This window comes from Arachis stenosperma, chromosome 3, assembly GCF_014773155.1.
Source record: "Arachis stenosperma cultivar V10309 chromosome 3, arast.V10309.gnm1.PFL2, whole genome shotgun sequence".
Taxonomy (NCBI): Eukaryota; Viridiplantae; Streptophyta; class Magnoliopsida; order Fabales; family Fabaceae; genus Arachis; species Arachis stenosperma.
In genome coordinates this window covers 157,371,369-157,443,457 of record NC_080379.1, presented here as the reverse complement: position 1 = coordinate 157,443,457, position 72,089 = coordinate 157,371,369, and the positions used below count along the sequence as shown (strand labels likewise).

Genomic DNA, 72,089 nt, shown 5'->3' with positions numbered 1-72,089 from the left:
TAGAGTAAAATTATAAAGTAAAAATATAAAATATTATTTTAATTTTTAATATTTAAATTAAATTTTAATTTTATTTTTAATATATAAAATATCTTATTTTTATTGTTCTATTTTTATTATTTTTTATTTTAATTATTGTTGTAGTACTTAAAAGTTAAAAATGTTAATAAAAAAGTAATTTTTTTTAAAAATTACATTAAATTAAAATGAGATTGAAATAAAGCATTTGAGACAAAAATAAAACTTAATTCAAATATTAAAAACTATTAACATTAATTTATTCAGAGTTATAATCTATGCAATAAACACCTAAAATTTTCTTTATTATAATTTGAAATTGAAATAAAGTAATTGATTTCAAATTCATAAAAGTAAACCTACAAATTTAACAAAGTCAACAAACCTAAGATAGTGTAATCATTTAGATAAACACAAAAAAACTATTATGAAATAATTAAAAATTTAAATATGTACTCAATTTTTTTCAAATAATATTAAAATTATTTTTCATCCTAAATTATAAATTTTAACTATTAATTCTAAATTTTATATCCTAAATTTTCTAATAAAATAAAAAAATCAAAATATAATTTTTAAATCACCAAGTTTGATGAGGAGATACTTGAAAGTATCTAGGTTGAATCCATACTGCTTTCAAGTTACAGGTGCGGCTATCACATCCTTCTTGTGGATCTAGAGGAGGGAATACTTTCTTCTCTTTGTAAATTACGCCGCACTGAGTAGGATCATTTTGTACTCCAAATTTAGTTCCACATGTAGAAATAGACCAAGTAATAGAAGACGAATCTGATCCAAAATTGTTCTTCATTCGATTGATAAAAGACAGTAAAACTTTTTCCATCTTCCATGTTATATACTTAACTGGTTTCTTATCAGCTAACCACGATTCATCACATTTAGATTCCGTACTTTTAGAAACAGTCAGCAGAAGATATACTTTCCATGTCACCTCTCCATCAACCGAAATAAATGTGAGTAATTTAGATGAATCATGAAAAATATGAAAAACCCCATTGTGATAAATAGCCATATCAAGTTCACCAGAACACGTTTCATATTCATACTCCAACCATTCTTTATAGCCTCGGAAAAGCAACCGTACCTCCAATTTGCTGCTACTTTTAGCATTGTTCTTGGTGGCTACAGCCACAATGCAATCGTGGCGAGTAGGAGCAGAAGAAAAAGTTGCCACGTATGATTCCGGTAGCTCCGATAAATGATAGTTTGGAAGATCGATTCTTGTTCTGGAGAAAGGACAGAAGAAAAACATGGACCCCTTATTGAATAGAAGTAACCACCCTTCAATAGATGCCATGCAAATTGCTCCATCCAATTCCTCAAATCTGAGTTTGTAAGTAATCCCCATGTTGCCTCTGCTTTGCAAGATACAGATAGGAGAGTCTTCGCCATAGATGAGCAACCATGGATACCCGTGCATGGATTCAACCGCAGCTGTGGACCATGTGGAAGCAGAGCGCCAATTCCTGCAAACGGCACGGAAGCTGAGAAGATCGATGAGTCCTAGCTCATCCGCAACGAGCGACAGAAGATCCTGAGGAAGATCGCTAGCGCCTCCTGACATTTTAACTTGGATGGATCGATCTCGAAAGCAATCTGAAACATCAAAATTTTGTTGATCGAAAGAATGGATACATGGTTCTCTGTTATACTATTCACTTTTTGATTCAGTGACGATGATTTGAGAAAGACATTTATTTACTTTTATAGAGGATATAGTTAGAGTATAAGTCAATTTCATTCTGTATTAGTTTGCGATCCAAATTTAAAATACAACGAACATAAAAGTTCATATCGGATTTTGTTGGATCTAATTTTTAAAATGAATCAATTTTAATTTCAAAATTATGGGATTTTTTTTTTATAAAACATAAGAACCAAAATTTGTTAAATGAGGAATCAAAAATATATTTTGAAAAACTAAAGAATTTAAATTTGATATCATTGTTATCTAAAATATTTTAAATTTTTTTATTTTAAATCTTAATAAGTATTTTTTTAATATGACGTAATTTATTTAACTCCAAATCATATTTGTCATGATATAATAATCAATTCGGATTAGTCTAAACGATAAATTCTGCTTTATAGATGAGTTGAACCAAAAAAAAAATTACATAATAATTAATTTTTATTGATCAAATATTAATTCTCTTATCTATTTAAATAAGTATTAAAAATTCAAACTATTCACTTGCAGATTTTAACGACTACATTACTAATGTATGAGATTACGTGTGGTTTTTAATTTCAAACCCAAGATTCAAGCACTCTAATATAAAATCATAGAAACTTATTCACTATTGTGCTCCGGTACATGGAGCCGTAAGGCCAACCGAAAGGAAAAGAACAATTCAATCAATCCCCTCAAGTAGTGTAAATTAGAATCATTTTAGAATAAACACCCAATGTGGTTTTTGTCTATTTTATATTAGAATAAGGCAACTTCTTATAAAAAAAATCATTTACATCGGTCTCTATTCATGCATAAAATAACTTATTACGTCTCCTTTCTTATATTTTTCGTCTATAGTTGACGAAAAAACTGATATGACACTTATCGATACTGATCTAAAAATTAGTTCAGAGTGAAATGCCAACGTAGATTAGAAGAAATGGACATGGGTCGATTTGTCCCCCTGTCACATTCAAAAACGACATTATTTCTGGGTTAAAGAGGGAGAAAACATTAACTTCAATGGTCCTCTGATTCCCCAACCTCTCCACATACTACTTGTATTCGAAACAACAATAACAAAACCATAAGACACCATAGTTAGAAGTGGAGAACGTTGCTTATCCTCCGACCTGTGAATGGGAGGCGATAATTTGAGTTATAGCATGAACTCTAGTGAGAGTGTTGGAGGTCAAAGGAAGAAGAGATGGGTCTCCCCAAAGTGCTATTGCGGGTCTCATGCTATTCAATTCATGTCTGGGACCAAAAATAATCCAGATAGGTTATTCTTACGTTACCCTAACTTCAAGGTATGTTCATGGACAGTTATGTGTTGATTTTGTTCAATTTTGTACTTACTTCAAGGTATGTTCATAGTTTTAATGTTTTGATTTTGTTTAATTATAGACTGCAAAGCTCATTGCTCATCCTTTGTATGGTTAGATGATTATGTTTCTTTGTTTAATGAGTATGTTTTGAAGACAATATCAAAGGCGGTATTGCCGCAGAAGTAACATCGATTTGAAAGCTTAAATGATGCAGTGGATGACAAAGTGGAAGAGCTAGAAATTAGGTTGATTGGATTAGAAAATCAATTGGAGAAGAGTAGAAAGAAAAAATGGGTGAAAGTAGATGCTTGGGGTTAGGTTGTAGTATTTTTTTATTTTTTGGTGGGGTTAGGGTTGCCTGTTTATTTAAGATAACTGTGTATGCAACTTGATGAATAATTTTAAGTTATCCAAGAGTTTTGTGTCACAGGATGAAATTGTGTATGTAAACATTATGGATATTAAATGAAGATGAATTATTGTTATCATTGTTTAAAGTTTCTTCCCAAATCTTAATCCAAATTAGTGCAACAAATATTTGTACATGTAGCATGGATTCAAGTAATTTCATGTAAAGCATAGCAGTTTATACTGTTATATTTATATTGTCACCAAACATGTAATTCATCTGTTCACAGTTCATCTATCATTGTAGAGGCAACATGGCCCTAAATAAAACAACTAATATGTATCTTAGAATCATTGTATCACTTCAAACTAAAGAGTCAAAATATCAAAACAACAGTAACACATTTCTATATCCCTATTAGCATTGTCACCCCTGCTAAGGAGGCCTGAGTCCTGGAGGCCTGAAGTCGGGTGTTGGTACAAATTTCAAAAGTCTTGATGCAATAGTTGAAGTTGCAGCAGCCATCGTTCCTTGAGAAATTGCATCACGAGTGTTTTTTGACATGTCTTCTCAGCTATTGAGTCATTCGATTGGTTCTGTGAGGTATGCAGCATCAAGTTTGGAGCTTGGGAAGATTGAGATTTGAACCATAAGGTTGGTCCTGGTGCTGGTATGGGTGAAGGCACAAAATATGAAGCTGGTGGCCTAATAATCTGGTGCTTCTCTAAATAGTGTAGGGTTGTCATTGGAGTTTTCTTCTACAACCTGTAACAAGTTTACTTTAACAGTTATATAAATAACAAGTCTATAGAATTGAGTTGTAATAATATACAGCATGAAACAGGTTTTAATTTTTTTAAAAAAAGAAAAAAAATGACCTTCTCAGTTTGTGGTGCAGATTGTGATACTCGAATTTCTTCTCTTTAATTTGAGTCGCTACGCCAGTTCTGATAGACTTTTGGGCAGGTTCTTCTTGGCTTTTCTTGCTTTGGCCTATGACAAATCAATATGTTATAGAAAGCAAGCAACAAAATAGTATAACATATATTCCTAAACCCTGTACTCACCACAGAATCTAACATTGGCCTTACTGTTGTGGCATTTTCATTGACATCAATGGTGCTTTCATGACCATCTTGAACCTAATCATTGACAGGAAAAAAAAAATCAAAAACTCAGTCCTTATCTAAATCTAATTAGGACATATGATCAGTTGCTTGTTGTTGGATCAGTTGATGAATTTTGATTTGTTGTCTTCTTTTGTGCTCGTTTTTCCATTTTAGTCATAGGCTTCCAATTGGGATATTGTGCTACATTTTGACATGTCTTGTAGTAATGGTCTTTTTGGCCACACTTAGAGCAAGTAACAACGAATGTCTTCTTTGCGTGGTGCTCATTTCTCTCTCTCAACTAGATCAGTTCTTTTCTTCAACTTGGGTCTATGAGCAGCTCTCTTGATTATGGGAGGCAGTGGCCTTGGTGTATCGGTAGGTGTCTAGTACTCTTCACTGTAGACTGGTTTAATGCAATGTGAATAAGTTGACCTGATAGCATTCATAGTTAGCCACTTATAGACAAAATTCTCAGTCTTAAGACCTATTTTAGCTAGTGCTACTACTGCATGTCTACAAGGCATTCCTATGGACAATATCCAAATTATGCAGAATTAGAGAAAGACAATGGACAGTTAGCAACAAACCAATAATTATAAAACCAATTTTTTTTCAAACAAGCCTTAGTATGGCTGCAGCAATTAAACCTCAGCACATGACCATGCAATAACTATGAAACCAAACTTACCAGTCAATTGACAAACATTGCATGTGCATATCCTCTTGTAAAGATTAACACCAACTTTATGATTTTGGGAATGAACCTCAAAAAAAATTTTTTTTGAATCACCAGTCCATATAGCTCTCCATTTATGGCTCTTAGGTTTGATAAATTGATCCAACTTCTTATGTTGTACTGGAGCAAGTAGTCCAATGTGAGCCTCCAACTTCTTCTTGTGCATTGCCATCTTTCTCGTTATGTAGCACCGTAATCCTTCACACATCGTCAAAATAGGCTTTTTCCCTGTGTTCCATGATCTTTGCATTTCATACTTCACACATGTTGTTAGTGATGTTGTCCACTTTCGTCCCATGACTAAATAACGCCTTACACCAAATAGTCGGCTCAAATTTTTTCATATATTCACATGCCGGTGCACTTACCTGCTTTAACTTCTCCATCGCAGCACTGAATTCATTGTGTGTGGTGCATCTTGCACATTCCCAAACCTACTGCTTTGTCTCTTCATCTTTGAAGTGCTTGATGAAGTTCTTCCAGATATGTAGCACACAGATCCTGCGATGAGCTCTCGGAAAAGCCTCTTTCAAAGCCAATGACAACCCCTGAATTAGTCCAAAGACATGACAAGCTGAAGTTCTATTGGCACAGATTACAGTACATTAAACAGATAATAGCAAACTCATGAACAAATTAATACCTATAGCAGGGTATACAAGTGTAGAAGCATATTATCAAAGTCATAGCATAGTGTGGAAGTATATGACATGAAAGTCATCAAACAATTAAAGTCCCAAATACTAATATAGCAGATTATAACAAAAAAAAAAAAAGATATCATAGTCATCAGTGACTTGACAAGGAAAAAAAAAACAAAACAGAGTACATCATACATAAACCATCAACAAGTAGCCAATCAAATTACATGACGTAAAAAACAAGTAAGAGTATATGACAATAAACAACTTAACATATTAGGATATAGAGTTAACCTTTTGTTGATTGGAGATAAAATTTAGTCTCAGTTCAGTGCAATCTCTTAGATCTTGCTGAAGTATTATCAAGACCCACCCCCATGTATCTTTACATTCGTTCGGAACCACAACATACGCAATAACAAAAAATGATTATTGGAATCTTGCCCCACTACAGATAACAAACTGTCCTCCATAGTAACATTTGAGGAAGCACCCATCCAACCCGATTAGAGGCATGCACCCATCTTTAAAACCCCTTTTACATGCATTTAAACTTATATATAGTCTGTCGAACAGTGACATTAACTCTGGTTGAGGTATGACATCAATCATAGCTGTACTCCCTGGATTACTCATGTGTAGTTCTATCAGATAGTCACGAATCTTTTTATATTGAGCTTGTTCGTTGCCTATAACTATCTTTCTAGCCGCCTTCAGTCCCATACTTATCATTTTTTCACTAGGGTGTACATTGTAATCTTCAATCATGTACTCCCTAACTTCTTTAGGCTTTAAGTCAGGTTGAGTGAGTAGCCTCTTGACCAACTTCAATGTCACCCATTGTCTGTTAGCTAGATTACTACCAAAATTTCTAGCACAATTATACTCATTCACCAATGTCTTCACCTGATAACAACTTCCAACACTGTTCCAAGAGATCAAAATCAACCAAGAACAGTCCTCTCCTGCACATGTAGCCTTAGCATCTTCTTTTCATTCTTTAGATACACTACATCCTTCCATTCATATACAAAATAGTCCTTTATTGCATTCTTAAAACTTTTCATTGTGATGAATGTTTGCCCCCACCTTAAACTCAACCTCCCCATATTCTGTCTCCTCATTGAAAAGCATCAAATACAGTCTTGCTTTTATCATCATCTGACACTGGGCTATTAAATACTTCACTCTCATACTCATAAGGCTTGTCATAATCTGAGTCTAATTCTTCTCCAACAATTTCAGAATTTGAAACCATTGTATTCCCAGTCAGTCCATTTTCAGACCCCACATCACTCCCTGCTTTAGACCCTTCATCTTCTGCACATTTTACCCCAGTTTTTTCATTCCTTGGAATATGTGTCCTCCTCTTACCTAAATACTTCTTAGAAGTCCGTTTCTTGGCTGTCTTTGGAGAATAACACGGACCACCTTTACTTGGTCCAACCTTATCCCTACTATTTGGGCCACTCTTGATTAATTTTCTATTTGGGCCAGACTTCACCTCACCATCTGATCTAGACTTCACCTCACTAGCTGGACCCTGACTAGCTCTCTTCCTTGGAGATACCATTTTTTCTTCTTTTTCTTCAATCTCTCTTCCTTCTCCGTCTTTGCTGCTATGAGTATCTTCATATTCCAGAGGAGGTGACTTGTATGGCTCATCCTCAGTTGTTTCATATCCATCACTTGAGGATGATGATGAGTCACTCAAAATAACCTCCTCAACTTGCTTCTCCTCGTCCACAACTTCTGGCACACTAATCGGATGATCAAAGTAGATGTAAATTTCATTTGTCTTCTTATTTTTGCTTTTGTTATTCCTTATGTCATTTATCTCAGCATCACCCCTCATTACATGTAAGACAAATTCTAAGTCAGATGCCATGCTATCAAACCAAAATATAGTCTTGTACTCTGTGTAACCCAACTCCTTCAGTAACACTTCGAAATCAAAGAAGTTCATCAAATCAATGTCTAAAGGTGGCCACTTCTTCACTTTTCCATCAACATATTCTAATTTATCCTGTGAATTTCTCTTAAAATTTTTTCCATGATGAAAAATAGGAACTACTTCAAACTCATCCATCTACAAATTACTACTACTAATCAAAATCCAGTTAATGAAATTTCATCTCACTATGATAGTGATCTAAACTACTGACAAGCAACATTATTTATTTATCAAATTAGTTAAAAAACTTCAAATTTCATTCACGGAAACAACATTTTTAAAAAAGCACAACTAGACAAACCATTTTAACACCACTGAACACTGCAACACCAACATGCAAGGAATAGAGTTTGGATAGTGCTAAATTTTTAGATGGTCAAATCCGTCACTAACCTAAATGACAAAAGCTATGTCCACTCCACGACATTAGTGACTCCGTCAATGGCGCAGTTACAAGTGTCTTCCGAGTCCTTCTTAGCGGCCTTGTCAGCACCAACACTAGCTACTTCCACCACTGTCTGTCCTTTCGCGTGAAGAAGGTTACAGGGGTTTTGGTTATTCTGTAAATACGAGTTAGGGCTTGGGCGGTTATATGGGTGAGAATGACGTTTTCTCCCTCTTTATCTCAGAAATGACGCTGTTTTTAAATGTGATAGGGGAATAAATCGACTCCTGTCCATTTCTTTTAATCCACGTTGGCACTTAATTCTGAACTAACTTTTAGATCAATACCGATAAATGTTACATCAGATTTTTCCGTCAACTATAGATGGAAGATACAAGAGAAGGAGCACAATGAATTATTTTATGCACAAAACGTGGATGATTTTTTTTTTATAAATGATCACTTTAGCCTAATATAAAATAGACTGGATTAATTGTTTACTTATCGTTTTATTTTACCCTAAAAAAAACACACTCTTCAATGACCAATCACAAACCCATAACGCACTATAATGAACTTATCCAACAGCAATACAGTGCCCCAGTACTGAAAGAAAATCTTAAGTGCCCTCCATGCATCCCCACCGGCACTAAAATTTTTTCTTTTTATCACACATACCATACAATTACAACTCTACATGTAATTATTATTGTCACTAATTCAATATTAGAAAATTTTAAATAGTTGTGATTTAGATTAGGTAAAAATAATTTAATTAGGAAATTAATTAGTTATTTTCAAACCAAGTTTAAATATTTTTAAAATTATTTTTGTTTTAAATTTTAAATCCTAAGTTTTAATTTTAAATTCTAATAAAAAATGATAAATTCTAAATAAAGAATTTATTAATGTTTATTAATTAAAAGTTAGTTTATTATAGTTATCCAGATAAAATTTGATCATTTGACATTTTTTTAAGTAAAAAATTGAGCTTATAACCATTCGATCAATTCAAATGACTTTTTAAGTATTACACTTGATTCACTAATAAAGAGATTGTAAGTTTAAATCGTGAAGTTGTGATTTAGATTAGGTAAAAATAATTCAATTATGGAATTAATTTTTTAAGCCAATTTTAACTATTTTAAAATTATTTTTTATTTTAAATTCTAAATTTTAAATTTTAAATTATAAACAGAAATCCTAAACTTTTTAAAAATTGACCAATATTAACTAATTAAAAATTAGTTTTTTATACTTATTCGATAAAACTTGATGATTTTTTGTATCTCATAAGCATTACATTATTTTTTATAGTATTTTTTAATCTGACAATTAAAGATTGATCGGCTATAAATCTAATAAAATTTAAAGGTCTGTAACTAATTAATAAAATATTATATATAAGAAAAAATTCAATCTCTCACACTTCCTTAAACAAAACAGTGAACTAATGACTCTATCAATCCATACGGTTCTCACTTCTCACCTTAGCTAAGCATAAAAGGTATATTTTAATAAATATTTATCTTAAATTTGATGGTCAGAGTAAAATAATAATTTCGTTAGGTAACTAACAAGTAGTACAGTCAACTAGTACTTTTTTTTATTTGATTTTTTTTAGAAGAAACATCAATTCAAATTATTAATTTGAAACATCCAAACTCTAATAAAAAAATTTAAAATAAAAAAATCATCTAAAACCAAATAATAACAAACATCTAAAATTATTTTAAAATTATTCTAAAACTCCAAAAATTATTTTAAATTTATTTTAAAAATTTATTTAAAAAAAACATCTAAAACATAATAAAACGAAATATTCAAAACCTTAAAAAAACGAGATGTCCAAAATCTTTTTAAAATTTTTAAAATCTAACAAAATAAAACATAAAAAAATTAAAAACATAACATCCAAAAAATAATATTTATTATAAATTTATTTTAAATAAGAGAAGGAGGGTGACCCAGCGATAGAGCGAGACAGTTCTGCCCTATGTAATGAGACGTGATCTTGAGTGTGAGAGGGGGAGCCGTGAAGGCAGTGAGAGTGGACAAAAGTGGCTAAGAGTTAAGTGAGGGTTAGAATTAGGATTTTTACTTTTTATATTTGTTTTTATTTTTAAATTTTAACTATTTTTATTTGTGTTTAACAATTAATTTTTTTAATTTAAAAATTAATTTCTAGTCAACATTTAAGACTTGATTATTAGTAAAAATTATATATTATTTTATAAAAAATATAAAATAATATATACTATTTTTAAAAATTAATCATTTAATCTTTAATTTTTTTATAAAAAATAATTAATTAATACAAATAATATTTTAAAAACTTAAATTTTGGAAAAAAATAAAATTATTTTAAAGATTTTAACATTTTAAAATAATTTTTTAGTTAAAAAAATTCTTATATTTTATGACCAACGAAATAACTTGTTACAAATAATATTAAATTTTGTGATAAATTAATTTTTTGTTACAAAATAATTGGAGTTTTTGAAACAAATGAATATTTTGTTACAAAATATTTTAAACTTTTGCAATAACTTTATTTTTTTGTTACAAAATATTGTAAAATTTTACAACAAAATATCGATTTGTTACAAAAACTAATATAATTTGCAACTAAAAAATTAAATCATTACAAAATATCAAAACGTTTTATAACAAATTATATTGTTGTTACAAAATATTATTATTATGTAATAATTACTAATTTTTGTTACGTTCCATTTTCTTAGAGTGATACTGTTCTCACCTTAGCTAAGCATAAAATACATATTTTAATAAATGTTTATCTTAAATTTGATGGCTAGAGTAAAATAACAATTTTGCTAGGTAACTAATAAGTAGTACAGTCAATTAGTATTTTTTTATTATTATTTAAATTTTTTTTAGAAAAAACATCAATTCAAATTATTAATTTGAAACATCCAAACTCTAATAAAAAAATCTAAAAATAAAAAAATTATTTAAAACCAAATAATAATAAACATCTAAAATTATTTTAAAATTATTCTAAAACTCCAAAAATTATTTTAAATTTATTTTAAAAAAACATCTTAAATATAATAAAACGAAATATTTAAAACCTTATAAAAAAATGAGATATCTAAAATTTTTTTAAAATTTTTAAAATCTAACAAAACAAAACTTAAAAAAAAATTTTAAAAATAACATTAAAAAACTAAGCAAGAACAACATCTATTTAACTTGTTGCAGCTTTATTATTTATTGCATTTAACTTTTAGTATTTGTTTGTTTACTATTTAACTTTTGGTATATTACAACTCCTTATTATAACTTTTTTTTTCTTTTGGCATGATATTGTACATTTTATAGGATACGTTTCAGGTACTCCAGTGTATTTTATTGGAGTACTGATATGCCATGTACAAAATAATAGTTTAAAAAATATAGTTATCAGAACCGAACTAGGTTATTAGGTTATTAAATTATTGGTTCAACCGATGGATCACTAGTTGAACTGATTGATTCGATCCTATGTAAATAAAAAATAAAATATAATTAAAAATTTAGAATTTAAAATTTAAAATACATATTTTTACTAATATTTTAAAAATATCTAGCTATTCTAAACAATATGGAACAGAAACAATAAGTATTTTGTTAATTTTACTCTATCATAAATATTTTTATTTTGTTTTTATATTAAAATAAGTATTATTTTTAAATTTTAATAATTTATTAATTAGTTTATATCTATTATACTATTATATACTACAAGTATTTATTGAAAAATAATATTAATAGATATTATATAATTATGAAAGAAAAATAATAAGTGAGTTTATAATTACTATTAAATAAAAATATAATTAATTTAAAAATGAGTGATTTTATAATTAAAATTAAAATAAGTTAAATAAAAATAAATTATTTACTAAAAGATATCAATATGTATTTTAATTTGCATATATATTAGTAGGCCAATTCTATGGTGCCTATGTGTTTTTGTCTAAATTTTGCCTAATTTACTTTTTGTAGTAAGTTTTTATTTTTTAAAAATGATTTATTCTTTTTATATCTTTTAAATTAAATAATAATTTTTAACTTTTTTTAGTAAATAGACACCACCTTTTAGGCACCATAGTATTCACCGTATTAGTAATAGGGATCTTAGTCTGGTGGATGAAGCTGCCTTTTATCTCTTGGAAGGAGGGAGATTCGAGGAACGGCTGAAAGAAGGGAGAATATAAAGGTAATAGAGTTGAGCTATTTTTATAGAAAGTATATACAAGTCGGCTTTAGTGCGTGATGTATTTCTAGGTAATGTGGATTGGGAGAGAGTCGTTATCTGGATTAAACGGAGAAGGATAAAGATCAGGCTGCAAGGAGGGATTGGTAAATAGCGCCAACGTTCACTGCAGGGGAGTAGGGAGACATTTTGCGAGCTAAGGCTAATCCGACTGCTGAACTTCGGGGATTCTCAACCTTCTTCCAAGCTTAGCAGTGTAAGCAGTGGCGCCATTGAAGATGATCCTGAACTGCTGAGGAGATGGCTGCTTCATTAAAGATGCTCCTATTGAGCAAGGAGCTTCTGAATAAGCAGCAGCATCAACACAGTCGGATATATATATTATATATATGCATTATATATCACACTGTCGGATATAGTTGGCTCACCATTTCATTCTAAGCCAGCTACATGAGACCATCACACTGTATTGGGCATTATGGACATCTTAGGCACCTCCTCGCTCCACAACGGATAAATAAGTTACCACACTACCATACACCCACTTTGATTTAGCATCACATCATTCCTCTTTCTCTTTATCTCATCCTTTCATATATTTTATATTAAATTTCAATGGTTTAGAAGCATGGCGTACTGAACTTCTAGCACAATAACCTTTCTCACCTAAAATGCTTCCCATTTTATATATACTAGTGTATGTTGCTGTGCATGAAATGATGCATAAAATTATATAAATTTTTTTTATTAAAACATTAAATGAAAATTATATATAGTAATTATTATAAATATTTTATATTTTAAAAATATTAAAAATAATTAGTATTTGTTTTAATTAATTTGAATTCATTGAATAGTCATTTCATTTGTCGGTTTAAATAAATATTTGGAGTTCGAATTTCGCTTTGTGTATATAACAATCCATTAGTTAACAGCAGATCCTTAATAAATAGAATATCAATATGTTATGGATTAGTCATCAACTTGTCGAGTTAGGAAATCCGTAGAAAAAAAATTATATTTGTCTTTAAAATAGATTAATTTCTCTTTAATAAAAATACTTATAGACTTTTGTCTTTATTGGCACAACTTTATTTGTTGGTATCGTATTCATTTTTGAAGTCAAAATAATATAATCAATATTATTAGTTATTGAAACTTCACATTTTATGAAATGATTTTAAAATTTTTAAATTTATAAACTTACGTAATTATAAAAGTTATTAGATGGATTAATATTTCTTTGTAAGATGATGTACCGAAACACCATCGTTAAGTATTAATAAGTGAGAAGAGAAACCAATAACAACTTTTGTTATTCAATATATAATTTATTCTATTGAAAAATAAATTAATATTTCTTGAACTGGTAAATACATTTCCTTCTAATTTCTTATACCATTTTATTTGACAATATTTACCGTTAAAAAATAACAAATAACCATACTATCCTACAATATATATGATGTACAAAATAATTTCTTATCTTAAAAATAATTATAGTTGGTGAGATAAAATTTAAAATATTTTTATTTTCTTACTCAAATCTAAATTTAAATTTAGAATTGATTAACAACTTATCCTTTTTTAATTTCAATAACAAAAACAAAATTGGTTAGATGCAAAATATTCGATATTTAATAATTTCAATCATTTAAATTTTAGTTATAAAATATTGGGTTAAAATTAATTATAAACTTAATAATCGATAATATATATTATATTAGTACATAAATAATAATATTTAATATATTAATTATTTTTTTTACAGGACTAATATATAATCTATTGAGAACTGATTTATTATCCAAAAAATTTTTCATAAACTTTGTAATATGTGAAAATAATGATCTCATTTTTTAATTATTTAAAAATTATTCATAATTTTTTAATTATGTAATTTACTTAATTAATAACCTTATTATTGCTTTTATACTAAAAAGTATCAATTTATACTATTTACATATTTAAATTAGGATAAAGTAGTAATTTTATATTCGCGTGTATTTAATAGGTTTTATGGAACAGGTACTTATGCCCGTGTTCTCATTAGGGGTGGCAAATGGGGAAGCCCGCCCTGTCCTGCCAAAAGTGTGCCATCTGGTGGATTGGAATGCCCCACCTTGCCTAGTGAGATGGTACTGAATTCCTCCCCCACCCCACCTAACGGTAGGTTGGCGGGTTGACGGACCAAACCCGCCAAATCTCTCTTTTTTTTATAAACCATTAAATATTAAACAATATATATAATTTCACAACCATTTCAATAAATTTATAATTTTTAACGATATAAAAAATTATAATTTCTAAATTTACAAACATTAAAGTCTTTATAATTATAAATATATAATAAACATAATTATAAATCAAATTCTTTAAAACAAAATAATAAAACTAACATTGTCCAAAGCAAAACAAATATTGTCCAAAACATATAATTAAACATCTTCAAATTTATAATCAATCAAACATAAAATATAATCCAAAATATAATTTAGAATATCTTCAATTATCATTTTTATCCTCTTGTAAATCAATAACATTATTGAAATTTGTAAAAAAATTACTCTGACAAAAAAACGCTTGGCCCGCAGGAAAGCCTGCCCAGCTTCGCCCCACCGAAACTCGCCAAAATCCATTTTTAAATTTGGCGGTGTCAAATTAGTCCACTCCGCCCTTTTTGGCGGATTACGCGGGCCGGCCCGATGGATTTCATCCTGTTTGCCACCCCCTAGTCCCCATCCATTTTTACGTGGTAGGTCGTGAGGATTTCACAGGTCCCCATCTAGCCCTAAATCACAAGTAATTTCTGCAAATACATGTTTTTGCTACTTTTGTGATCATCCCTGTTAATAGCATTCGTTGACTCGTGACGTGGAGTTATTTCAGCCACTCAGTAAATTCTCAGATAATCAAAATGTAGGATATATGATATATCTCTTTTTATAAAGTCACATGTATCCTTGTTATAACAATATTAATAGTAAATAAATGGATAAACACTAAACTATTGTTTGGATATAAGATGGAAATAAGAGGAAAGAAATGAGAAGAAAGAAAAATATTTTTTGTGTTGTTTAGATAAAGAAAAAATGAATCGAAAGAAAATAGAAGAAAATTTTTCTTTTACTTGGATGGAAGAAAAAGTAAGAAAAGAAAAAATTATAATGGAGTATAATTACATTAATATTTTTATATATTATATATAAATTATAATTTAAAGGACAACTCTATAATTTTACCCATGTTTGCACTTCTCCGTCAGTTTTTTACAACTTTAAAGAGATAAAATTTACATGAATTCCACATACACTTTTTTTGTTTTCCATTCAATTTCTTTGTTAATCCAAACAATGAAAATTAATTTTTTTATTTATTTTTTTCTCCAGCATTTTATTTTCCTACAAATTCTTCTGATTCAAATAATACGTAAATAAGTCACATATATAACAATAACTAATATCATATATTATAACTTGTGAAATCATAATATTTTGAGAAGTCATATATAGATAACTTAAATATTGATAATTCTGAAAAATAAAAAAAAAATAAAAAATAAAAAAATTACATGTTGATCCATAAGATTTTTTTAAAATTTGTCCATAGTTTACGATTAAAAATATAAAAATTATATATATGTTATTTATCTTATATATTTTTTATTTTATAAGACTTATAATTTTTTTATCGGTGATGTTAGTAGTTATAGAAAAATTTTTATTTTTAAATAAATTTATAAAAAAATTAAAAATAAAATTGGTTGCAATTTTTCTGATAATTTATTTAGTTTTATTTTAAATTAAAATTAAATTATATTTAATTTATATTTACTTGTTTATCCTAATAATTATATATAATAGATAATATATTTAAGTATGTTTTCAAAGAAACTATTAAATTTTATATAATTGAATTTTCATATAATTTTATAGATAATATATTTATATTTAAATTTTTATAAATTAATTTATTTTTGTTAAAGTGAATTATATGCAATAAAAAATTCATAAAAAATTCATATATTAAAGTAAAAAATAATGTATTTATAAATAAAAAATTAAAAAATTATTCTTTAAAGTTGAATATGCAGATAAAAAAATTAAATTATAACTTACAAAAATTATTTCTAGAATTTATTACAATAAATAGTAAAACTGTAAAAATTATGTATCTATATAAATTAAATTATATTAAATTATAAGATATCTATATATTTAATCAACCTAATTAATTAGTTGTAATGGATTTGATTTAATAATTTAAAAATATTTGAATAACCTTTTTTTAAAATATGTCAATCCGAATAATATAGATTGATAAAAAATATAACTAAATTATATAATACAACATAATATTCTTAGAAGTTTATTTTATAGTAGATCTAATGCTAAGATATTTATCATTATATATAGTATAATCTAATTTCACAATTATTCAAATGTTGTTTTTATGAAAAAATTACATTATTTACTTTGAAAAAAATTACTCACTATTATAATTTAAATAAAATATATAATAGATATTAAACCAACTTATTTTAATAATTATTCAGTCACAAATATTTATCAAAGATATGAGATTTAAAAGCATACAAAATAAATATAACACCTACAACTTTTACACTACCACAATAAGATGATTATCATAAGGTTTTTTAGCATAAATTAAACAAAACAACATATAATAATAAAGAAACAATCAAATCCAAAAAACTTATATCATACACTATCAAAGATAGATTTACATTTAACTGTGTGGGGGCAAGTGCCTCCATTGAATTTCATAAAATTTTACATAGAACACAAAAAAAAATATTTGCCCCCATTCAATAAATAAATTTGACCCACTAAATTTTTTTTCTTGGTTCACACTCTTCCGTATATAAAAGAAATAAAAGGACCCAAAACATAAACATTAATCAATAATAATGAATATATAAAAGCACGAATATAAAACACATCAATTAAATTTTAGTAGATGAATCTATTATCATTAGAAGTAGATATACTATAGATAATGTTAAAATAAAATTATTTTTTATTTGCTAACTCAGTGCTTAATAAATAAAAAAAATTAAATAAATATAATGAAAAGCTAAAATTTGACTCCATTAAATACTTTTTATTATAAAAAATAAAAAATTTATCCATGAAAAATATATTTAGCTTAACATTAATAAAAAATAAATATCTAAATTATTTGAATATTTATAAATAATTTTAGACTTTTGGTATGTTTATGTAATTAAATATTATGAAAGAACTTTTTTTATAAATTGCCTATATCAAAATGTGTAGCAAAATTTTAAAATCTAATCAATTGTTGAAAAAAGACTTAAAAAAAGAATAGATTAAAAATAAAACAAAAGAAAATATTGACTGAAATCAAATGACTTAGTTTTTAAAATAAAAAAAATATTTTTATATAAATGAATTAAAACTCAAAAAAATATTATTTTTTATTGGTTTTATTTTTAAATTAGTTTTAGGTTTTCCAATAACAACAACATTAGTTAAAAAAACCTTTTTCGCTATAAATATTATAAAGAGTCGATTTCGTAATTATACAAGAGATGAATTTTTAAATGATTGTTTAATAACATATATAAAAATAAAAATATTTAATTATATTAAAAATAAAAAGAAAATATGAAACCTATTTAAATTCCTATTTTAGTGTTTAAATTTATTTGTTAGATAATTTGAAAACAAATTATATTTTATAATAATAAAATATAATTATAAAAATTATTATCATATATATATATGCATTGCCCCACTGATAAATTTTTTGGATCCGTCACTGATTATATACACTACGACTGTTAACATTGAAGAAGTTTTGACAATTTATTCTTTTATTACTTATTTTTTTATCTACTATGTACTTTATCTACGAATATGTTAAGGACTAAACCTATGTTTCAACCTTTTAAAATCTTATATATTCTTGCCAAATATAATATTATTATGCGTTGTCTATATTTATCAAAGAACTGAAAATAACAAAAGCATTCATTTGTTCTTTATAGAAACTATTGAATAGAAGAATCGTCGGTAAAAAGATGACGTTCTCTTATAATATGTATGATTTTTTATGATGATAAAATAAAAATAAAAGGTATGGAATAATATTGCGTATATTTAAATTAATTTTAATCCTTTTTAATAACTAGATTTATTATAACGTAATTGATAAACAATGACAGTTAATACGGAATATATATTTTAAGTATAATATACATTTTATGATTTTGTACGAAACAATATTAATTTTAATTTATATATTTATTATTGGGCATAAAAAAGTATTTATATTGTTAACACTTTTCAAATCTTTTCTCAACTTCGATTGTGATTTGGCCTAAAAGGTTATCCACCTCGTCAGAAATAAATGTAATTTAATCAATTTTCATCTGATAGTACTATACATTGGCAGAATCATAGGAGAATTAACTTTAGCGAGATAACAATATGGTATTTAGTTACTACAGGAGTATTTTTATATATAGAATTATCAATCAATTATGTATGGCTTCTGATGAAAATAATATATTCAACATAGATATTGTTTGTTAGGTAAAAAATAATAGATTGACAAAGAAAATTAATTATAATGGGTATATTCATTATAAGAAATATTTTTCTATCTAATACTATAAAAAATATCATGGTCACCTTGAATTATTACAGGTTCAACTTCCTTCGACAGCGGTAAAATGCTTAAATTGAGATATTTTTGAACTATAATATTTGTCAAACAAATAATCAATGAAACACTCATCCATACCTTCCCATTTTAATTAAGTACATTTATACATAAAAAAAAGAGTTGAAATCGCAAAAGCAATAAAAATAATGGTTCTTATAATTTTGTGTGGCTATCTATATATAGAAGACCAGAAAACCATGATTATATAACAAAATTAATTTGTATTTATTGCATTCAATTTGAATAGATAAAAAATCATCTTATTTTAGTTTACTCTTTAATTCACATAATTTGAATTTAGCTCAATATATATGATTTGATTTGCTTTAATTATTAGTGGGAAATACCTGAAAGCCTATTTTATTCATAGATTTATTATTTTAATAATTAATAAACTAATCTAATCTAATTAATTAATACAGATAATTAGTATAATTAATTTGGTTTAATAAATTAAAAATACTAACAGAATATTAAAAGAAATAAACTAGGAAATACTACTAAATCAAATTGATATAAATTATAATAAATTATGTTATACTTAAATATCTAATAAAATTAATTAGTTGATATAGTTAATTTACCGTAATAAATTGTATTTAATGAGTTAAAAAAATAAATCGCTAAACCCTCTCAAAAGCATGTCACGTCAACTCCATCGTTAAATGCAAAAACCTGATTTTTATATAATAGAATAGACAATAAATAGAAGAGATGAGAATATGATATGTGACATATTTTAATTATAAAATTGGTAATATGTAATAGATTTTTTTATGAATCTTTATTGCTTGTTCGTTCACTACAACAGAGGTGGCGTTTAGCGGCAGTTTTTTCTCCCTTTAGCGGCGGTTTTAAACCGCCGCAATATAGATCATCGGCGGTTATGGAGACCGCCCTGGTTATGAGCGCTGGGAGTGAGTTCAGTGGCGGTTTTTAGCAACCGCTGGTATAACCGCCGCTAAATAGTTATTTCGCGGCATTTGTTACAAAACCGCCGCTAAATTAACGTTCTACGATTGTCGTTTTGTTTATCAGCGGTTTAGAAACCGCCGCGAATCAAGTGACTTTGTACAAGTTTGGATGTATTTTGCGGCTAAGGTACAACCGCCGCAGTATATGTCTTGTTTGTCTACATGTTTATAGGCAGTTCCGAACCGCCGCAATCCCCATACAAGTGTCAAACGTTTTTTGCCATTATGGCGGTTTAAAAACCGCCGCTAAGTTAAGAAAAAAATTTAAAAAAAAACGCAGAATTTGGATTTTTATTTATAAAATCACATAAAATTATAATTAAATATTATAATAAATTTTGTTCCTTAGATTTGTAATTATTTTATGAGTTATTGTATTGACGGGTAGAATCTAAACTTGTGACAAAACCAAAAAAATATCCGCAAACCAAAATCTATTTATCAAAATATCAACAAAATATCTCTCTTGCTAAGAGTTGCAAAGTCTACTTTAAAAAAAGTATGCATCAATCCAAAATAATTTCAATCCTAAAGTACTATTTTCTACTGTATCATTCCATTGAACACATCCCTGCAGCAATCTCTGGTGGCAGCTCCTCACCCTGCCGTTGAAAAAGATAAATCAAAGCACTCTCCATTACCTTTATCCTTTTCTTGTCTGCTGCTGCTTCATCTTCCATCGCCTTTCTTTTCAACTTCTCGGCTTCCAGTTCTGTCTGTAGTTCATTCAGCTTCCTTTGCGTCTCCTCTTCTTGGACTCTGTTTACTGATGGTTGGAAATTTGTACCAAAGAGTTGACTAGGAGTCGGTCCGAAACTCACTCCACGCACTCTACCCGGTTTCTCTCTTCCGAAAACCTGAGCAAGGGAGTCATTTTGGGACAAGACTCTAGAAGACTCATCCAGTTGCTCAATCTCCAGAAGTTTTTTCTACAGACATAAGACAACAATATGGATCCGATTCAAGTACATTCAACTTAATTAAAACTTAAAATGAGTTTATATTTGAGGCACACGATAAGCATAAGCATGCATAGGGATATACATCTGAAGTGAGAGCAGAGAATACTTTTGAATGGATTGCATTCCAGTTCTGTCACAAAATCAATTTGAGGAACCACAAGACACCCAATTACGCTATAGTTTTCATCATTCAGAACTCCCTGGATTCCGAGACTTATACTGTTCTTCTTCTATTACTAAACTTGGATTCCAACCTTCTAGTATTCGCTCTCTATTACTAAACTTATGCATATTACACATCATCAGAATATGCTCATTTAAGTAAATGTATAAATACATAAATAATTAAATAAAATCCGTTCAAAGAAATAATTCAATACTAGTATTCTAGTAATTTTGATAATTGCCCCTAATCATGTGTTACATATATATATTGAAACAAATAATTAGGGCTGTTAAAACATCATTATTTATAAAGCAATTTTCAAAATTTCTGCCCAAATAAATAACCTTTTCGGTCATACAGATATTTTGTAAATTAATTGAATCCTTCACATGTATACAATATTATATCATGGTATAAGCTGGACCCAAAAACTGTATTTGTAAACATTGAATGAAAAGAAACCCACAACTTATTTTCAGCTCAGCACACAAGGAATGAGCAACATAAGAAGCAGCAATAATGTATTGATGCATTAGATATCAAAACTGAAAATAACTATACATATTAAGTTGTACTTACACCAATTTCTCTTGCCTCATCATTAATATAAGAGCCATCCCTTCTTTTGTGAACCTTGATCCACAACTCTCCTCTACCGATTATCCTTCCTTCTTGTTCTGACTAAAATAACAAAGTTTAACCCATCACCGAAATACACGCAATCAGGGAGAATGTTTTAAACATAAATAGTCCAAGGAGTGAATTCGGCAGAGCAGTACAATATTGAAGAGTGAATAAAAAAGTACACTACCTCTTCTTCCCTCCGCCGAGCCAGGCTTTTCGAACCGCCAGTGTGGGTATACAGCTGTTTTGACCGATTTATCGCATTTTTCTTGCACTTCTCCTATTGATCCATCAGAGATAAATGGGTATTAGAAACTGTTTTACAAAAGACACAATGCAAAGGTGATTGTACTATACTATACCAATATAAATACTATTTTTACCTTGGTCTCAGGTTTGGCGCGATAATCAAGGTACCATCTCCAGTGATCTCGATCAATTCCAGGCGGACGATTCTCGATATTTTCTTCAATCGACAGTGTTAGCTCGTAGCAATCATCATACAACCTCAGCCTTGTATCTTTCCAAGACTTTCCCATACTTTTCAAAATATTTTTTTTATAATTCCTTCACTATCTTCATCAAACTGAAAGATTTGCTGCATAAATGACACGATTTGTTAAATAAATTTGCTGGAATACTCCCTGGTCAAGGAGTTGGTCAAAGGTAGCCACCCATTACAAAAACATCTTTTAGCAATAAAGAATAAATCGAAGAAGCTGCACCATCCGACGTGAACCCAAAAAAAATGGAATAAAAGATATCTATTGACTCAAATATAATTACTGACTAAAAAACGCACAAAGGATTGAAAATCGTATAATGTCATTAACAGCAATCCACCAGCCAACAAATTAAAAAGAGAAAATGCCAATTCAGCCCTTAAGAGTACACACAAGTTTGTGAATAAAATCGGAACATTCAATGAACATTTCATATACAAACACTTTGTGTTATAGTTAAGTTTTTTTTAACTTAAGAATAAATTACTATTCCTAAAATAATCAAAGGGTATTAAGAATAAGCATATCTTAAAAAACTATTACCTTGACACATTCGTAATAAACTTTTTCTTTAGTGGTAACATGACGCCAACTTTCTTCACATATAGGAAATTTTCTGTAATCAGATCCCAGCATGCCAAGAACGCCGCTCAACAGTCCAGCTTCGTCTCTAACTGCTTGCTTTTCACTGTTGAACCTAAGCATGATCCTTCTACCATTGGGCCGCTCCATAGCCTCCCTCACACTCAATTTAGCCGGCTTGATTGTGCCATTGGAATCTACAAGCCACATATAAACCTTTATATGTCTCTGTTGAAGACCGTATGCACGAAGCAAAATAAATAACACATACTCTATCGTAAATTGGGCAGGTTAAATCTAATAGATACGTTACCGATGATCTTAACCACCCAATACTCTGTGGTCTTCCGTCCTTTCCGACTCTGAGCTCTAGAAGCAACAGAGATGTCGTCAACTTCTTGATGAATAGAATCCACCTCATGAGCATTGCCTTCCAAGTGTACGTGTCCCGGCTCCGAGTTCTGACTGCTATAAGTGCTCGTCTGTGGAGCAGGCCTTGGTTCACTGCGCGGTGGATGGAACGGGCGTACGGTAGTATGGACACTACCACAGCTTGCTGGGGGAATTTCAGAGTCAATTTGGTGGACATCCGAAGCCGGAAACGGAGCCGGAGCCGTAGCCGGAGCCAGAGCCTTTTGAGATTGCTGGCATGCTGGTCCTGATCTAGCTTTCTTGGTAAACCGACCTTTTCTAGCCATCTTATATTCATAATAACATGATGCAGGCAAAAAATGATCACATTAACTCCAACAACACATAATGCAAGTAAATTTTGTTTACACATAATAGAAAATAAATTAACTTGTATACAATGCGAGGAGTAATCAGCACAAGACACTGTTATAAGCTAAAATGCTCTACATGTACTTTATAAGGAAAACTAAACTAATAAGATGAGGAAAAAGAAGCATATCAATCACAGAGCATGGTTATAACCATGGTAGGCAGTGGGCAAATCAAATTTTTTTCAAGATCGTAGGTAATCATACATGGAATTGGATAAAAAACCCCATCTATCTCAATATTAGGGGCTTTAAGGCTTTTATGCACAAGACAGGGGAGCATTGTGAGCATTGTGAGCATGGAATTGCTTGTTCGTTGCTAGTTTTAACGTAATTACTTAATAAATTCTGTGTATGAAACTATCAACTACTTAATATTATGATTTAGTTAATAAGAACGTTGACATTAATATTTTTTCATAAGTCTTGTTATTATTTATAATTAGGAAAGAGCCCTATATAAATTTATTTTCTTAATGAATGTTAATTTATTTTGTTGCAAAATTCTATATTACCTTTAAAATTTTAAAGTAATTGAGTCTAATTTTTACATTTTGAAATGAATTATTTACTCGAAAAATTAATATGTAAATCACATTAGTATTACAAAATTACTTTATTAATATAATTAGTGGTGCTTACTTGAACCATTAAATTTAGCTTCTAATGATATTAAAGTCAACTTATTTTATTATCTTGTACTTTTAAAGAATTTAACATAAAAATCTAATAATTGAAAAAAAATTATTACAATGAGTATATTCATTTTAACAAATATTCTTCTATCTAATACTATAAAAAAATATACTGATCACTTTGAATTACTATGGGTCAACTTCCATCCACAATTGTAGAATGTCGAAATTGAGATATGTTCATCAAACAAACAATCAATAAAACATCATCCGTACTTTCTCATTTTGGATTCATTTATACATAAAAAAAAAATATACATAAAGGAAAAAAAAGAAAAGAAGAGTTGAAATAGCATTTGCGATAAAAATCATGATTCTTATAATTTTGTATTGCCATCTATATATAGTAGACCAGACGACTATAATTATCTAACAAAATTAATTTGTATTTATTGCATTCAATTTAAATAGGTAAGAAATCATCTTATTTTAATTTAGTTCTTAATTCTCATAATTTGAGTTTGGCTCAATATATGATTTGATTTTATTTAATTCAATTATTAGTTAAAAATATCTCAGTTGCCTATTTTATTCAAAGATTTATTATTTAATGACTAATTAATTCATTAGTACATACAATAAATTTGGTTTAATAAATTAAAAATACTAAGAGAACATTAAAAGAAATAAATTAAAAAATATTACCAAATTAAATTAATATAAATTATAATAAATTATGTGATATTTAATATCTAATCAAATCAATTAATTGATATAATTAGTTGGGTAAAAAATCCTAATAAGCCAAGGCAAGAATCGTGTAACGTAAATACGCCAATTCGAAAATCGTTTCAGCAATAAGCTAAACGCTATCTTAATGTAATTCGAACCAGGGTGGTTCGAACTACAAACGTTAGTAAATCGAACCAGGGTGGTTCGAATTGGGGGGAGAGAAACGTTGAACGTAATTCGAACCAAGCTGGTTCGAACTCGAACGGGGCTAGTCCTTAGGACTGCAACAGTTCCAGGCATCGTCAACTGGACTCCCAAAACCCACCTGGGCAGCTCGTTGTATGACTCATCCCAGTCACCGTAGATGAGGGCAATAGCCTTCTGCTTCGCCATCCAGACCCTCCGGTAAGTCGGCCTAAACCCAAAGTGTGCTGCCGTGGCATTCAGGAGCACCTTGATGCTAACGGATGCATCAGCCCTAACCATTGGCATAATGAACGCCGATATCACATGATAATCCAAACTCCTGTGGTCACTGGATATGGAGGTGGCAAGACAAGTGTGAGGTCCATTGTATCGTTTGACCTCCCAAATTCCCTTGCGCTGCCGCAGACTCAGTCGAATCAACCATGTGCACCCATTCCCAAACTCAGAACACTTGCCCACATACCGACGATAATCAGACTCCACAACCTTATACTGTACCCCTCGCCGGATGCTGTAAGTCTTGACACTTAACAGGGCCTCATCTTTATCCTGAAATTGCTGACCAACTTGGAACTCTGTCAGACCAGCAGTTCCTTCCGCATCTCTAGCTCCGAATCCAACTGAGTGCCCAGAAATCCCCTCCTGCCTCATGGCATCCAAGTCCAGAGAGGAAAAATGTGGTGGATACTGTTGTGTGCCAGAGCTAGAACCACCTACCGCCAATGCAGGCTCACTCCGTCCAATATCATATCCGGCTCGACGTCATCCTCAATCATATCCGGCTCGACGTCATCCTCCTCTGCATCACCCAAAAATCCGTCTCCAACGCCAACCGGTGCAACACCCATTAAAGCGTTCGGCATATTTTCCCTTGACCATACCTCGTCGCCTACACCGCTATTGAGGTCAGCAGCAAAAGACGGGGAGGCGACAGGTTGGACCACTGGTGGATACACAGGGACGGAGGAAGAAGCAACGGCAGGCCGGGAACTAGAACCTGCTGGAGTGGCTAAATCGGTCGTATTCCGGTTCGAACCGCCTGAGCTGGATACCACATCAACCAGCCGTGCCAACAACTCTGGTGTCCTCACCTCCGGAAACTGCCGCCGACAAAGAAACAATACTTGCAAGTCCACATCACTACTAATCGTGAAGCAATCATACTTCACGGTATTCTGTAGCACCGTGATTGGAATGCGATAGAAAAACTTCTTAACCCGCTTCGCACCCTCCAGACCGAGCTTCGTCAATACAGCTCTAACAAGGTCATCATAGCTCGTCGTAGGAGTAACGACAATACAGAGAGGATTCTTATCTGTGAACTTCACTCCGGAACTAGTTTTCCTCTTAACGGATCCTCTATGGTGAACCAAAACAACAAAACTCTCCTCACTAGCCATCTTACTCCCTCTAATGAGACTAACTCGTGTTTACACCCATATATATAGGCCTCGAGCTCCTACTAATTCGAACCGGTCTGATTCGAACTAGGATTTGTGTAATTCGAACCGGCCTGGTTCGAATTACCTCCACAAGCATCTCTCTCTATAATTCGAACCGATCTGGTTCGAATTACATTCATTATGAGTTCGAACCATACTAGTTCGATTTATTAACAACACACAACAAGTAATTCGAACTGGCCTAGTTCGATTTATTCACAAACGCAATTCGAACCAACGTGGTTCGAATTATATATATATATGATCTGGCTTATTTCTGAAACGATTTTCGGTTTGGCTGATATACGTAAATTTTGGAAAGCATTGGTTTATTATGGTTTTTTACCCTAATTAGTTTATCTTAATAATTTATATTTAATAAGTTAAAACAAATAAATTAAAAAATACTCTCAGAAGTATGCCACATCAACTCTATAATTAATTACAAAAATTTAATTTTTATATAATAGAATAGATATATAATCATTAGATAACAATTATTATCTATGATGACTGATGAGAATCATTTGTTAGATTTCATCAAGATTTAACATCATTATCATCGTCCCCAATAAAATGTAAAATGTTTAATTAGTTTGCATTATAGTGTAAACCTATTTTTAAAAGATAGTTTGCATTGACATGTGGCTATACACAATTAAATCTTATATATATATATATATATATATATATATAATTTTATAACTAAAATATGTCACATGTCATTTTTTTTATTGTAATTGAAATTAATTTTTTTTCCAAAATTAAAGAGTTTTATCTTCATTCCTACTAATTTTACAACCAAAATGTGTCACATATCACTCTCTCATTACAATTAAAATCAAATATTTTCCTCCAAAATTAAAGAGTTCTCTCCTCCTCCTCTCTCTTTTTATCTATTTCTCTTATTCTTTTAACTACTCTATCTCTTTTATATATCATTATCAATGAATAATTATAAATTTAATAATCAAAATATGCAACATGACATTTTTTAATTATATTAGAATTAAAATTAAAATATTAAAATTGAAATTAAAATATAACTATATTATATTATATATTATATATATATTTATCTGATTTATTTAATAACAAAATGTGTCACATGACACTCTTATTAAATTTGACAGAAAATATTTTTTTAAAATTAATAAACTACCTTCCTAAATTCTCTCATTTATCTCTCTCCCTTTTTCTATTTCTCTCTATCCTTCTCACTCTATATATAATTCTGATATATTTATATATTTATTATATCTATTATATATCTCTAATTTTACAACCAAAATATGGCACATGTCACTCTATCATTATAATTGAAATTAAATCTTTCTCTCCAAAATTAAAGAATTCTTTCCTCCTCTTTACTAATTTTACAACCAAAATGTGCCACATGTCACTCTTTCATTGCAATTGAAATCAAATTTTTCTCTCCAAAATTAAAAAGTTCTCCCCTCCTCTCTCTTCCTTTCTCTATTTCTCTTCTTCCTTCAACCATTCTATCTATTTTATATATCATTATCAATATCAATGACCAATTACTAATTTGACAATCAAAATGTGCAACATGATATTTTTTAATTGCATTAAAATTAAAATTAAAATATTAAAATTGAATTAAAATATACCTATATTATATATCATATATTACTATATATCTAATTTAATAATCAAATGTGTCACATGACACTCTCTTATTAAAATTGAGAATTTTTTTTAATTAATAAACTCCTTTCTTAAATTCTCTCATCTACCTCTCTCCATTTTTTTTATTTCTCTCTACTATTTTTACTCTATATATAATTTATATTTTATATTAGTAATTTAACAAATCAAAATATGTCATCCGATATTTTATTACAATTAAAATAAAATTTTTTCTTCTAAAATTAACAAACTCTCACTCTCACTCTCATTCTTCATCTTTATCTTTCTCTCTCTTTTCTCTCATTCTCTATTTTTTCTATTTTTCTCTTCTACACAAAATAAAATTAACAAAATAATATAATTTATATAAAAAATATTATTATTATTATTGTTATTATATACATATTTTTTAGTTTTTTATTTAGTTTTAAATTTTTACCGCTTATCTTTCTAATCTATATTTTTATTTCTCTTCTTTCAAATATTTATTATATATAATTTAGAGAGAATACTAATGTTATGATTAAAAGTTAGAATCAATATTCAATTGTTTTAAAAAAATTAGTTGAGTTAATTTTATAACTATCAGTATAATTTTTTTATACTAATATCTAATTATATTTTTATATACATAGAGAGAAAAAATATTATTTTTAAATAGCAAGTATAAAAATTAATTATTTCTATTTGTGTAATAGACTTAACAGTTAACACCTAATTAAATAAAAAAGTATACACGTTAAATTATTTTAAATTTTAGATAATAAATAATTAAAATTAATTATTAATAAAAATTAGACTTTTTCATATAAAAATAATAATTAAAAATCTTATTATTTGATTTTTTATCTATAGATAAAGACTTTTGTCAACCTAAAACTTTTTTTTGTAAAAGTAGTTTGATTTTATAAATCTTTTGTGTCATGCATAATCTATACTATTAGAACAAAATGAACCGTAATTTTCAAAATTTATATTCCCGTAATGTTATTGCGAGTAAAAATACTAGTAAATAAAATTTGACCTATATATGTGATGATCTCTATCTACTAGTATTGTATATAACGTGAGCATTCTGACTTAGCTTGTCGGAATACCAATAATGGGTATGATCAAGGTCCATACTCTGCTTCTATTCTGTGTGCTTTGTGAAACGCAAGCAGCAGCAAGGGCAGCAAAGTCTGATTCTCATAATCATCACTTTAGAGGAAGAAAGGATGATTCTTTATTAAATGGGTGCAACTTATTCATGGGAAGTTGGGTTGTTGACCCTTCATATCCACTCTGACTCATCAAGCTGCCCCTTCTTAGATGCTGCGTTTGATTGCCAAAAGCATTCAAGAACTGATTGCCTCTTCATTATAATAGCTTTGCTAATGAATCTCGCTCTCAAGATAACTTATCAAGTTGTCAGTAAATTGATATAGCAGTAGCTGCCTACGATACAAATACAATACATAATCTGAAAAACATTCACGAGATTCCTTAGAAACGGACAAGCTTATACATGTTTTGCAGCTATATATATAGCTGGATATTCCAATATTATATTCTTCAGATTCAAACACGTGAACATAGATATCAAGGTTCGATGCTCCAAGCTCGAATAATACCCCAAATTTATCACTGCATGCAACCATTTTGATTTGACTGTGTTGTTAAATTCATAAAGTGAGCGTGACAGCTTATATTACGTGAATATTTTATGCATAAAATGAACGAATGAAACCCGTGACTGCAACTTCAACTTGTTTTGGATGCATGTGCCTTGGCCTTCCAATTTCTAGGATTTATCTTTGGTGAATGAAAGTGGTAATAATGATGGTATAATGAGTTCAGGAGTATGAAGTAAGCATAGAGTTCTACTGGACGCAATATTTGGTGGACATAGTTGAAGAAAGCGTTGCACGAGTCCTCAACTTAGACTCCATTCAAGCTGGTAATAAATCATGGTTAGGGACTGACCTCTTGACCTTCCTCTCAAGGGTAACTTGCATATATTATGATATATCATATATCACACCCAACCTATTATTAAGTACATTTATATCAACATTATAACCATGCAGATGGGATTATATTCGAGATGATTCAAATCTTGTGAAGGACATGGACCGTTTGGAAGCATTTCATAAGGGGTTAAACACATGGGTTGATCAAAATCTTGACCCTTCCAAAACCAAAGTATTCTTTTAAGGCATTTCTCCAAAACATACCCAGTAAGAAGTAATAATTAATTAACTCCTCTCATGAATCAATTAGAGTTTCAACTAATCTTATGTTTCAAATGAAGTTGCACTGGAGAAACAGAACCACATAAGGGGCCAAGGGTGAAGATTGCAGCCATTGGTGCCTCCCTGGAGTACCTGATACTTGGAACCTCCTCCTAAATGCAGCACTCACCATCTCATAAACTCGGTTATTATACCATTCAAGATGTCCAACAATTTTATTGCTATTATTATTTTACTTAAACATTATTATTACAACCACTCAACTTCTAAAGTTTTAAGCTTTAACCATAACCAACAATAGCACTAATCAATTATTACAGCACACATTACAATTAAGTACACAGTAAAAGTCCACATACACACCATGATGGCTTTACTACTTATGCATCTGAAGCTCCATATTCCAACCTGTTAATCATTTACAATATTAAGGTTTAGAGTTACCCATAAAACAAACCATGCGATTCAAGAAACAGAAGCGAAACTAACCACAGGGAACTGAGAGGAACCAAATTCTTAATAACCAACATAGACAGCAGCATTGACAATGTAACAGTCATCGTTCCTGTCAACCGTTTCCTCGGTTGAGCACACCATTCCACCATCCACTACTTCAAACCCCGTAACTTGTCCACTACAAAATTGTGCAAATTGAAACATTATTCCTTAGAAGAAACAAAAATGTTGATTATATAATTACTCACTATGGAAACACAGTCTTAATTCTGTCCTTATCCAAGCCTTGTTGGAGAGGATGAGGCACCCCAAGTTTCACATGTACTTTCATGTTATCAGATGTAACACCAGGGATGCTACCTGCATACACCAAAAATTACTATTCAAATTGCAAAAAGTATCCGTTGCACTGAGTACATGGATATGAAGAGTAATTTAAAATCATGACTACAATAATAATATATAATTGTCAAATTCCAATTAAAGAGATACCCTTTTGGAAAGCTGGAATTGAATTAGTAGCTATTGCATCTTTGCATGCTCTCATAGCAGCAGCTGTTATGTCCTGCCTGTCATGTTAGTCAAACATGTTATATTATATAACAAATAAATTATGATATTTAAGTTTTTTTGAATCTGTTAATCATAAATTTTACTCGGAACCTTATTAATAACAACATTTATTATTCAGAAGATTTAAATAAAATAGAGTACCCATCAAGATCATAGCCAACCCCCATCTCCACAAACAACGGGTTCATTCCCTTTTGGCCACCTTCCATTGTCGCTCAGCTTATATATTCCTTCTTCAATTGGTTAAGACTGAGTTTGATTAGAAGCAAGTTACTAACTCTTGAACATAGCTGAAACTCGAAATTTATAAGACTTGGGAAACTCATGAGAAGGCTCTCGTGTATCGGTTGTTGATTTGCCAAATCAGCATTCAGACGATGATACGTGTATCATAAACTAAGAACATGGTCAAATGTTATATGACTTATATGAGTTTGTCTTTTTCTACTTCTAAGCATTGCTTCTCTCTATCTGCCACGTTTTCATTTTATTATGCCACGTATTTGAAAATGTGACACGTCAAAACCTTTTTTCCGTAGATAAATAATGCAATATAGTGATATACACAACATATTCTTTCTGAAATTAAAAAACCAGGATAAACTAAAAATATGGGTGTATTATTATACAGAGAAGACACATAAAGTTATCAGAATCAGAAGTTCACCAAAAACCCCGGTGCACCAATTGTTTTAACCGTTAATCTGAATTATAAAAAATATATATAATATATATTAATTGAAATCAACGGTTAAAACAACTAGTACACCGGTGCTCCCTGGAGCACTTGAAATGTTTCCTAAAGCTTTTATTATTAATAGCCTACATATACAGCAGCATTGACAATGTAACAATCATCATTCTTGTCACCCATCTCTTCCACATGCACCCCACTTGAGCATATCAATCCACCATCCACCACTTCAACATTCAAAATTTTTCCACTGCAATGTTTTGGGGGGGGGGGAACAGAGATTAGACTACGAGAGAATGATTACAGAGAACTTATTATATTTTGTGCAAAATTTTGAAATTTAAATGAGAAATAACCATATCTCAGAACATCATAGTTATATCTTGGTTCAATGCTTCAACTATAACTTTAAGGCGTATATCTTTAGGACATACTAAGGATATAAGATTAAGGTTTCTGTTAAAATTGCACACGTTAAGCTATTGGAAATGCAATGCAACAGTTTTCAAGGTACTCACTAGGGAAACACAGACTTGACTTTCTCGATATCCAAAGAGCTCTGAAGAGAATTAGGAACACCTAGCTTGATCTGCAATTTCATCTGATCGAAATTGACACCAGGGATGGAACCTAAACAAGATTATATATCGCAAATGCTAATTAACTGTGAATATCATTGTCAAAGCATATAGGTTCGAAATCGTTACCACTTATTGTAACCATTACAATACCTCAATTTCTTCCTACACAAACGCATCACTAAACTAAGAAGTAATATATATATCTCACTCAATCTCCCCAACCAAACTTGGGGTTCGGATCGGATATGGCCAATATTCGATCTGTTTCGCACTAAAATTATCAAATCGGATTGGATATAATATCCGCAGTTTTTAAGCTAAGATCCGATCTGCACATTTGCGAATCAAATCGGATATCAAATATATCCGCAAATTATAAAAAAATACTTTTAAAAGCTTATTTTTATTAAAAAATATCAATAAAATCCCTTTTTGCTACTCTTTTAAAAATGTTGCCTCTTAAAATAATAGCAAACATACTTTTTTAAATAATAAAAATAAAAGGGAGCCAATGGCCTAATCGTACAATGTGTATAATGGGCTAAATCTTTGGTCTATGAATAAAATGAACATCACCTATACTATCCAGAATAACCATCCGGATACTAGGGATAATAAACAACATCTCATGTCATAAAACTACTCATCCCAAAAGTTCACCAAGATTGAACTCTTGACCTTTCGAATCTAGAACTCTAATATCATGTCATGAAACTACTCATCCCAAAAGCGTAACCTGACAGGACAATGTAACACTAATAATTATATCCCTAATACTTCATAAATCTTTATTGTACACATTGTACGCTTAGGTCATTAGCTCCCTATACTTTCTCATACAATATATATAATAATTATTAGTTAAAATAAAACATAAAAAAATATCTTCTTATTTATTTTTGTGAATCCGCGGTTCGGATATGCGGATACATACGTAAAATTCGCACCAATTCTATTAGTGTGTGGATCGCATCTATATCCAGATCGAATTCGGATAAACACATCATATGATAGAATCTGAACTATGAACACCCTAACCAAACCCTATCACCAAAGTCAATATATCAATAAAATTGAAATTTGGGCATTAAAGAAGGCATACCTCTGCGGAAAGCTGGGATTGAATTAGAAGAAATGGCATCCCTGCATGCCCTCATTGCTGCAGCCGTTATATTCTGCCTGTTATTAATTTTTGTGAATGCAGTGCAATCAGTTTCGAAATCCAATGTCATCAAACTTTTCTTGCGAAGAAAAGAAGGGAAAAGGGCCAAAGAATAGAAGAGAAAAGAGGATACCCGTGTTGATCGTATCCGACACCCATCTCCACAAACAAGAGCTTCATTGAGGCGCTGTTTGACTCAAACCCTTGAGTTCGTTCAACTTCCATGTGAGCTGACTTGGCCTGGATAGTTCTAGAAACTCGAAAAGGTGGCAGCTTTGACGACGGATTTGGGAAAGGAAGAGATGCGGGGAAACACCGTGAAAAATGGTTTCGGCGGCCGAAATCAGCTAGGGGAAAAGGGTTTTTGGTAAATGATGGAATCTGAAGATTTGGAATTACAATTGAACAACAGCACTCACTCATTTCAAATTTTCAATGCTCTTGTTTACAAACAACGAAGAATTAGAATCACGACTAAAGATGAGTCACGAAATAATCGGGTTAACTTCATCACTGACCCGACACTCTTCTCTTTTTGGCGGTGTTTACTATGTAGCTACTAGCTAGCTAAATCATAGGAGTAAATAGTAAAAATCATTATTAAAATATTCCCGGAACATCAAATTACTGTCCAAACTCCAAACAAACTTTTTAATCAAATTCCTTGGTTAGAACTTTTAAGTTAATCACATAATGCTTTTCATCACTTTTTTGGTTAATGACATTAAAATTTATTAATATAATATATTAAATGATATATAATTCTATTTAGTAGATAATATTATTTAATTTTATAAATTTATTATATTATATTTAATTAGAACTATTAAATATAAATTATAATTAATATAATATTACTTAACGTATTATATTAATAAATTTTTATATTATAAATAACAAAAGTAATAAAAAGATTAACGTGACTAATAATTTAAAATTTTTGAAAGATAAGTTTAATTAAAAAAAAAAATTTTATGACTAATTTAAATAATATGTTATTTTTTAAAGACGAATTTTACTATTTATTTTATATTATAATATAATATTAGGAGAGAATAGATTCTATCAATTTTTTTTATTGAGAATAAAGTATAATTTTTAATCTTTTAATATTTTTTTTATATTTTTTCTTAGTCTCACTTGTAAAATATATGATTAGAGATCACATTTTACTAAAAAATTGAGAGAATTTATTTCCGATATTTATAGATTTTATTGCATTAAATGATTGAATTAAATAATTTTGCTAACGGTTCCGTTACGTTACCAACAGCATATCTGCCAACTTCTGTCAACTCTTATTTATAATTGTGTTTCACAGAAGTGTGTTCGTGGATGTGTCTAAAAATGTCCTTTTTATAACTGTGTTTAATAAAAGTGTCTTTATAAATATATTTTCTGGATGTGTCTCTTTATATATGTATTTAAAATATATTAATTATTAAACACATCTACGAACACACTTCCATGAAACACAAATATAAACAAGAGTTGGCAGAAGTTGGCAGATAATATGTTGATACCCTATACTTTTCCTTTTGCTAATACCAAAATATATAGAGTTTGCATAATTTTCATTTATTAGTATAATGTTAAGGAGATAATATTTAAAATTATCTTATGTCTGTAATTTTATAAGGAAAAGTCTAGGGGCCATCAGTTTTATTGAATTTTGGCCAGCATGTAACCAGCAGAGGAAGGTGAGCCATTGGATGAAATTTCACATCAATCTCACACCATCAAATTATCATTGATGGCTAGTTGATGGCTAACAATCACAAAAATTGCTGGCCCCCTAGCATTGCTCATTTTATAATATAACATCTGTAATTATATATTTATTACATCTAAAATTATATAATTATTCTAGCCGTAATTAATAAACATTAAATAACATAATTTTAGACTATTTAAACTAATTTTTTTTATTGTCTTTCAAATATTATTGTATTAATAATATAGTTTGTGCTAAAATGTTATAAGACATTTATTAAAGTCAATATAATTAAATTTTTTTTATATTTTTTAATAGATACTTATAAAATCAGCAAAAGAATAAAAAACTTATTATACCTACAAATTTTTATAATGCTAATAAATCTATCCCAAAAAAAAAATTTAAAACTTCGTTGTATAGATAAAAAATATATTCTAAGTGACAAAACTTCTTAAAATTTTCAAATTACTTCTCCAATCCTAACTTAATTAATTCCAAAATCCCATCTATATCTCTAATCTACCCATGGAAGCTCTTGATGCAAACTGCAAAGGTAGCTCTTGAAACAAACACACAAACACACAAAAAAAAATGAAAAGAAAGAAATCAGCATACAATATCCAAATTCCAATTGGCACTCTAAATTACAGTATACTATACTTTCAAGTTTCAACTTTACAGTGCACAATCCCCACAATCTCAAGTTAGAAAATCAACTTGCACCAAACTCAAGTTCAAACTACTTGACGTACCAATGCCCACAGGCAAAGTTTCAAACTTTGGGAATTCATCACTTTGTAAGCAAATAATCTTTAAGAAAGAATTATGTACAGATATTAAATTAAAAGGATGATGGAGATAACATTTTTAAGCTCCGGGAGAAGAAGAAGAAGAATAGATAAGCTGGAATTAGTCTAAACCCTAAAAATCCTAACGCAATTTAATTCTCAATTAGTCTCGACGTAAAATGCAGGATTATACAGAGTACAGTGTATAATGCAGGATTATGCAGTGAAAACAAAGTAATGGAAGTTGCTGGTAAACAATGAATTGATGAATTATTACGGAAGTGATCTACATTGAGGATGGCTAATACTATTGCCATACACTATTCACAAACAAATTAAAACACTGTCACTATCTTTACAGATACCATGATGGGGGGGCTACTAAATTTCCGTTGAAGCTGAGTTTGCTCCAACATTTAACATGTTGTAGACCGGCAATAGAATTTTTGTTGCTGGCTATGGCATTGAACATGGCATGACCTCGCTTTGTCCCTCAATTCCTGAAATGCCCTCATTGTCTCCACATCAAAGCCCCCAGCGAACTGCCAAAACAGTAGTTACATCAAATGACTCATTACTCCATTATGGCTGGACAGGATACGTGCCATCTCTATTTTAGTATAGGCATCAATTTTGTACTATTTATTTACCTGATGTACTCGAAACGCAAATCTAACTCCTTGAACTATGAGCTCTTCTTCTTCAGGACCACCACCAACTGTCTCTAGCTCAGCAGAGACTCTCTTCATGTATTTCATCGCCAATTTTACTGATGCCAGCTTGATCTGCCACAATAACTTTATAACATTATTGCAGATACATTCAATCAAAAAAGGAAAACTAGTAGTTGCAAACTTGCAATCTACCATACTAGCTAGTAACTGCGCTTGTTGACTTTGAATGCGGTCTTTTCAGTTAGCCACCTAATTATTCAATACACTATCCATACTAGCGTCATGATCCGTCTGTTATATAATAATACAATACTATCTCAAATAAATCATAATCTAATGATAACACTTAACACTATACGTAAACAAGTTTCATATCCTAAATCATAATTGATCTTACCTGGCTGGCATAGCCACTATCAAGCATCCAATCAACAGGTATTTGGAAGTGTTTGTATCTCTTTGTTGCGGACTCTCTCATTCTTGAGATGTTGTAAACCCCGTGTTCTAATCTGCAATGACGAATGAATCCTGTTACAATTGAGTATGATTATATTACAAGAAAAAGCAGATTCAGTAGAAATCGACATACTTTTCGAATAGGGCCTGCATCTTCTTGAGGGCAGGAGCACAAGGCTGGCGCGGATCGTCATGGAAAGACGAGGCCTCCGATTCCAGCTTCTTCAGATCACAGAAGCCAAACGCGGCCTCCCTCAGAGCATCCGCCTTCTGCTCTGGCCATTCGAAGTGTTTCAGCACTGCTCTTTCATCAACCTGATTAATATCAATCAATAATCAATATACAAAACACACATTTTTACAATCCATTTAACTTTATTGAGAAATAATAAGTACCAAGTAGGATAGCTCATCATCAAGCCATTTCACGAAAGGTACCACGTCTTCAATGTTTGTGAATGTTGCTCTCTCTACCTCTTTGATCAAGTATTTAATAAAATCTCCTTGCGTTTCTACATCTGTTTTTATCTACAATGAGAAGGAAATGCCAGAAATTAAGTTAAATCATCAATCATCAACTAGTGTTTAAACTTTTAATTTTTGGTATCATACTCTAAAAATGCCACTAGTTTGGAACATATTTACGGTTCCGACCCTTATTCGAATTACAACACTGCGGTGCATTGTTTTGCTAACAAGGCAGTTCATCAATTTCAAAATAAAGCAATAAAAGCGCCTCACACATGTCTGTCTACTGAAATAAATGGCCAATGGCAAAGTTGTAATTACGCCACACACACTTACCGCCAGCAAATGAGTCGAACGGTTCTCGATCTCTCCAATCATGTCACGGGCATTAGCCGTCGCCGGAACCTCCGCTGAACCACCGCCACCACCAGAGCTTGGCTCTCGCCGTGCTTGCGAGTCCCTTCGCATCAGAGAGTGGTAGAACTCCACCACCTCCGGCACTCTCCTCACCTTCGCCGGGGCTGCACGTCCGACTTTAGGTGGAGGAGGAGGCGGCGGCGGAGCAGTAGCCTTGCATGTAGCCGCCACCTTTGGCGGTGGGGGAGGTGGTGGAGGTGCCATCTTCAGCGGCGGTGGTGGAGGAGGCGGCGGTGGTGGTTGCGGAATCGACTTCTCAATTTCACCATTGCCGTTATCTTCAAGGGAAGAACCCGACGGGGAAGCCGGCGACGAAGAAGATGGTTTGGGCGGCGGTTTGGGAACTCGAGGCTCGCGAGATCTGACAGCCGTAGCGAGAACCGAGTCAGTAGAATCGGCGAGTTCCTCCGAGTTACAACGCGAGTGAGGTGGCCTTTCAGTAATTTCTGCTACTTCTCTTTTCAAATCTGAACCGTCAAAATGCTTCTGAATGCCGAATCCATGATCCGACGACGTGGTTCGCTTCAAGCTCTTCAAGAGGTTCGGCCTTACAGAAACCTCAAGGAACCTCTGCGAAGAGGAAGAGTGTTCGTCACTCTCCAATGTCGCTCTGTGGCTACTGCAGCTAGCGCTACCACTATCAAACGACGTCGTTTTCTTCAGCTCCGCAATCTCATCCTCCAGCGCCTTCGTTCTCTTATCGCTCTTCTTCTTTTCTTCTTCCATTCTTAGCTTCAGTTCCCGCAACTCGCTCTTGAGCTTCTCGTTTTCTTCTTCTAGCTCCTGCACTCTCTTCTTGCTCCGTTCAACCTCGGTGTCCCTCGCCACGAGCTCGTTCTCGAGAACCGGGACAATGGCAAGGGACTCCTTCAGGAGCTTGTGTTCGAGAAGCTCCGTCTTCAGTCGAGACTCGCTCTCCCGGAGCGACTCCACTAGGCGGAGAAGCTCCGCCACATCCGGCGGGCGGGGTTGGACCTGTGCGGAGGAGCGTGGGAAGTAGGCGCCAAAAGAGCGAGAGAATGAGGACTTGTGGGAGGAGGATTTGCCGGAGGAGGTGGTCGTGGACGAGGGAGGAGGAGGAGGTTGCTTCTTCTGCGGCGGAGGAGTCTGATTGGTGGGCGACGGTGACGGCGACGATGACTTCTGGAACCCCATTGCAACCCTTACCTTACCGGCGACCATTTTTGGCAGGAAATAATTTGGGAGGCTTTATTTTTCTTTATGATTTGGGTTTTATGGTTTTGAATCTCATAGGCTTGTGAGAATTGGAGAAGGGGAATGGTGTAAAAGTGGGAGAAGATACGAGTAACCGAGGAGTGAGGGCACAGCTAGCGAGGAACGGTCTACTCCTCTAGAATTGTTTTTATTGTGTAAGAAGGGAAATAACAAAAAGAAAAAATAAATTAATAAAAAAATTTGTTCGAAATGAAGGATCCTGTCGGAGAGGTTCCAGATTCAATGTCCGTACTGGGTTATGGTGGTGGTGGTGGTATCATTTGATATGCATGGGTGTTGTGAGTGTAACGGCTATTTCTAAATACTAGATATAATAATTGTTTATTGTTGCTCTGACCTTGTGTTAGGGAGTAACGGTTTTAAAACTAGTCACGCAGGAGTGGGGTGTGGCTTTGTACTATGCACTGTATGTAGAGTTATTTTCTCACGATATACCGAGAAGGCTACTCGTGGTTTTTGCTGGTCAAAAAGGCAAAAGGGGGCGAGGTGGATGGTTAATCTGCTTGCTGCTGGGGGGTTACCGTTCCAAACTGGACAATTATTTATTACCACCATCCCTACAATTTTTTTATAATTGAAAAAATAGAATTTAGGGAATTGCGAGAAACTGATTTGATCTGCAATCAATTTCTTTACAAAGATGGGAGAAATGAAAGAAAAAGAATACATGTAATTTCATCCGAAACAATAAAACAAAGTAATGGAAGAAAGCAAACCAACTTAAATTGCGACCTATATGAAATGAAAGTGTTTATTCTAGTACTCGAGTTACTTAATTACAATATTTCGAAATTATTTGTTACTTCTCAGATATCAACAAAGCAAAAACTGAATTGTTGGTGGCTTGTGATAATTAAGGTTAACTACAAAGATTAAAAAAAAAAGGAGATAGAGTAAGTTGTTTCACACTTTAGGTGAAAACATATGGCAACTGCAGCAACACTAGTTTGTAGTTGGAAAATTTTCATCAGGTTTTCTAAAATTGTGCACTTTACATGGTCCATAATAAGGGCCTCGACTAGAGTCCTAGCTACTAGATAGAAACCTATTATAATTTGGGGTTGTTTTCAACCACCAAATTTTCAGGTGACGATTATGAATTTGTCATGTGAAGCCATTGCTTGCTTCGGAATCACACTCGAATAATAATGTTGCATCATCCTCACTGCATGCACCTCTCTATACTCTATAGCCTGAACAGTCAACAAAAATATTATAACAAACTTTTCGTGATCAACCTTTAAAGCATTATTATGTTGTACCTTCATTCTTGGATGTTTGCAACTGATGCTATTATTTGATATTTCACTTTACAGATTTTGTTATCTTTGTAGTTATCGATAAATTTTGGAAAATATGATACCCCAGTTATAAACATTGAACAGTTAAAAGGAAATTAGGGTAGGGTATGTTTTTAACATTATGGTAATATCGAATTATGTTTGTGTGTGTTTTGAGGTGTTATTCTATTTTTATTTTTGGTGTATAGGCTTTCTTAAGTCATTTTGGATTTTTGGGTGTGTACTTTTTTAAAAATAAAAATGGCACTCCATTATTTTAAAAGATATCTAAATGACATTTTCTTTTATATTTACCAAACATACACTCTCATTTTCTATAAGATTATTTAAGTAAGCTACACTTTAATTTATTTTATAATTGCTATCAAAATATAAAGTGTAACTTATTTAAATTTTATAGGAAAGGAGAGTATAAATTTCATAAATAAATAAAAATATTATTTTAACATCTTTTAAGAATGAAGAGTATTATTTTCTATTTTTTTATATAAGGTTTCAAGACAGTTTTTCCCGTGAATTGAGCATTAATAGAGCAAATGAATAAAAATACATATGAAAAAGTTTAAGATAAACAAAAATACAGCATCAAAATTTATAAATATCAAAGTATATTTTAAAGATTATTTTTTATGGATAAAAATACACATAAAAAAGAACGTAAATATCAAACCTTTATTAACAGCTTGACATTTTGTCCATAAAAATTAATTTTTGAAGCAGATTTTAATATTTACAAATTTTAGTAAGTCTCACGTAGCGGAGAAAGCTAGCATGAAAGGAATGTATCATGGTTGGGACTTGGGATCGAGTACACTGTCCTCGTGCTGTTTGAACTTATGAAGTTATTGGGCCTCCAACTGCTATTTATACTCTTATACATTTCTATAGTTTCTAGATATAACATGGCCAACGAAGTAATGCTTAATGTTTTTCTTGGCATATATACACTTAGCAACAATGATTGTTATGTTTAATTTCAAACACGATATTTCTACACACTCAAATAATTTCGATTGTCTCATCACGTTGAATGAATCTGTCTTATATAACTAAGTAGTTAACAACATCTTAATATGCCAATTTTCTTCTGATGTTCCATCAACAAAATTTATGTTTTATTTTTGGATAACTAGTAAGGCCTACTCGGGTAATGTTGCGGCGGTGATTTGTAATGAAATCACAAGAGTCACAAGATAATTGTGTATATTGTAACATGAAATTAAAATTGAAGTGTAAAATTCCTAATGAGACACCAATTAATTAAAACTCTACAGAAAGAGTTATAAGCTATTAGCAATGATGATGATGACCATGATTTGGGGGTTAGGGTTGTTGGCATTATTTTGGGTAGCATGAAGGAGGGTAAGGGCCATGCCCTCACATGCAAGTTAAGTTAGTATTAGGGAAAACAATTAATTGCATGAGATGTCAGTACGTGAATGTCTTATTCATTACTAACACTTGTCAGACAATTCCTAACAAATATAAATGGAGCCACTATGTATGGGATATAAAGATTTCCTAACTTTTTAATTTTTATGAAGCAACATTACTAATTTAAAAGGTTAGGGTGTGTTTAGTTTGTATTTTTATTTTTTTATTTTTAGTATTTTTTGTTTTTTAAATTTTATAAATAAAAAAATAAAAATAATAAAAATAATAAAATTTAATTTTTTATTTTCATCTTTTATTTTTATTTTTTTACAAAATTTTAAAAATAAAAAATATTAAAATTAAAAATAAAAAATAAAAATATAAACCAAACACGTCTTTAGTTTTTGTTAACAAAAAAAAAATAAACAAGTATTTTAGCCAACCTAGCTTTTATATTTGTTTAAAAATCTCACTGATGAGATGGGGAACTTTTCAGCATCAATAATTGCCAAGCAAATGATAATTTTTGCAAGTCCGTACATTGACTGGGGGGCTCAAGGGATTGAGAGTAATACGTTCCAACTTAGGGATTTTGTTTAATCATTTTTCGTCATTAATAACTACTGTCACTAATACAAGCATTTATGCTTTTTTTTTATTTATAGGGTTGAAAGTGAATCAAGCTCACTCATAAACCACCTCAATTTATTAATAATTCAATAAATTAAACTTTGGTAAGTTAAGCTTGAACCTAAAAATTAGAATTAAACTCATAAATTAAATGAGTTGAGTTTAAACTTTAATAAACTCAGTTTATTAGCTCATGAACTGGATCGATTATATATATATATATATTAATAATCTTAATTATTTAAAATTTTATATTTATTTTTATATATAATTTTGATATAGGACATAAATAAAAAATTTATAATTTATTGATAGATAAACAATATATAAAATTGATCTTTTTAAATATTTTTTAAAATATATAATGATGATAATCAGTGATTAAGAGAGAGGGGTTGAATCTTAACCTCTCTTTTGGCTGAATATTACTTTTTAACTTTTAAAGGAACTTCAGAATGTATTTTCACTTTTTGTCTCATAACAAGTTAGGAGACATTTTTTATTTGTCTCGTAACAAGTTGAGAGACATTTTTCATTTTGTCTCCTGCGAACCAGAAGCAGAGAAGAAGCGGAGAAGAGAGAATCACACCAAGAAATATCCTGATTCAGCTGCTAAGTGCAATGCAGCCTACATCCAGTCTCTATAACAACAATGATGGAATTTAACTATCTTTTACAATATTACAAACACCAATTCTTTCGCTAGGATCTACCCAATCCTATCAAGGACAAACCCAGATTTTATACCCAATCTGAATTTGACTAGGACTCAAAACCTAACTTTCAACCGCAAAGTGCTAACCCAACTTTCAAGGGAATCCCCACAGGAGCATGAAACATAACAGAAAGATGTATAAAGAAACTATGAGATATCTATGGCTTTTTCCCTAATATTGATCACTGTCTTTTTTCTCTCACTGGTTTTTTCTTACAAACCTCACCATATTTGCCTTGTACCATGAGACTCAGACAGACAATACTAAGAAAAAAAAATAAAATGAACATCTTTAAAGGAGAAGAACTCAAGAAGCTCGGGTAGCTATGAGAACTCTGTGCTTTACACCTTTTCTCCTTGATCTCAACCCTTGATTGTTCACCCTTATATAGAAGGAGAAGCTTCCAAGGTTGAAACCGGTTTAACCAAGCAACTTCTTCTCCAATAAAAAACAGCAACGATTCGGACAGAGAGAAGAGAGAGGAAAAACCAAAAACCAACATGCATGTACCTCTCTCATCCCTTTTCATCAAGCTCTTTCAATCTGAGCACTTGATCTTGTCTTTGGCTCCAAGAAAAGATTCGGACCCTTGATAATCTTCTAACCCAAGACAGCTTCTTGCCTTCCATTTCTGCTTCTTCCTATGCGTAGCTCCAGAGGCTATCTTCTTTCTTTGATGAATAAAAATGGAAATACATTTTTGCAACTGAGATCTTCTTCTCTGACAGAGACGGATCCTTTCTTTTCTTGGTATGGAGAATCTTGAAGAATTTCAAAATCTTGCCTTCAATGGCAAAGATCTTGCCATGCCTTACTTTAAATCTTCCTTCCTTATAGCCTTTTTTTCATAGGCTTTTCTTTAACTTCTTTTTCTTCTGATGACTTCTATCTTCTTCTCTATTTGATTGATATGACTGAAAGACAAAAGAGATGCGAGAGAAGAGACAAAACTTTTAATGCAATATTAAACCCAATTTAATTTTGAGTTTCGGTTACCTATACATGCAATCAATTGATTTGAAATTTGAATTCAATTAACCAATGGAGTAGGTAACCGAAGAGTGCATGCTCCATTTCTTTCTTCTTCCAATTCGGACCAAAGGATTTGTTGGTCCAAGATAATGTTAACTTGGGCTTTGTACTATTTTCTTGGCCAAATCTGTTTCATTATCTTATTAACATTCAGCCATATAGAATGAAATATTTTTTTGCACGAGGGCTGGACAAACTTTAATCACAATGGGCTTGAATCAATTTTGTCCCGATCATAAACTTTCTGCACACTTGAACAAAAAAATTAAATAAACCATTGGAAGCATATAACAATTTAATGATTTTTTAATTAATATTTTAATAATATTTGATCATTATTATACTTTAAGTTTTTTAAACTCAACATATAAGTTATAATTTATTGATATAGAATTATAGATTATGTTCCTATTATTTGAGCTAGTTTGTGAGTTTTCGGTGAGCCAAACTTGAACTTAAGAAATAAGCTTGATTGTTAATTGTTGAGTTAAGAAATTAACAAAATTAATTAATGATGACAAACATTATTTTTGGGCAAAGTAAATAATTAATGTTGATTATTTATAATTAAATATTGCAGGCCAAAACTCATTGTTGCAGTAGCTCAAGTGGATGAAAAATATAAACAAGACCGATGGGCTATACAAACAAAGAAAACCTAAAAGGATTCAAAGCAAATAAATCCAGCTGAGCCAAAGAAATCAAACGGGTTGCTTGATGGATATCCGATCTAAGCCCGTTAGCAAGCAAATCCCTCCAAGTTGCTTCTTTCATAGCAACATTCACTTTTTTCTGTCTCGGTCAGAACTCAGAGAGAGAAAGAGAAAGCTTAATCCCTAAGTTGTTCACTAAAGAAGCAAGAAAGAGAAGGTTAAGCAAAAAGGTTGAAGTCTAATCACCCACATCAAACTGTATCAAAAAGTCAGAAGTTAAAAGGTGATTTCATTTCCGTATACATGCATTAAATCTTCTTCTCTTCATCTTCAATGTTCTGCCAATCCATTATGGGTTACATGGAAAAGTTAATCTTTGTTCTACACTGCTGTGTATCTAGGGTCATAAATTTGTCTTGGGGACCAAGTTATTTTTCAATGACCAAGATCTGGGTTTACCATTAAAAATATTTATTTCTGCTCTCCTGTGGCTTTCGGTCAACAAGAGAAGGACAGAACCAAAGTTCCTAAATTGAGGAATAACTGGAAAAGGTGAGTTGGTGAGTTGGTGAAGCACAAAGCTCGAGAGTTTACCTAAGGGAGAGCAACTCAGCAACATGCAAGGAGATACAAAAGAAGTTGGTTCACTATTCAGAAGCCAAGGAGAGAAAACCAGTGTTCTTGAGGTGTATGTTCTGAGAAGAGCTCTTTGAAGAAGTTCATCTACTTGGACAGTGCTTCCTAGTCAAAGAGGCATTCCGCCAGAATGAAGAACTGAATCAGAGGCTAGCAAATCTGGTTTATCACATAGCAAAGGGGCTGTTGAAACATGAATCTCCTTCATGTTTTACAGATTATAATTTACTTTTTAATGTTTATCTTTCTGTAATTTCTTGAGATAAAAAGCTGAATGAGAGAGTCATTGAAAGAGCCTAAGAAAAGAAAAAGGCAGAGAGATACACATGAGTGAAAAGGCTAGAGTTATTTCATATTTCTTTAGGTTAAGTCTGTGTCTTGTGTCTTGTACATGTGAGATACCCTTTCTTAGTTGGGTTAGCACTAAGAGTGAAATGTTAGGTATTAGCATAACCAAGTCAAGTTAGGTTAGAACTTGAGTGTGAAAGGATTGTGTCAATCCTGTGGAATTGGTGTATGTAATACTTTAACTATAGTGGAAATTCCACCATTATTGTAGTACTGTTGTGGTAGAGACTGGATGTAGGTTGCATTGCACAAGGCAACTAAACCAGGATACATGATGGTGTCAGCTTCTCTCTTCTCTGCTATGTTCTGTTTTCTGATATTCATGAGACAAAAAGAAATTGTCTCATAAATTTTTCGCTGCTGAGTTCAAACAGATTCAAATTGTAAATTTGTTTTAAAAGGGTTATTTTAGTAACTTAAAAGAAGGTCATAGATTCAACCCTCCATTCTCTAATTCTTCTACAACCTTCATTAACGAATCAAATCGTGAACCAAGTTCAATTTTTGTGATTCAAGCTTAAATTTAATCTAACTCGACTCAACTCGCTTCACTTTCAACCCTATTTGCTTGGTTGCATTAACTTGACGTATCAACCGGATAATCTATATTGACAAATTAAGCACCCAGACAACTAAAATCAAAATCAACCTCACCACATCATCTCCACTATCATTCCACCGCAATTTATTGTAATATTAGGGCTGATTTTAAAAATACAAAAATATTAAAAACAATTTTGATTTTTAGACAAAAATTTTAAAAATCAAATCAATATTTTACTCCACATATATACACAATTTTTTGTTAATTCATTAAATTTTATAGGATTTTATTATTAACAAATAGTTTATTAGTGCTTGTTAAGGCGAGTAATATAATACAAAAATTTTAAATTTTTTCATAATTAGTAACCTTATAACAAGAAGCTAAGTGTCATTCTTTTGAGAGAAGAAACACAACATATCCTGGGATAGAAAAACTTCAAAGTAGAAATTAAGCTAGGTTTTCTTCAATCTCTTTACTAACAACAATAACAATAATAATAAAGTTTTATACCATTAGAGGAGGTGGATTATATTAGATCAAACAATATTATTGTGTATATCATGTATTATATTTACAATGAAATTGTTTACACTTAAATTTTTTAAACTATAGATCCAAACAAATAACTAAAAGTTATTAAATTAACTTATCTAAATCAGTCCTAACTAATAGCCAATTTAAATGTTAGAGTACCTTGATCAATCGAATCAATGCAACAATTCACATGCCAACAAATTAAATGTCAACGGTGAACACTGCATATGATATACGATAATTACGTGCAGCCAAACCCATCCTTGGCATATGTTCACAAGAAATATTATATGTGTTATTTATATTTTTTAATATCTTTTATGTTAGTATTAAATGTGATTGATAAAAAAGAAGAGAAGATAAAATTTATTTTTTTATATAATAAAAAATACAAAAAGAGATATATACAAAGAATTTAATTTTGATGTACTTATAGTATATAATATAATGTTTTAACAGTCGTACAATTACATTTGTTTTTTTGGATGACCATTCATATGATTAATATAAAAAATTTTTTACAATGTAGCGTTATATAATTGGATACACGTATAAAATTGTTATATAATTGGATGCACGTATAAAATTATTTTATACTGAGAGTGCATTAAAATTAAATTTATATAGTTAATTTCTTTCTATAAGCTACGAATATATAGGACAATTCCTGAACAAACATAACGAAACAATTTCCACTTTGTGTGTTGGCATAAAAAACACTAAATATACAAGCAAGATTTGATTGGATCGACCATTTTATGGAAAGTGGACAAGTTTTTTTAATCATCAGCTTTGTCAAAATCCCAAAATGCAGTCACAATGATGGATGGAAGGATGAACACTGAACAGCATCACCAACTCAGCCAAATCATCTGACTCCAATATAATGCACTAATCGCATAAAAATGGAATGGTAATTGAACCAATTATTCCCTGGGCCAAATCACTGTTCAATAATAAGGCTTCTTAATAGTTAAAACTACTAGCCCAAAAAAGGCCTAAACTTCTCAGCTTCACCATTAACAACCATAATTGATAATACTACAGTAATTCAGTATAAAAGCAAAGGTTAAATTAGTTTATGAAATGCCGAAGAGCCTTAGCTCAGTGGCACTTCATCCCCTTCCCATCACTAAGGTCTAGAGTTCAAACTCTAGAGAATGCATTTATGGAAAAAAAATGTGATAAATGTATGAGGAGTGTGTAAAAATGTGATAAATGTGTGAGGAATGTGTAGGTGTATTGTGTACTTAAAATTGGAGGTTGTCTAATTCACTGACCCAAAAAAAATTAGTTTATGAAATCACAAGCAAATTTTAAAGGCATTTTACCTTGTGAAATTACATTTTATATATTATTCTAATTATTTATCGATACTGTTTTAACTTTTACCAGTATAATATCAAATAAAATGCAGGAGATTTAACCATTAAATAAATTATCTAAGTGTGAGTAGATAAAAAAAAAAAAAACTGTATCTAACTTTCTAGTACTTTAACGGCCTTACTTTCCATAAATAGATTTAAGTCTCGCTAACTAATAATTCCATAACTGTAAAACACCCGCATCATATATATATTTTTCTTACTAAATAGCAATGAATTGAAACTGAATGCTAGATTTTGGACTTTGGACTATAGCAAAATGGTGCATTGATTATTGAAACTTAATCATTGATTAGCAATATTTAAGCGGATACCACCAATAGTAAATGCCACTAGAAACAAAATCTTCTTGTTGCATTAACGGTATCATTTCAACACTGAATTATTTATATATAATCCCTATTTTTTATGCATACATGAAAATAAAGTGTTTGTAGAGTTGCACATGAATTGGATAATTTTCGTATATTTACAGTAATTATTCGCATTCGATCTGAATTTCACGGATATTATTCGATCTGCAGAGCTATTGGATCGGATTGAATCTGATCCACACTATGATAAGATCGGATTGCGAATTTGGTAGTTGTTCATACCCTGGCCCAATGCTAAGGGCCCAGGTCCAATCAAAAGGCCTGATCCAATAGATTAAGCCTAGCAAAGCACCGACCTCCACCTAAGAAGTCGGTGTCAACCACGACTTAGTATAAAGAAGTCGGATATGAGATTAGCTGGCAGATAAACACTCATTCGAATGAGTAACCGCCCCTAAAATCTCTCTAACCGCTTCCTAAAGCCATATCTTAACCTCCCCAAGATAATGGGACGGTTAATATCCTAAAGATACGGCACTACACCAGCGGTGGTTATTGGCTCACCACTATAAGTACACTGACACCTATCAGGTATTTCTAAGCCCAATACTCTCTAGACCTGCTCACACTCTTGCTAACTTAAGCATCGGAGTGTCTTTGCAGGTACCACCCCCCTATTCATCCACGCGAACAAGTCGGACGGAGCCTCCCGAGTTGCAGATTCATTCGGAGTCCTCCTCCTTCATACATTTGGGCCACTCAACGCCATCCATTGCATTTATCTCCGGTTACCCACCGTAACATTGGCGCCGTTGCCGGGGACCCGAGAGATCACCCATTGATGGCGGACAGATCCCACGAAGAAGGCCATGCGGAAACAGATTCTGAACAAGAGAATCTAGGCATGGGTAACAACGATGAAGACCTGGCCCTACACCAGGAGGACAATAATCAACACAGAGAGGGTACCTCCGGAGTGAAGAACCCGAAGGTAAATTCCTCAGATGGGCGAGAATCGGAAAAAGGCGGACCATCCCACGTAGCTGAATTAATAGGATTAGTCCATAGCCGCCTGGAACAATTGGAGCAAGAGCGGGAGAAGCAGAAGGAAACCGAAAGGTACCTCAAAGAGGAGATGGAACGGCAAAAAGAGTTAGAAAGAAAACTCTTACAGCTAGAATCCTCCCTCAAGAGTCACAACTCCCGCAACGAACAAGAAGATCAACTCTCGGGGGGAGAAGATCCTTTCAGCGAGGACATAATGAGGGCAAAAGTTTCGAGAAACTTTAAAAGCCCTGATATGGACCTCTACGATGGAACCACAGACCCGAAGCATCACCTAAGCAACTTCAAAAGTCGGATGTATCTAGCTGATGCCTCCGACGCTACGAGATGCAAAGCTTTCCCGACCACTTTATCGAAAGCAGCGATGAAGTGGTTCGATAGCCTCCCCCCGAGATCAATCACTAGCTTCGAAGACCTCTCAAGGAAGTTTTTGATGAGGTTCTCAATTCAGAAAGATAAAGTAAAACATGCACCGAGCCTCCTGGAAATAAAACAGGAGGTCGGAGAGTCTTTACGAGCCTATATGGAAAGGTTCAATAAGGCATGTTTGGAGATCCAAGACCTGCCCACAGAGGCAGTCATAATGGGGTTAGTCAATGGACTTAGAGAAGGTCCCTTCTCACAGTCCATATCTAAAAGGCACCCCGTCTCTCTAAGCGATGTACAAGAAAGGGCGGAAAAGTACATCAATATGGAAGAGAATGCAAAGTTAAGAGACCTGAGTTGGCGACCTGGACCCCCTCCCTCATCTAAAGAGAGGGAAAGGGAAGCCAAGAAAAAGGAAGATCTCGGTCTCGAGAGGCCCAGAAAATATCACTCTTATACTCCTCTCAAAACCTCTATAGTGGATGTATACAGAGAGATTTGCCACACTGAAAGGCTGCCACCCCCTAGACCTATTAAAAACAAAAAAGGGGGAAGCCGCGGCGACTACTGCGACTACCATAAGATATATGGTCACTCCACCAACGATTGTTACGACCTCAAAAATGTGATAGAAAAGCTGGCTAGAGAAGGTCGGCTTGATAGATATCTCATGGAAAGGTCGGACACTCACGGGAAAAGAAAGCGAGATGATATGGATAGAAGAGATCCACCACCGCAGACTCCAGAGAGACATATTCATATGATCTCGGGAGGATTTGCGGGAGGGGGCCTCACTAAATCCTCTCGCAAAAGACATCTCAAAAGAGTCTATCAAGTCGAGGAAGAGACACCCGACTTTCCCACTATCTCATTCACAAAAGAAGATGGGCAAGGGATAATTCCCGGGCATGATGATCCCGTGGTGATAACTATGATCCTAGCCAATGCCCATCTCCACAGAACCCTAGTAGACCAGGGAAGCTCGGCAGACATCTTTTTCAAGCCCGCTTTCGACAAGCTAGGGTTAGATGAAAAAGAGTTGAGAGCCTACCCCGACACTCTATATGGATTGGGGGATACGCCGATAAAACCACTAGGATTTTTACCCCTTCACACTACTTTTGGAAGAGGGGAAAAATCAAGGACTCTGAGCATAGACTTCATAGTCATTGATGAAGGGTCAGCCTATAATGCCTTAATCGGCAGAACTACCCTTAATCGCCTCGGAGCAGTGGTATCCACTCCCCACCTTTGCATGAAATATCCGACCCCAGCGGGAATAGCAACGGTGAGGGGAGATCAAAAATTGGCAAGAAAGTGCTACAACGAAAGCCTAAATCTGAGAGGAAAGGGCAAAGAAGTCCACACCATAGAGTTAGGCGGCACAAGGACCAGAGAAGAGCTGCGACCCCAACCGGGAGGAAAAACCGAGGAGATACAAGTCGGAGAGGAGGAAGGAAAAAACACTTACATAGGAGCCAACCTAGGGGAAACCCTAAAACAAAGGTTGGGTGAACTCCTGAGAGTTAATTCTGACCTCTTCGCATGGAAGGCTTCCGACATGCCCGGGATTGATCCCGAGCTCATGTCCCACAAACTCTCGGTTTACCCAGGGTCCCGACCTGTGCAACAAAGAAGACGCAAGCTCGGCCCGGAACGAGCCCTAATAGTAGAAGAGCAAGTACAGGCGTTCCTGGAAGCCGGCTTTATTAGAGAGGTCAAATACCCAACATGGCTAGCCAATGTAGTGCTAGTCAAAAAACAGAATGGTAAATGGAGAATGTGCGTCGACTATACCGGCTTGAATAAGGCATGTCCTAAGGACCCTTATCCCCTACCAAGTATTGATATCCTGGTGGACTCCAGCTCGGGGTATCAATACTTATCATTCATGGACGCCTACTCGGGATATAACCAAATCCCGATGTACGAGCCCGACCAAGAGAAAACATCTTTCATCACACCAAAGGCAAACTATTGTGATGGTTTTAGTGGCTAAGAGAATGGGGGTTGAATCTTAGCCCCCTTTTTCGAAGCTACTATTTGCTGACCTTCAGAAGAGACTTTTCTGTTTTTGCTCGTCACTTGACACGAGCAACTCAGTTTTGTCTCGTCCCTTGCCACGAGACTTTTTGTTTTGTCTCGTCACTTGGCACGAGATAATTCTGGCTTTTGCTCCTGTGTAATTGAAAACAGAATTGGAGTAGAAGGAGAAGAAGATTGCACCAAGATGTATCCTGGTTCGGCTGCTAAGTGCAGTGCAGCCTACATCCAGTCTCCATCACAAACATGATGGAATTTCACTATAATCAATCTGATTACAACTTGTAAAGTGCTAACCCAACTTACAAAGGGATTCCCACAGAATCATGATACACAACAAAGATGTACAAAGGACCTCTAAGACATCTATGGCTTTTCTTTCAATTTTGCACTCTCTGCCTTTTTCCGCTCTATGGCTTTTTCATTACAAACCTCACTGTTTGCCTTTTACCATGAGACTCAAGACATGACAAAATTAAACAGAAAAATACTAAACAGAATACATTGAAGGAGAAGAGAAATCTGTTAGCTCAGGTAGCTCTGAGAACTCTGTGCCTTGCACTCTCAAATTTTCTCCTTGCTTCAAACAGTGGTTGTTCTCCCTTTTTAAAGAAGAGGAAAGCCTCCACACTTGAAGCCAAAACCGAACCAACTTTCTTCCTCCTTCAACAAACACAGAACCGGTTCGGCCACTCAGAGAGAGAAGAGATAACCATGTATTAACCAACATGCAATTACCTCTAGTCCTTTCTTGATCATCACCCTTCATCAATCCGGGCTCTCCATCCTTGGCTTCTTCTCCAAGATGGATTTCTGGCCCTTGATGCCTCATGATGATGATGACTTCATCTGCTTCAATCCCTGCCTTCAACCATCACTTCGCCACTCTAGCTACTCCCTGTGGTGGTTGAGCAGAATCAAAGACAAGCCATGCTTCAAGAATCTCCTCTAGCTGGCCGAATCTTCATCTTCCTTTTTTGAGCATGAAAGGCTCAAGATAGCTTCACCAAATCTAACCACATTTGGTAAGCATCTTAGCCACAGCTCATCTTTCTTTTGGTATATTTTCTTGCCATCATTAGCTTGATGGTCTTGATGCATGCTACTCTTTCCTTTTCTTCGTTGAAGAGCACGGCGTCCATGGTTTACTGGACAAGGACCAAAGAGAAAAAAAGAAAGAGATGAGAGAGAAATAAAGAATTTGAAAGAAAAGCAATACAAAGTGGTTGATCAAATTAATTAGGCATAGCTTGCTTTTACTTCCCTATTGAGTGGTGTGTAAGTCATAATAACCATCAATCACATCAGCTGAATTTTTCTCTCTCATGTTCCCCATGCATTAATTAACAATGTAATAGATTTTGAAATCCATCACTTTGTTAGAGCTTGGTTCCGTTGGAAGCACTATGCTTTCATTTTTCTTTTGTTTCGGACCAAGCATGGAAGCTATTCTCTTTAGTATAATTTGGGCTTGTGACAATATGATCAAAGCTGGCCCATTTAGTAAGCATTTGCTTTCCTGATAAGTTGTGTAGCGGATCAAGCATAGGAAGCAAACAAGAAAGCATTTGTTTGGGCTTGCAACATTAACATTTATTCTGGCCCAATTATAACTAGCTTTTAAACACAAAGCTGAATTAATAATGCAACAGTTGGGCTTTGTTAATTTTCTTTTGTTTCGGCCCAACAAAAATCTGCACAACAAAATTATTTTAATCAGCACATTAATCAAAATTAGCTTAATAATTTTGCTGTTAATAATGTTTGATCATCATCAAATTGGTTTAGAGTTTTCCAAACTCATCATATTGCTATGTGGTCATGCCATTCGGATTAAAGAATGCAGGAGCCACATACCAACGGTTGATGAATAAAGTGTTTTCCCCCCACCTAGGGAGCTTGATGGAAGTATACGTCGACGACATGCTAGTAAAGACCAAGGAAGAAGTCGACCTCTTAACCGACCTCTCACAAGTCTTTGACACTATAAGGTTGCATGGGATGAGGCTAAATCCTGCAAACTGCGCCTTCGCGATCGAGGCAGGGAAATTTCTAGGGTTCATGCTAACACAAAGGGGAATTGAGGCCAATCCCGATAAATGCAGAGCTCTTAGAATGAAGAGCCCGACTTGCTTGAGAGAGGTTCAACAGCTCAATGGCCGACTTGCAGCCCTCTCCAGATTTTTGGCAGGCTCGGCACTAAATCCCTTCCACTATTTTCCTTATTAAGGAAGGGATGCCAATTCGATGGACTCCGGAATGTGAGGAGGCATTCCAAGAGTTCAAAAAGTTCTTAGCCAACCTCCTATCTTAACCCGTCAGCCCTGATCAGAGAAGACGAGGTCGGACAACACCCGGTCTATTTCATCAGCAGGGTCCTGCAAGGCCCTGAACTAAGGTACCACAAACTAGAAAAGTTTGCCTACTCCTTAGTGATAGCCTCACGAAGGCTACGACCTTACTTTCAAGCTCACACCATAAGAGTCCGCACAAACCAACCCATGAAGCAAATCCTCCAAAAGACGGATGTTGCAGGGAGAATGGTTCAATGGGCGATAGAACTCTCCGAGTTTGATCTGAGATATGAAACTCGGACGGCATAGTGATAGCCTCACGAAGGCTACGACCTTACTTTCAAGCTCACACCATAAGAGTCCGCACAAACCAACCCATGAAGCAAATCCTCCAAAAGACGGATGTTGCAGGGAGAATGGTTCAATGGCGATAGAACTCTCCGAGTTTGATCTGAGATATGAAACTCGGACGGCAATTAAAGCTCAATGCCTCGCCGACTTCGTAGCAGAATACAGGAGACAAGAGGAAAAGCCGACTACATGGGAACTCTATGTAGACGGATCCTCCAACAAAACAGGAAGCGGCGCAGGCATAATATTGGTAGATGAAAGAGGAACCCAGATTGAGGTTTCTCTAAAATTTGAATTCCCAGCCTCAAATAATCAGGCAGAATATGAAGCCTTGATTGCTGGCTAAATTAGCAGAAGAAGTCGGTGCTACAAAAGTGATGATATACAGCGACTCGCAAGTGGTGACCTCCAAATAAGTGGAGAGTATCAAGCAAAGGACCCAAAATGAAAAGGTACTTGGAAAAAACTCTGGAGCACCTGGGGCGCTTTGCAGAAACCGAGGTCAACACATAACTCGGGATCTAAATAGCAGAGCGGACGCCCTATCCAAGCTAGCAAGTACCAAACCAGGAGGAAACAACAGAAGCCTGATTCAGAAACCCTCCAAGAGCCCTCAGTTGCAAAAATAGAAGATAAGCAGGAGGTACTTGAGGTAGTCGGTTTAAACCTCGGATGGATGAATCCCTTAGTCGAATACCTAAAATTCGACATCCTCCCTAAAGAGGAAAAAGAAAGCTAAAAAGATCCGAAGGGAAGCACAGCATTATACTTTGGTGAGAAATGTCCTCTACCGAAGAGGGATATCAACACCATTGTTTAAAATGCGTACCGACCTCAAGAACCGCCGAGGTGTTGGAGGAAGTACATAGCGGGATCTGCGGGAATCTCGGAGCAAGGTCACTAGCCAAAAATAATCCGAGCTGGATTCTACTGGCCGACCTTGCGAAAGATGCCACAGACTTTGTGAAAAAGTGCCAACCATGTCAGATGCATGCAAATTTCCACGTAGCTCCACCGGAAGAGCTCATCAGTAGCACTTCTCCCTGGCCCTTTGCGAAATGGGGAATGGATTTGTTAGGTCCTTTTCCCCAAGCACCAGGACAAGTCAAATACTTGATCGTGGGAATAGACTACTTCACAAAGTGGATAGAAGCAGAACCGCTGGCCACTATCACCGCCCAAAGAAGTCGCAGGTTCCTCTACAAAAACATCATCACAAGGTATGGAATACCTTATTCCATCACTACGGACAATGGAACCCAATTTACCGATGCCACCTTCAGAAGTCTAGTAGCCAGTCTGAAAATCAAGCACCAGTTCACCTCGGTAGAACACCCACAAGCCAATGGGCAAGCCGAGGCAGCTAACAAGGCCATACTGGCAGGATTAAAGAAGAGACTACAGGAAGCAAAGGGAGCTTGGGCTGAAGAGCTCCCTCAAGTGTTGTGGGCTTATAGGACAACTCCTCAATCCGCCACAGGAGAAACACCCTTCCGACTAGTCTATGGCGTAGAAGCCATGATTCCAATAGAAATCAATGAGCAAAGCCCAAGGGTAATTCTCCACGACGAAGTCAGAAATATACGAGGACACAAGGAGGAGCTCGACTTGCTTCCCGAGGTCCGAGAAAGTGCCCAGATAAGAGAAGCTGCGCTAAAGCAAAGAATGACTACAAGGTACAACAAGAAAGTCATTCGAAGAACATTTGCTACAGATGACTTGGTCCTAATCAGAACGACATTGGAGTCAACAAATCGGGAGAAGGAAAGCTCGCCGCAAATTGGAAGGGACCATACAAAATCAGAGAATTAGGGAAAGGTTATTATAAAGTAACCGACCTAAGCGGAACTGAGCTACCTAGGTCGTGGCATGCTTGTAATATGAAAAGGTACTACAGTTAAAAGCGAACTCTACTCCCTGATGTACTCTTTTCCCAACTTCATGATTTTTTCCCAAAAAAGGGTTTTTTTCTGGAGAAGGGTTTTTAACGAGGCATCATAGTAGAGACTAAGGGAAAAATAGGCTATCAAGACCGTTAGTAGCAAAAGAAGGTACCTCCCCAATTAATAAAGATCTTTTCATTCATAATATCTCTTATAATATCCTTCTTTATTTTTCTAAGTCCTTCTACGAAACGCGCCGACTTAAGCTCGACAAAATGTGAAAATCCCATGAACCGACCTAGATGGTCGTCAGGATAAAACGACGAGGTACAAGTCGGTGTAAAGAGGTTATATGAGTCGATCGTAAAAACTCGGAAGACGAATCCGACTCACAAGTCGGAACAACATTCCGAGTAGGAAAGCTCGGAATACCGATCCTTAAATCGGAGCGTAGAACCGAGCAGAAGAAAACGCATCGCAAAAAACCTAAGTCATGAAAACTCATCAAAAAGCAAGTTGAGTACAAAGGAATAACAAAAAGAGATAGGAAAACCTAAGAAAAAGTTTAAAGGACGACCCGAAAGTCCTTAACGAAAAACGAGCAATCCAAAAAAGAAAGGTTTTCAAGAAAAAGCTAAGGGAAAATCAGAAAAGCATACACGCACAAGGTAACTTAAAACCCTTATCCGAAAAAGGGGAATTCACTTTTGTTTAAAAGCCCTTATCCAAAAAAGGGCACAGAGCAGAATATTTTGTTTACGGCCTTAAAAGGCCAAAAGGAAATTGTTCACACAGCCAACAACAATGAATAAGTTTAAAAAAGGGGGGGCTCACAGGCCGAGCCCCCATATAGCCATAAAAAAAAAAACAAAGTTATCTTTTCAAGGGAGTAGAGGAATCACCACCGCCAGACTCAGGAGGAGTGCCACTAGGACCAGGAGAGGGAGCTGAAGAGGAAGTCGGAGGAACGGAGGACGAACTCGGAGGATCTCGGGAATGAGGAGGAGACTCAATAATCCTCTGCCCCCGAGTCTTCAAATCTGACTCGGAAACAACCTCGGGGGCAGGAGGATAAACGATAGCACCATCGATGACGACCTTATCAGGATGTAAAGGAGAAAGGTCCAAGTCGGGAGCGATAACTCTGACTTGTTCCAAGAAAATTCTCCAAGACTCCTCGGCACCATCGGCAATAGAGTCCTCCAACTCGGCGTATGCGTTCCGAGAATTCAGCAAGTCCTTCCTCACGGCCACAATATCCTGAAATAAACTGTGATAGCTGTCTTGTGCCGTTTTCCTCAAATTCGCCTCCAAAGTACATTGAGCCCGCAGCTTACCCTCCTCCTCCTTAAGGTGATCCCTCTCCTTCTTCAACTTATCTCTCTCCTCCTTCAACTCCTTCTCATGTTTTTCATAAATAAGAAGCCTCCCCTCCAACTCCTCAACTTTCGAGGATGCCCCCAAAGAGCTGAGGGGAGTCTTCTCAAAATGTCCAAAAGTTTGCCACAACCCGCTGCCCTAAAACTCTCTTCGGCCATGGTGGTGAGGTGGTTTCGAACAGAAACATCATCCATACTTATAAAAGGATAGATGTTCTTTCGGACGAATGCCAGATCCGCCTTAACCCCACCATCAAAAGAAGAAGAGCCAGACTCTGAAGTCTTACGCTTTTTCTTCTCTGCCTCAGAGAGAATTTGGGCAGAAGGGGGTGGTCGAGACAAACTTGAGGAAGAAATGACAATGGGTTGAGAGGGAGTGCCAGTATTTTTAGGAGGAGGAGGAGGAGCAGGAGGAGAGGTGATCGCCCTGGCACCACCCGACCTAGCCCGGGACTTCGCTTTGGCCTCCTGGACCCTTTGGTAAGCCTCCTGAGCATTCTTCTTTGCCATATCTACAAGAAAAACAACCAACAGTTATAAGTCAGGAACATTCAAGTCGATAGAAACAACTCGGAAATCAGGAATGCATGCACTACCTAATTGAGATTGAACAAAAGTCGGCGTTCCCTGGAGGATTTTTCTGGTATCCAAGTATGGGGCTCTCCCCCACGCTTCTCGAAAAAATCCCACAATGGCCGCCTCCACCTCGTCCAGGTCATCTGGACCATACTTCTCACAAGGGGAGGCCGCCAACCAATAAAGGGGAAAGCGAGGGGAAGAGTGCTCATCAAGGAAAAAGGGGTGGTGACCCTCTACAGCTTGTACTTTGAAAAAATAGTTTTTGAAGTCATGAAAAGATTCGTCAAAAGGTGAAAATCCTCCGTATGGCTCGGAAGGATACCCACTGCTGTTTGTTGTTTAGCCCACTAAGGGCTTAGTCATATGGAAAAGAAAGAAGAAAATCCTCAAAGAGGTCGGAAAGTCCAGAGCGTGGCTAATGAACTGATAGATCTTCAAAAACCCCAAGAATTGGGGTGAAGTTGAGTAGGGGCAACTTTACAGTGGTGCAAAACAGATATCTCGAAATCCGAGAAAGGAAGAAAAACACCCAAGCGGGTGATCATACATTCATACATGAAGAAAAATGAGGGGCCGCCTCATTAACTCTTCCAAAACAGACCCGTCTTCAGGACCCGGATTATCAATTCATTGGCTCGTCCTCCTCCGAAGTACAGAGCCGGTGATGAGTACGAAGAGAGTGATAAACTCAGCATCGACCAGGGTTCCTCCCCAAGGACAGTGTCATCAACCCACAGAGAAAGAACACTACGGAAGCCATTTTTATATAAAGAAAAGTGGCAGAAACCTACAAAAAAAAAAAAAAAAAAATAAAAAAACACGGCCCCTAAAGAGGAAAGATACGAAGCTAGAATCTACAGGCCAACCTACCCACTCACAATACAAAACATGCAACATAAGGCATGACATGGAGAAACAAACTAACCTTATCCAAGAAATGAAGGCTGGAGAAAACGGAAGCTTCGAACACAAGAATACAGCACGAGCAAAGCAAAAGTTTGAAAGATTGCAGAAACGGAAAAACGAAAGAGAGGGAAAGTATTTATAAATAGGCTAAGGGGCATAATGGTAAAAACGAGGCAGTCATTAATGAGATTGCACCGTTACCAAAGCCCTCAATCCCTAAATGCTTCCTCAACGGACACGACGCTTGAATTGACGTAACTGTCAGAAACAAAAGGTCGCGAAAATCACGTCGGTTTCAAACCCGTGAAAGTCGGCTATGAACCGAGTTGAATACTGAACCCAAGCCTTAAAGGATCTTGGGCTCAAGTAGGGGCACTGTTCATACCCTGGCCCAATGCTAAGGGCCCAGGTCCAATCAAAAGGCCTGATCCAATAGATTAAGCCTAGCAAAGCACCGACCTCCACCTAAGAAGTCGGTGTCAACCACGACTTAGTATAAAGAAGTCGGATATGAGATTAGCTGGCAGATAAACACTCCTTCGAATGAGTAACCGCCCCTAAAATCTCTCTAACCGCTTCCTAAAGCCATATCTTAACCTCCCCAAGATAATGGACGGTTAATATCCTAAAGATACTATAAGCACTACACCAGCTAAGTGGTTATTGGCTCACCACTATAAGTACACTGACATTCTATCCTCCTCCTTCATACATTTGGGCCACTCAACGCCATCCATTGCATTTATCTCCGGTTACCCACCGTAACAGTAGTGATATCTACAAATTCGATTTGCAGATCCGCATATCCGCACGTCTCATATAAATAGCATAGTTTAAGAGAATAAACCCTAATGTGCAGTGACGGATCCAGAAATTTTAGGTCGTGAGAGCAAATATATAGCACATAAAAATAACAAAAAAAAATTGTATAAACATATTAAAATATATAAAAATAAATAATATGAAAAAATTAAATAATTTTTTATTTATTAATTATCAATATTGATATATTAATAACTAATAACATAGTTATTAATTCAATTTTTTATAAATTAACTACATAATAATAATAATAATAATAATAATAATAATAATAATAATAATAAATTTGAGTAAAAAAATTCAAGGATATAAATTTTAATTAAATAAATTCTTAATTTATAATGTTATAGCTAGTAATGTTTTATTTTTATTAAGTTTATCTAATGAATATTTTTATTTTATACTTTTAGATAAAAATTAGAGTTTAATTGTGATATACTAACGACATAAAATATTTTATATGGTTGTTTAATTATGTATGTTCTTTTAGATGATCATTTACACGATTAATGTAAAAAATAGTTTTTTTATGACATGACATTACATAATTGGATACACATATAAATTTATTTTATACTAATAATATATCAAAATTTAATTCTAAAAATTATATATATATATATATATATAGAAAGAGTTAGCTAACTTGTACCCTCAAGAAACATGTTTAGAGTATAATAATAAAAAGTTTTTAAATTTTTAATATAATTAATATATTAAAAATAAAAAAAATCAATAATTTTTTGTCAAACAATTTTTTATGGTATTTTTAAAATTGGCTTTTGTGGCATAGGTTAACAAAATTCTTAAAATATTTGAACACAAAATTTAATAGGTAATTTTTTTTTTTAATGTGGGGGCAAGTATAACTTTTTTATGGGGCATATATATTTATACGGGTTAACTACCAAAAATGTTTTCGAATTATTCAAACACTGACAAAAATATATCCGAATTTTATTATCGACAAAAATACCTTTAAATAATTTAAAAATATAACAACAATACCCAACAGTAAATATATTTTTTCAAAAAATACCTTAGAGATTGAATTTTGATGTGATTTTTTGCAAGTATAATTAAAAAAAAAAAGATATTATTATTCTTAAAATTTGGTAGTTTTTTTCTAAGTATATATTTTTTGTGAATTTTTAAAATTATTATTAGTTGTTAACAAAAAAATTACAAAAAAATATACTCAACAAAAAATCACCAAATTTTAAGGATAATAATATCTTATTTTTTTAATCATGTTTGCAAAAAATTACATTAAAATTCAATTTCTAATGTATTTTTTGAGAAATACATATTTAATGTAAGATAATCTTGCAAAAAAACTAACATTAAATATGTATTTCTCAAAAAATATATTAGAGATTGAATTTTGATGTAATTTTTCGTAAGAATGATTATAAAAATGAGATATTATTATTTTTAAAATTTGGTAATTTTTTGTTATGTATATATTGTTTTGTGATTTTTTAAAAGTATTATTAGTTGTTAACAAAAAAAATTATAAAAAAATATATATTTAACGAAAAATCACCAATTTTTATGTATAATAATATCTTAATTTTATAATCATGCTTGCAAAAAATTATATCAAAATTCAATCTCTAAAGTATTTTTTAAAAATATATATTTACTGTTGGGTATTATTGTTGTGTTTTTAAATTATTTGAAGGCATTTTTGTCGATAGTAAAATTCGGGTGTATTTTTGTCAGTGTTTGACTAACTCGGAGACATTTTTGGTGGTTAACCCTATTTATACATATACTTTGGTATACTTTTTCAAAATGTTAGTAGGAGCACTTGCTCCCACAACTTATATAGTGCATCCGTCCCTGCTAATGTGATATGAATTTTATTGTGTTATTTTATAAATTTTATAATATCTTGTTTTTAATTTTGTACGTTGTACTTTAACTTAGAATAATTAAACTTAGATTTTGTGTTATTATTTTTTTTTGTTATTCAAGATAACTTTTATTGATAATAATTTAGGAGTAATTAGGCTTAAATAAGTGAAAAAATAGATTTTCTAGAGTAAAAAAAAAAAATCTTAAAACAATTTTTTTGAATTTGATCCAAGCGGATCGAATCGGATCGGATCTAACTTAAAAAAAATTCAGATATCGTATCTGATTCGATCTGATAAGTATAGTGCACATAAGATGGAATTATAAGTTATATCCGATCTGATTCAATCCGATACGTGTACAACCCTATCTGTTTGCGTTGCCTTGACCAGAAACAAACAACGTTATAACTAGCAAAACAGCCGATTGTAACAGACATTAGAAAAATATTACCATCCAAAATTTCAAATACTGTAGTAGTGAATAAGAAAAACAAAATTAAAATGAACTTGTAGTCCTTCACGACTTCACGTGCCTTTTGATTTTTCTAGCAATCAGAAAATAGTGAACACATCAATTCATCTCCAACAAGATACTCCACAGCATATATAGTGGAATGCTCCTCCGGATCCCAACAATCTTTTCTAGCATTCATTGGTATTCTCCCTAAAAAGTACCTTTCTAGTAGGATATAAATAGGGTAAAAAATCATAATAAGCCAACTGGCTCAGAAAATTACGTAAATACGCCAAAGCAAAAATCGTTACAGCAATAAGCCAGATCGTATTTTTATATAATTCGAACCAGGTTGGTTCGAACTCTATTTGTTAGTAAATCGAACCAGGTTGGTTCGAATTATGGTTTTTTTTTGTTAGTAATTCGAACCAGCCTGGTTCGAATTAGTAATGAAGGTAATTCGAACCAAGGTGGTTCGAATTATAGAGAGAGAATGTCTGCATGTAATTCGAACCAGGCTGGTTCGAATTACACCAATCATAGTTCGAACCAGGCCGGTTCGAACTATGTGTGAGACTGACTAAGCTGTGTATCTATGGACGAGGCATATCCGAATCAGCCAAAGAGATGCGGCCTATGTCGCCAACCGGACACAGTTCAATAAGAGAAAATAAACGCTAAACTGTTTCAAGATTCATTGATCATACAAAATGAATGTCCCAGAACACAAATTAAAAAAAAACATAGATAAACAGACTATAACATAACAAAAAAAGTACAAACCAGGATCATACATGATTGAACTTTAAAGAAAAAAAATACATAATTAAAAAAGCCATATTCATAACTACTCGCAACAATCAAACTAAAAGTCATGTGCACTAATGTAAATAATACTGACACTAACAACATGGGATATAATCTAAATAACTCTAAGACTAGCAAGATGCGCACTAATGTAGATAATGCTAACACTAACAACATGCATACTAATGGTGTCCTGTCTGAGACGAGCCTCCAACCTGTGGGCAACTACGTCGCGTGTGTCCGGGTTGGCGACATAGGCCGCACCTCTTTGGCCGATTCGGATCCGCCTCGTCCATATTCGTCCGTATCCTAGTGGATCTAGGACGACCCTCTCTGGCACGCCTCATGGCAGGGTCTGGAATCACCGTGGGCCCGTCGTAAGGTGGCCAGAAGCCCTCCGGGATGGGAGGTGTGAATCCCATCCGATACACATTGAAGACCGAGCTAATCTGATAGACGCTGTGAACGTAAGAGGTCCAGGTGACCCGTGAGTATGCACAGCACGCAAGTGCGTGCTGACACGGGAAATGAAGAGTCTGGAAGTACCCGCAGTCACATGTCCGAGAGGCAAGTGATACTCTGTAAGTACCCAAGGAGAAAGAACCAGTCGGAGTAGTCTCTGCTACAGTGAACTCGGAGTTATCCCGGTCATACAGCGTCACCGTGAAGCACCTGGCCGTCTTCATGTTGGCCTCAATACACTTCACCAAATGCTGACTGAATTGTTGTCCTGTTCCCATCTGGGCCTCAGCCTCTCTCCCCTTGCGAACAAACAGTTCCGCAAGCCTACAATATGTTGCCTTCACCAGGGATGCTACAGGGAGATTTCTGACCCCCTTCAGGATAGAGTTCACACACTCGGAGATGTTCGTCGTCATGTGACCGAATCTCCGCCCCTCATCACGATGCTGAGTCCACAACGAGTAATCAATCCGGTTCGCCCACTCACACATCGCCGGATCTTCAGATCGCAGGATATCAAACCAGTAATCAAATTCAACCTCGGTCTTCGCATACGCCGCGTTCACTAGTAGCCTCCTAGCGTCTTTGCCCTTGAAGGTTAGGGCAAAATTAGCCGCTACGTGTCGTATGCAGAATGCACGGTACGCAGATGGCGGTAGCCAACCGCCGTCAGGGGCCTCAAGCGCAGCCTTGATGCCGTTGTGCCTGTCCGATATAACCAGCAGACCGGGCTGCGGGGTCACGTGCTGTCGAAGGTGTGAGAGAAAGAATGTCCAGGATTCCGCATTCTCACCCTCTACTAGTGCGAATGCCACAGGTAGAATGTTGGAGTTCCCATCCTGTGCAATCGCGATGAGCAACGTTCCCCCATACTTTCCATACAAATGTGTGCCGTCAATGCTGATTAGCGGCTTGCAATGACGGAATGCCTCGATGCAGGGCGGGAAAGTCCAGAAAAGTCTGTGGAAGTACGCTTGAGATTCGTCCACCTGTCCTCCAACTCGAACCGGGCTCGTCTTCAGGACCACAACACTCCCAGGCATCGTCAGCTGGACACCCAAGACCCACCTAGGCAGGTCGTTGTAGGACTCATCCCAGTCACCGTATATGAGGGCAATAGATTTCTGCTTCGCCATCCAAACCCTCCGGTAAGTCGGCCTAAAACCAAAGTGCGCTGCCGTGGCGTTCAGGAGCACCTTGATGCTCACGGATGCATCGGCCCTAACCATTGGCATAATGAAAGCCGAAATCACATGATAATCCAAACTCCTGTGGTCACTAGAGATGGATGTGGCCAGGCAAGTGTGAGGTCCATTGTACCGTTTGACCTCCCAGATGCCCTTGCGCTTCCGGAGACTCAGTCGAATCAACCATGTGCACCCATTCCCAAACTCGGAACACTTGCCCACATACCGGCGGTGATCGGACTCCACCACCTTGTACTGTACCCCTCGCCGGATGCTGTAAGTCTTCACACTTAAAAGGGCCTCATCTTTATCCTGGAATTGCTGACCAACCTGGAACTCTGTCAGACCAGTACTCCCTTCCGCATCTCTAGCTCCGAATCCAACAGCGTGCCCTAAACCCCCTCATGTCTCATGGCGTCCAAGTCCAATGAGGAAAAATGTGGTGGATACTGCTGTGTGCCAGAGCTAGAACCACCTACCTCCAATGCAGGCCCAGTCGCTCCAATATCATCAGCGCTATCATCGTCAATCATATCCGGCTCGACGTCATCCTCGTCTTCATCGTCCAAAAACCGTCTCCTACGCCAACAGGTGCAACTCCCACTAAAGCGTTCGGCAAATTTTCCCTTTCCACTACCTCGTCGCCTTCGGTGGCATTGAGGTCAACAGCGAAAGATGGGGAGGCGACATGTTGGACCACTGGTTCGTACACAGGGACGGACGAGGAAGCAACGGCAGGCCGGGAACTAGAACCTGCTGCATTCGCTATAGTGTTCGTATTCCTGTTCGAACCGCCGGAGCTGGATACAACATCAACCAGCCGGGCCAACAACTCCGGTGTCCTCACCTCCGGAAACTGCCGCCGACAGAGAAACATTACTTGCAAGTCCGCATCATTATTAATCGTGAAGCAATCATACTTCACCGTATTCTGTAGCACCGTGACTGGAATGCGATAGAAAAACTTCTTTACCCGCTTCGCACCCTCCAGACCAAGCTTCATTAGTACAGCGCTAACAAGGTCATCGTAACTCGTCGTAGATGTTATGACAATACATAGAGGATTCTTATCTGTGAACTTTACTCCGGAACGAGTTTTTCTATTAACAGATCCTTTGTGGTGCACCAAAACAACAAAACTCTCCTCACTAGCCATCCTACTCCCTCTAATGAGAGTAACTCACGTTTGGAACCATATATATACAGTCAGTCTCACACATAGTTCGAACCGGCCTGGTTCGAACTATGATTGGTGTAATTCGAACCAGCCTGGTTCGAATTACATGCAGACATTCTCTCTCTATAATTCGAACCACCTTGGTTCGAATTACCTTCATTACTAATTCGAACCAGGCTGGTTCGAATTACTAACAAAAAAAAACCATAATTCGAACCAACCTGGTTCGATTTACTAACAAATAGAGTTCGAACCAACCTGGTTCGAATTATATAAAAATACGATCTGGCTTATTGCTGTATCGATTTTTGCTTTGGCGTATTTACGTAATTTTCTGAGCCAGTTGGCTTATTATGGTTTTTTACCCATATAAATATATAAGCTAGACAAATAAATTTTCAACACTTAATTATTATATATATATATATATATATATATATATATATACACTTTTTATTTATTTATTTTTTTTTGGATGGAATCTTTGAAATATAGGGTTATGGTGAGATCGGAGAATTTACAGTGATACGGTTGATGTTATTTATTTTTTGGTATTTGCAATAAAATTTTGTCAAAGAAATAATAGTACAAAAATATTTTTGCAACTTGCAATTTTTTTGTCGAAAAAACTTTTTTATTTACACCTTACAAAAGCATTTCTGACACATTGGCAAGATAACAATTAGCTGATGTAGAGGACAAAATTTTTCTATGACAATTTAGTTTTTGGACCAATTTTAAAAATCTTAAACCCCAAATTTACATCAGATCTTCTCTTCTTAGCTGTTCTTCACTAGGAGAAAGAATGATGACGATGATGAAGTCTTTCTCTATCAATGGTATCCAGTTTAATGGGATGATGCCTAGATAACTAACTAACTAGATTTCAATTTCAATTTCAATTCCAATTCCATTTTTTGATTCATCAATTCTTCAATTCTTCAATCGGATTTCTGTAACTACCAGTGACACTTCTTTTTGAGTGGCGCACGATACATTTAACACTTTCTTCAGCGAAACAAGACCCAGCAAGCACATTCCTCATGCTATCTTCGTCGATCTGGAACCAACCGTCATCAATGGGTCAGAGCCGGCACCTACCGCTAGCTCTTTCACCTAGAGCAGCTTATCTCTGGCAAGGAGGACACATCAAACAACTTCACCAAGGGACACTACATCGTCAACAAGGAGATCGTCAACTTTTGCTTTGATCACGTTTGCAAGCCCGCCAACAACTGCACCAGCCTCCAGGCCTTCCTCGTTTTCAACACCGGTAGCGGTACTGGCTCAAACCTCAGCTCCCTCCTCCTTGAGCGCCTCTCCGTCGATTACGGCAAGAAGTCCAAGCTTGACTTCACCATTTACCCTTTCCGTCAGGTATAACTTGAAGATTTATTGTTCAAGAATTCACCTCACATGTTCTATTCTCTAATTGCTACTTTAGGATTTGCTTTGTCTGAGATTAACAATGTTGTTTCTCCCTTTCTAATTTCTAATTTCAGATTTGGACGGTTGTTGTAGAGCCATACAATAGTGTTCTTTCTAGTCATTCTCTCTTCGAGCACATTAATGTTGCTGTGCTTTTTGGACAATGAAACCATCTATGATGGTATTTGCAGGAGGGCCCTTGATATCTCAGAGTAACGCTGTTAATGAGTAACAAAAAGAAAAAATATCTCTATTTATATTTTGGGAGGAAGAGAAAATGTTGAATTAAGGAAGGGTTAATGTACTTACACAAATAAAACGACATCGTCTGGCACAATTTAAGCGCCAAACCAAATACTACGTCATTTAGATTTACCAGCGTGTCAGAAATCTGTTTACATCAACTTTCTAATGGTGTTTAATTGATGAATATTGTCTGAAGGACGACTCTGAATTTCAGAGTGTAATTTTAAGGATGAATATGGGTAACTATTAACCTGAGAAGGCACTATGAGGTTCGAGTATAATTTTAGAGACCACTTTAAAATTTAACTCAAAATAATGATGATTAAATTTTTTGGCACCTAAAACTTTTAATAGGTAAATATAAAAAAAATTTTATACGAAAAGATATAAAGTTGAGTTTTAAATATATTTTAAAAATAGTTATATATATATATTTAATTATATAATATCATAATAACAAAAATATTTTTTTTATATTGACAGTATAAATAATAATTAAAAAATAAATGTTAGATGTAAGTCTATTAAAATTAAACTTAATAATAATTTTAATACGTATGTTTAAGAGATATAATAGCTAAATTTTATAAATTTTGATAGTATAATTGTTAATAAAGACATTTTATTTGAAAATAATACTATAAATGATTAAATAATTTAGTTAAATATATTAAATTATTTAATAATTTATAATATTATTTTTATATAAAAATATCTTTACGAAAATAATTATTATTTTTATAGGTGAATTTTTTTATAAGGACATCTTTACATAAATATAATATTATAAATTATTAGATAATTTAACATATTTAATTATGTATGTTTTGACGATTTACAATATTATTTTTTCGTGAAGTATCTTATTGTTTTTAGGAAAATGTTAAAGTATCATCAAAATTTATTATTTTTGGTTATTAAGTAGTTATTAATATTTAAAATATAAAATAAAAAATATTATTAAATAATTAAATTAAAAAAATTACATTGAAAAATTGAATTAATAATTAAATAATAACAAACATAATAAATTTTGATGGTCCACATTGTTATTTTTCTTGTTTTTATTATTTGTTGTTGTTAAATGTGAATTTTAGAATGAAAAAGTATAAATAGACAATGAAAATACTAAACAATGTAAACAATAGGTATGCAGATGATTATGTTTATTATTCTTAATTGAATGGTTATTTTTTTTATTCGATTTACTCATATACAATTAAAAATAACTAAATGTTCAATTCACTAGATATACAAATAATTATCATAATATTAAAATTTAAAAAATAATTTAAAAATAAAATTTTTTTTACTTTATTAAATCAATTATAAAATTTATTATTTACATTATTTATAAAAATTATTATTTATCTAACAAAACACTTTAGAGTTTAGCAAATAGTCACCAAAAAAAAAAAAAATGGCACTTTGGTTGGCACGCTACTGGTAGTAGTGTAGTAGCGAAAAGTGATTTTGTCCCCATGAAATCAGTGTCGCTTAGGGGTGGCAACACTACCCGAACCCGCGGGTACCCACCCCGCCCCTACCCGTTCGGGGCGGGTAATTACCCGCACCCGCACCGGGGCGGGTTCTTGGGCGGGGCGGGGCGGGGTCGGGTTTAGGTTAAACCCGCCCCTACCCGCCCCGGTATATATAATAGATATATAAATATATATATTTTTAATATATAATATATGTAATATATATAAAATAATTAGTAAAATGATTAATAATATTGTATCATATTTAAATTTTTATTTTAATTTATGTTATGAATGTAAATAATGGTTATATAATTTTTAAAATTTTATTTTATTTTTTGGATTTAATAATTATTGGGGCGGGTAGGGGCGGGGCGAGTACCCGCAGGGGCGGATTAGGGTTTAACATTTTACTACCCGCGGGTAGAAGCGGGGCGGATTCGATGCGGATTTTTGTTGAGCGGGACGGGGTCGGGTAGAGCAAAAACCCGCCCTACCCGCCCCGTTGCCACCCCTAGTGTCGCTCCATGCGTGTGTGCCTTTTTCTTCTCTCACTGGCCCCTTTTAGATCCCACCCTTCCATATTTCATTTGCACTTCACTTTTCCGCTACACCCAATTATAAAACAAAAATAAACCAAATAATAATAAAATAATAAGGCCAGCTCAATTATTTAGGCAGCAACAAGTCACTGAGTGAGAGAGAGACTTGTGGATTTGTATCGAATCTAGATTCAGATTCGTTTATTAGTAATTAAACACTTGATCATCGTGCTTGTGACATGAGGCCAAGGATTTATCTGTTGGGTGATTCAATCACCGAGGAGTCATTCACTGAAGGTGGATGGGGTGCCACTCTTGCCAACCATTTCTGCCGCATGGTATTCATCTTTCATCTTCATCTTCATCTTCTTCTTCTTCTTCTTAGCTTATCAAAGTTTGAATCTTCCTATTAATGGGGTTGACCATTCATGATATATACATATAAAAGCTTAGCTTTTTGTAGGTCTTTTCACATGTAAAGTTTGAAGCTTTTGAGAATGGGGTTGTCGATGATGGTGATGTTTTGTTTTGTATTCTTCAGGTAGATGTGGTGCTGAGAGGGTATAGCGGCTACAACACTAGGTGGGCGTTGAAGGTGTTGGAGAAGGTTTTCCCTGAAGCCCCACCATCGCAAGGAGATGGTGATGGTGGTGGTGGTGCACCAGTCGCTGCTGTCACTGTCTTCTTTGGTGCTAACGATGCTACCCTTCCAGATAGGTGTTCTGGTTTTCAGCACGTGCCTCTCAATGAATACAAGCACAACCTTCACTCCATTGTCTCCTTCTTCAAGGTAGGCATGCCTTGTGTGTGTTTGTGACTTTGTTTTTTGCAACAAACTTCCAAATGATTAAGCAAAAGTTAGGCGGTGTTGAAACCCAAAAGAAAAAAAAAGGGGGAAAAAATAGAAAATAGAAAAAGAGGACACTGTGTTTTGAGTGACAGAAAAGGCTTTTAGTAGTTTTGAGTTTTGACCCACTGATTTTGATGCATGCTTTGGAGCCAACACTACTCCAATGCATATACAGCAAAAAGGATTAATCATTTGTCATTTGTGGGGTTTGAGTGTTAATGATGGCTGTTTCTTAGTCTGGTTAGTCAAAGATGGGTTGTGGGGGACCCTTTTAAAAATTGTTGATGACTGTGGCTTGTAGGGTCAAACAACAAACACATGCAGTGGCTGTCGCTGTTTCTATTTCCCACTTGTCCATGACAGACTTGCAAAAATTCACAAAAATTCTATTTACACATTTAATTTGGTGCACTTATACACCTTGTTAAATTCAAAGTTTGAAAAAGGGGTTAAGTGAGTTATGAGCGGGATTGACAATTTAATTTAATAAAATCTAAATAGATAGGCATTGCTTTCTATGGTAGTGGAGTTTGTAAAGGTTCTTACTTTTAAGGAGTTTTCGATA

At 33.8% G+C, this 72,089-nt stretch overlaps 8 protein-coding genes and 1 pseudogene across 8 annotated transcripts in view; 2 read left to right on the top strand and 7 right to left on the bottom strand.

The window, feature by feature from the left end:
* Positions 1–598: 598 nt before the first annotated feature.
* LOC130967022 (F-box protein At3g56470-like) lies at positions 599–1,603 on the bottom strand. Its single transcript, XM_057891845.1, has one exon. The coding sequence runs from the start codon at positions 1,601–1,603 to the stop codon at positions 599–601; it is 1,005 nt and encodes a 334-aa protein (XP_057747828.1).
* A 19,077-nt stretch (positions 1,604–20,680) lies between these two features.
* LOC130967021 (uncharacterized) lies at positions 20,681–22,420 on the bottom strand. Its single transcript, XM_057891843.1, has 4 exons — positions 22,265–22,420; positions 22,069–22,161; positions 21,837–21,938; positions 20,681–21,058 (listed from the first exon to the last, which is right to left on the bottom strand). The coding sequence occupies exons 1-4, from the start codon at positions 22,418–22,420 to the stop codon at positions 20,681–20,683; spliced, it is 729 nt and encodes a 242-aa protein (XP_057747826.1).
* Positions 22,421–26,035: 3,615 nt separating this feature from the next.
* On the bottom strand, positions 26,036–26,722 carry LOC130967020 (uncharacterized). The gene has a single exon (XM_057891842.1). It carries the CDS (start codon positions 26,720–26,722, stop codon positions 26,036–26,038), a length of 687 nt encoding a protein of 228 aa, XP_057747825.1.
* A 3,392-nt stretch (positions 26,723–30,114) lies between these two features.
* Positions 30,115–32,105, bottom strand: LOC130967460 (uncharacterized). Its single transcript, XM_057892318.1, has 5 exons — positions 31,819–32,105; positions 31,597–31,673; positions 31,353–31,464; positions 31,138–31,282; positions 30,115–31,056 (listed from the first exon to the last, which is right to left on the bottom strand). The coding sequence occupies exons 1-4, from the start codon at positions 31,884–31,886 to the stop codon at positions 31,165–31,167; spliced, it is 375 nt and encodes a 124-aa protein (XP_057748301.1). The 5' UTR covers positions 31,887–32,105; the 3' UTR covers positions 30,115–31,056; positions 31,138–31,164.
* Positions 32,106–32,276: 171 nt separating this feature from the next.
* LOC130967459 (uncharacterized) lies at positions 32,277–34,671 on the bottom strand. Its single transcript, XM_057892317.1, has 4 exons — positions 34,248–34,671; positions 34,055–34,131; positions 32,890–33,001; positions 32,277–32,621 (listed from the first exon to the last, which is right to left on the bottom strand). The coding sequence occupies exons 1-4, from the start codon at positions 34,535–34,537 to the stop codon at positions 32,492–32,494; spliced, it is 609 nt and encodes a 202-aa protein (XP_057748300.1). The 5' UTR covers positions 34,538–34,671; the 3' UTR covers positions 32,277–32,491.
* Positions 34,672–36,776: 2,105 nt separating this feature from the next.
* Positions 36,777–39,932, bottom strand: LOC130970229 (protein CHUP1, chloroplastic). Its single transcript, XM_057896241.1, has 6 exons — positions 38,554–39,932; positions 38,146–38,277; positions 37,883–38,064; positions 37,691–37,802; positions 37,270–37,404; positions 36,777–37,161 (listed from the first exon to the last, which is right to left on the bottom strand). The coding sequence occupies exons 1-6, from the start codon at positions 39,814–39,816 to the stop codon at positions 37,036–37,038; spliced, it is 1,950 nt and encodes a 649-aa protein (XP_057752224.1). The 5' UTR covers positions 39,817–39,932; the 3' UTR covers positions 36,777–37,035.
* Positions 39,933–64,333: 24,401 nt separating this feature from the next.
* Positions 64,334–66,333, bottom strand: LOC130967019 (uncharacterized). Its single transcript, XM_057891841.1, has 2 exons — positions 66,280–66,333; positions 64,334–66,112 (listed from the first exon to the last, which is right to left on the bottom strand). Exons 1-2 carry the CDS (start codon positions 66,331–66,333, stop codon positions 64,334–64,336), a joined length of 1,833 nt encoding a protein of 610 aa, XP_057747824.1.
* A 1,452-nt stretch (positions 66,334–67,785) lies between these two features.
* On the top strand, positions 67,786–68,621 carry LOC130967017 (tubulin alpha-5 chain-like; annotated as a pseudogene).
* A 2,155-nt stretch (positions 68,622–70,776) lies between these two features.
* The window catches only part of LOC130967738 (GDSL esterase/lipase At5g45920), a 3,706-nt gene continuing 2,393 nt past the window's right edge, over positions 70,777–72,089 (top strand). Inside the window, exons 1-2 of the mRNA XM_057892727.1 lie at positions 70,777–71,012; positions 71,216–71,464. Of these exons, the coding sequence (XP_057748710.1) occupies positions 70,914–71,012; positions 71,216–71,464 (348 nt within the window). The 5' untranslated portion in view covers positions 70,777–70,913. The remainder of the gene's footprint in view (positions 71,013–71,215; positions 71,465–72,089) is intronic.

What these genes read in the sequence shown, in the direction of transcription:
- LOC130967022 (XM_057891845.1), bottom strand. Translation starts at nt 1,603, where the DNA reads ATGTCAGGAGGCGCTAGCGATCTTCCTCAGGATCTTCTGTCGCTCGTT.
- LOC130967021 (XM_057891843.1), bottom strand. Translation starts at nt 22,420, where the DNA reads ATGGGAAAGTCTTGGAAAGATACAAGGCTGAGGTTGTATGATGATTGC. An exon ending in GCGCCAAACCTGAGACCAAG is followed by an intron (nt 22,162 to 22,264) that starts GTAAAAATAGTA and finishes ATGGATCAATAG; the next exon opens with GAGAAGTGCAAGAAAAATGC. An exon ending in ATGAGGCAAGAGAAATTGGT is followed by an intron (nt 21,059 to 21,836) that starts GTAAGTACAACT and finishes TTATGTCTGTAG; the next exon opens with AAAAAACTTCTGGAGATTGA.
- LOC130967020 (XM_057891842.1), bottom strand. Translation starts at nt 26,722, where the DNA reads ATGGCTAGTGAGGAGAGTTTTGTTGTTTTGGTTCACCATAGAGGATCC.
- LOC130967460 (XM_057892318.1), bottom strand. Translation starts at nt 31,886, where the DNA reads ATGGAAGGTGGCCAAAAGGGAATGAACCCGTTGTTTGTGGAGATGGGG. An exon ending in GTTGGCTATGATCTTGATGG is followed by an intron (nt 31,674 to 31,818) that starts GTACTCTATTTT and finishes CTAACATGACAG; the next exon opens with GCAGGACATAACAGCTGCTG. An exon ending in ATTAAGACTGTGTTTCCATA is followed by an intron (nt 31,283 to 31,352) that starts GTGAGTAATTAT and finishes ACAATTTTGTAG; the next exon opens with TGGACAAGTTACGGGGTTTG.
- LOC130967459 (XM_057892317.1), bottom strand. Translation starts at nt 34,537, where the DNA reads ATGAGTGAGTGCTGTTGTTCAATTGTAATTCCAAATCTTCAGATTCCA. An exon ending in GTCGGATACGATCAACACGG is followed by an intron (nt 34,132 to 34,247) that starts GTATCCTCTTTT and finishes AATTAATAACAG; the next exon opens with GCAGAATATAACGGCTGCAG. An exon ending in GTCAAGTCTGTGTTTCCCTA is followed by an intron (nt 32,622 to 32,889) that starts GTGAGTACCTTG and finishes AAAACATTGCAG; the next exon opens with TGGAAAAATTTTGAATGTTG.
- LOC130970229 (XM_057896241.1), bottom strand. Translation starts at nt 39,816, where the DNA reads ATGGTCGCCGGTAAGGTAAGGGTTGCAATGGGGTTCCAGAAGTCATCG. An exon ending in ATGATGAGCTATCCTACTTG is followed by an intron (nt 38,065 to 38,145) that starts GTACTTATTATT and finishes GATATTAATCAG; the next exon opens with GTTGATGAAAGAGCAGTGCT. An exon ending in TTGCGTTTCGAGTACATCAG is followed by an intron (nt 37,162 to 37,269) that starts GTAAATAAATAG and finishes CTGTTTTGGCAG; the next exon opens with TTCGCTGGGGGCTTTGATGT.
- LOC130967019 (XM_057891841.1), bottom strand. Translation starts at nt 66,333, where the DNA reads ATGATTGACGATGATAGCGCTGATGATATTGGAGCGACTGGGCCTGCA. An exon ending in CGACTGGGCCTGCATTGGAG is followed by an intron (nt 66,113 to 66,279) that starts GTAGGTGGTTCT and finishes CAGCAATTCCAG; the next exon opens with GATAAAGATGAGGCCCTTTT.